Here is a 72,089-nt window from a genome sequence, read left to right as displayed (position 1 = left end):
GCTACGTAATAAATTTAAGTAAGTTACCTCTAATATGAATGTGGCTGGGTAAAAGAAATTGATAGAAAATTGAGCCAGTTTTCATCCCCAGACCAACCACCAGGTTTGAGGCTATTTCCGTCTCCAGAAGGGGCATGATTTCACAAACAGTAGAAGCCTTTTCTCATCCAATTAGCAAAGCACTTCTTCCCTCAAGGTTTTTCACAAGGTGATGATGTGGAGAGAGTGCTGTTGGGAGATCTTGCTGCCGATCACCTCCCTGGACCTCAGTCCCTCTACCAGAAAAATAAGAGCAGGAGATAAGACCTCTAGATATCAGTCCAGCCCTAAAGCTTTCTGGCTTTCCAATCCTAAAAATTCCAAATAAGAAAAAAAAGAAAGTTAAAGACAGAAAGCCACGGGGATTGACATATATACACTACTCACACTATGTATAAAGTAGATAACTAGTGAGAGCCTACTGTACAGCACAGGAAACTACTCAATGCCCTGAGGTGACCTAAAAGGGAAGGAAATCCAAAAAAAGAGGGGAGATACATATACATACAGTGGATTCACTTTGCTAAATGATAGAAACTAATGTAACATTGTAAACAACTATCTTCCAATAAGAATTAATTTTTAAAAAATTAAAAACAAAAAACAAAAAAGCAACTGGGAAAACCAAATTGAATAGCCGGACCAGCCAAAGCGGATAAGTAGCTGTGAAGCACAGTTACCTGGTGGGTACCACCTGTGCGGAGTGCAGTCCTGTCCCAATTATTCGAACCAAGCCCCTGATGCTGGGAAAGATTGAAGGAAAGAGAAGGGGACGACAGAGGATGAGATGGTTGGATGGCATCACCGATTCAATGGACATGAGTCTGAGCAAACTCTGGGAGTTAATGAAGGACAGGGAAGCCTGGTGTGCTGCAGTCAAGGGGGTTGCAAAGAGTCAGACATGACTTGGTGACTGAACAACCACCACCACCCTGGGAGAAGGGTTATACCTCTTGATGCCTCTTGGAGAGAATAGTTCCTGATTCCGCTGACAAAAGTTTGGCCACGTGACTTGTTTTGACCAGTGGATGGTAACAGACTTATGTGTGTGACATTTCAAGAGGAGTTTTAGGAGCCTCTGAGAGCTTGCGAACCCCCTTGCTCTCCTCCCAATGCTGTGAGAACAGAGTCACTGAAGGTTTTAGGGATCTCAAGAAGGGACCACTGTATGGAGCAAAATCACAGCTGTAGCAGAGCTGCAGATGACATGAGAATAAGAGCCATACCTTTGTTCTTGCAAGCCACTGAAGCCTGGGGCTTATTTCATCCCTCAGTCTTACCAAGAGAAAGGTGACTGATTCACCACCCTCCATGGGGCACATACGAGAAATACTCAAAGAAGGACAAAGATGACATGGCTAATGTGTGCTCTTACACTGAACGCTCCTGGCGGCAGCAGCCTCATTCCCATGGATGCCAGAAATGCACAGCTCTCCAAACATGCAGCCCCAGCTGCCGCCCATGGGAATCTGAGACTGGCACACCACCACCATCACGGTGATGCCCTCCATTCGCTGTGTTTCAAACTGGAGTTCAGTGGGGGTAAAGGCAGACCTTGGACTTATCATCAGAGTCCCAAGCCACTCCCTGATCTCTGATTGCCCACAGGTCTGCAGGAAACCTCGAACCTATCCCTGAATTCCTCTCATGTGGCCTTTGAAATCTCACAGTGGATTCTCGGTTCAGAGAGGTCATTCCCCAGGCTGTGTTTCTTTTTTTTTTTTTTTGGTGGTTGTTCATTTGAATGAAAGCACAGTATTTAAAGGTTTCTCATAGAACAAATGGGTTCTCTTGCTCAATATGAGGAACACTGGATTCAACGAACTGCGTCCTTTTGGCTCTGAAACAGATCAGTCTTACAGCATTATCTAATTTGGACATCATTTTCCTCACCATTTGACAGGCAGATATCAACTTTATTAGTGGCACATATCAACTTTATGCAGTTAATTAGGGCAGAAAAACAGATGAATTTTCCGAGTGAAGTGACATCATAATCTAGGTGAGACCAACATGGTTATAAGGCAAACCTGTCTCTGCTTATCAGTCTTTGTTCAGAGAGTATTGTGTATGTTACTTTTAGAGAAAAAAGAGAGCACTAACTAGATTAACAATCTGTGAACAAAGTCAAAACAAAGAATTCAAATATATATATTTTTTCACTCTTCTACAACCTGAGGCAATAGCCAAAAGAAATTACTATAAAGTGTGAGTAATGCAAAATAGATTTTGTGAATTTCTATCTGAATTTGTGTGAATTTAATATACAACTGCAAATTAAGAAATGCTTTTTGATTTATAAAGTAGGCTTGATTCATATGTGGAAAAAACTGTCCCGTAGACAACTCCAAGATGAACCCCAGGCTGCTTGTGGACCTGGAGAAGTGGAGGGGAACTCGTAGACTGAGAAGACACTGACTGCAGAGCCAGACTTTCATCCACATTCATCAAAACCAAAGCACCTGAGGCCACCGCCACCCGTCCTGAGAAGATGGGCAAAGCAGTCTGTCAGCAACTCCACCACCAGCTATCACAATGGACCTCTAAGCTATGTAAAGATGAAAGGAATTGAAGTTCTGCGTTTACTTAGGCCACGTCCACAGACTAATGCCTAGCCTTACCTGGGCTTTCAGCTTAGGAGCCAATGTCCAATCCCAGCTTTGCCATCACCATGTGGTAAATAAGTTTCCTCGTGTCAGTGTTTTTCATGAGGGCTTTTGCTTACAGGGTCACAGTGAAGACAGAGCCTTCTAGTAGGAGTCTCACTGCAGGGGGGACAGCAGTGACCAATGGCCCCTGCCTCCCAGAACTCGCTGCTGTCTACTGTGGAAAAGAACCTGCTCTGAAAGAAGGCAGACTAACACAAGTCAGCAGCTAGTGGGGACCGTCATCTCTCTCGCCACGTGATAAACTCTTTGTGCTTCAGAGCCTGGCTGATATCACCTCTTCTGTGAAACCTTCTCTGCGCTTCTCCTCCTCCCTGCTACTGCTTGGTCATGTGCTCACTGTGGCTGATGGATGGATCTGGCGATGGTTTGTTTCAGGGCTTTCTCTATGGGATGAGTTCTGTAAGGCAGGGGCTGTGCCTCAGATTTGCTGGGCATTCAGTAAGCTAAACTGACTTTATAAAGGTCTACACAATAGACTAAGGATGTAAGTGTTAGTCGTTCAGTTGTGTCTGACTCTTTGTGACCCCATGGACTGTAGCCCACCAGGCTCCTCTGTCCATGGGATTCTCCAGGCAAGAATACTGGAGTGGGCAGCCATTCCCTTCTCCAGGGGATCTTCCCAACCCAGGTCTCCTGCATTGCAGGCAGATTCTTTACCATCTGAGCCAACAGGGAAGCCCCCTAATACACCTAAATAAATCAATAAATATCTGTATGAGATTCAAATGAGAAAGATACAGAAAAATAAATCCAGGTTAGTTCTTTCTAGATGCCCTCCATGCATAATCCCCTGTGGATTACACAGAAGACTTCCTTATACAGAAAACTTTGGGAAACCACCCCCCTCTTTAGGAAACCTGAGACCCTCTGACATGATGTAATGCTTTTTCTTTCTATGAAAAGCAAACCACAGCTCTGGTCTGTGATTCTTATGCGAGAAACACCAATCTCTTCCCTATGTGACCTTCTCCAGGACACACACCTGTATCTGTAGTAAGAAAAGACAGTGAGACAGTGTGTAGTTTGTCAGCTCCCTGTTTAAAGTGCTTCTTTTTGAGGAAATTATGCTTGCTTGTATTGTTCCTATTATAAAGAGGGAGAAATCTGGGTCTTAGTGTGGTAAACAGGGCAAGAGCACAACCACCAACATCCATGCTTTGGTTGACAAAAGGGACTAAGAGAAGTAAGAACAGAAGCCTCTCTCCTCTAGCCTCTACCTTTGCTGGAAAAATAGCCCAAGAGCTCATGAAGCATTTGGCAAAACACTTCAGTGTACACGTGTCTACTGTGGCCACTGGGTAGGCCAATTTGGGGGTCCAGAAGCTTCAGGGTGACTTTAGGATCCCACTTTTGGTAAAAGTAGTGTGGGGACCACCTTGATACAGCTCAGACTGTGTTTGTCAGCAAATGAAAGGGTAGTGGGACACTTTGGGCTATTTCTGGTGTCCTAAGATTTCTGCTCCGTCACAATAGAAGCCTCAGAGCCAAGTCTAGTTCAAAGAAGAGAGTGGTCCCTAACTGCGGCAGATCCTTCCCACCCTTGAGTCAAAGCGGCTCACTGCCAAGCGAACAGACCCCATGCACTCTGAATGCAAGGGTCATTACTCCATCTATTGATCTCAGAGGCACTGACAGAGAGCAAGGATGAGCAACCAAAGCCGCTTTATTTGCAGGAAAAAACCCAAACAAAACCCAAACAAAATAAAGGGAGCTACAGTGATGAGCCCATAACTACCTCTGCAAAGAGGCCTTGTGGAGGAGGAAGCCTCACTTGTGGTGTTTGCTAGTTTCCACAGTGTAAATAATCTCACCATAGCTGATTTCAAGCCATCAGCAGGTTGAAAGACTGGCAATGTTGTTTTTAATAGTCAACAGTTGGCTCCAAAAAGGCCTGTCATGAGCCAACTCTAGCACACTGTGCAACTTACATTTATTGAGGGTTTATGATGGGGCCATGGGCTTCCCTGGTAGCTCAGGTGGTAGAGAATCTGCCTGCAATGCAGGAGATACTGGTTTGATTCCTGGGTCTGGAAGATACCCTGGAGAAGGGAGGGAATGGCTACCCATTCCAGTATTCTGGCCTGGAGAATTCCATAGACAGATGAGCCTGGCAGGCCCCAGTGCACAGGGTTACAAAGAGTTGGACATGACTGAGCGACTTTCACTTTATGGTGGGGCCTGAGACTGATAAGCACTTTATACTTCAAGTATCTCATTTCATCTTCCCAGCAGTCCTATAAGGAAGGTCCAACATCCCCATCCCCATTTGAAGGTAAGAAAACAGGGGCACAGAGAGGATAAGCCACTTGCCCCCCTGGGGATGGGAAGCAGGGGCTGGAATCCCAGTCTGACTCCCCAGCTGAAGTCCTCCCAGCCCCACAATGCTCTTGCAAGACAGGCCCTCATTTCCATAGTAACGGATCTCTAGCCAAAGGGCAGGGCCTTCCAACCAGAGTCCACAGGGCCCCAACAAGGTCAGACATCCCTCACCCAGGCACAGAACACATGAGGGGGACTCCTTGCCTTTGCAAACTCAGCCTCCTCCCATTTTCTTCCCTCCAGTCTAACTCTCACCCCTTCACGCTTCCCTACCAGGAATAGCTGCCTCTGTCCTGCTGTGGGTGCCCCCGCAAGCCCACTCACGTTTAGCTGACCTGCTGTACCCCTGTATCAACAAGGATGGGTTGGCCAGCAGTGTCCTCCCTGGGAGCTTCACACTGGGAGAGCCCCCAGGGCAGGAGCCGGCGAGGGCACAGCCCCAGGACTCCCTGTCCGCAGGAGGTAGAGGGCCTCTGGTAGACAGGGCACAGGGATGGCTGATCAGTGAAAACAAAGAGGTGGACAGGAATATATCCCTATGTCCGAAAGTCAGGAGTTATTCCAAATTTGGGGAGACATGAAAACTCAGGATGGGAATTAAACTTGTCCTAAGTCCTTGAAGCGAGCACCTCTAGGCTGAGCAGAATCAGGAAAACTGTCAGTGGGACTAATAAGAATTTATGGGCATAGGAGGGTCAAGGAGCCAGGTGGAGGCAAGACTCCCAGGCCCTGACCCGAGGATTTGTTTCCACTGTTCTGTGATTTTGTTGCCAAAAACAGTGAGTCTCTTATTAGAAACTCTAATATGTGCAATTTAACTTGAAGTGATTTTCCCTATTTAAAAATCTTCCCAGTGAAGAGCTTCAGTGGGTTTTTAAACTATTCATACAAAATGCAACCTTCCAATTAATTTGCAAGAACTGACTGATACCAGGAAAGATGCAAATTTAACAGCCAAAGTTAAATGAAAACTTCTGCATATTCAATGGCCCATAATTTTAAAATGAAGCTCATGATTTATAACTGCAGCCAATGATTTATTTCTTCCACCTGGATCTACACACTTTTGTGGTGTAACTTTTTCATTACAAAAGTCATTAAAAGTAAGCATGAAAATTAACGGAATCACTGTACCTAGTTAGCCTAGACCAAGGTTTGGTTTTTTTAAATGAAGCATATTTAATCTCATGGTTCTCAATACAAATATTATTCATAATTTTTGGAAGGTATTTTGTGTCAGTAAAATTATTTTCCATGTTTTCATATTTATAGTCCTTAAATTTTTTAATTATGTGCATATTTTTATAAATTAAATACTTAATTACAAATATTCTATAAATTATCATTTAGTAAATATAATACAGTGTAAAACTCACAAGCATCTAACTGGCAGAGAGCCACCATCACAGGAGTTTGTGAGCATGTAGGAGTTTGTGTCCCAGGTCACACAATGTGACCAGCACGATCCTATCCCATCAGTCAAAGGTCATGAGGTCAAGAGCCACGACTAACTTGCATGCCAAGGGCTTTTCAGAGGCAAAAGTGAGGGCAGGGACTGACTGGATTTCTATAAATACTGCTGTTTAAAAACCACTCTAGGGACTTTCCTGGCAGTCCCGTAGTTAAGACTCAGCACTTCCAAAGCAGGAGGCACTGGTTCCATCCCTGGTCAGAGAACTAGGATTCCACATGCCAAATGGTGTGGCCAAAATTTTTTTTAATTTTTTAATTAAAAACAATCTTAATATTATAGGCATAATTCCTTTGAAAAGTAAAATAATTATCATATAAAAGCAAAAGGTAGAAGTCTCCCTTTCAAGAGGTTTTTCATTTTGGTATGAAGAAAGAAAAATTCAGGTATTAAATTTTAAAAGGAACTTATCTGATCATAAAAGACTGTCCTAAAATATTAAAAATTAATTTATAGTACAAACTAACTATGTAAGAAATAGGTATACTTTGAAAAGTACTGAAAAGATGTTCTCATTGTTTAATAATCCCACACTGAAAACTTCAGGGTGAAATGAGGTTTCATTAAGAATAGTAACTAAAGAGGTTGCTTCTTATGATTTGCAAATATGTATTTCATACCTTTCTCTAATGAGAACCTAGGAAAATGGTGCTTTTCTTTTACTGTGAATATTTATGGATGCAGTTTCTAGCTGCCTTGAGCAAACTCCATTCTTAAGTTGCTGTGTCTCTACAAATCTCTTAGAGCCACTGTTCGGGATGACATTCTGTCCAATTAGTTGTCAGCGTACTTCCTTTTACCTTGCTAGCAATAACCTTACTTTTTCTAAGACAATTTCACACAGTCAACCCGTTCAATTAAAACTATACAAAAAGCTGTTCTGAGAGACCCACTGCTAGGCAACAGAAACCTGTTGAACCAAATCTCAGGTGGAAAACATTTCTGAAGACAGATGAGAACAATTACAGTCATCGCACAATAAATTATCAGTTTAACCCAGAACAGAATACTGTTCTGTTAGAATTTAGAGAGGTCAAAACAAAACAACCTATGAGGATGTGAACATTCTTATGAATGTGTACATGTTTATTTGAATATGTACAATTGTGTATACATATTCAGCAGACGTGACAGATCGCCAATCAATGGCTAACTGGGCTTGCTGTGTTTGATCAACCCACACCTGTTCCCTGTGCTGACTCCGGGAGACAGCTCGGAATGTCAGCGCGCTGGGTTTTCAAGAGAGCACTTCGACCACCAGTTCTTCACAGAAACGTGCTTTGAAGAGACACCAACGAAGCGAGTTCTTACAGTAAAGGCAGAACAACTTATTACACAAAATTCACAGTGAACTTAAGATTCTGAAATACAGGCTCTGCATTATAAACCAAACTAAAACACTGTACACACATTTATCTTGGAGAAAAAAGTTTGACTATGGAAAAGGCTTTTAAAGTTTTAAAGGCTCACAGAATTTATGAGAAGGGTTTCCTAAGGACTTGGAAACTAAATTTTTAAAAATTATTTTTGGCTGCATTGGGTCTTAATTGCAGCATGCGGCAATCTTAGTTTCCTGACCAGGGATCGAACTCACGTGCCCTCCATTGGGAGGCAGATTCTTAACCACTGGACCGCTAGGGAAGTCCTCTAAATTATTCTTAAAAAATAACAGTGATGAGTTACGTGCCAATGAATCAGAAATGTGAATTAAATTCCCTTTAAAATAGACAAGGGTTTAAAAATTAGAGGAAATATTCTTGTTGAAGTATGTTTTAGAAATGTTATAAAATGTATTTCAAAATGTTTGAAAAGTAGCTGGAGGTATTTTTATAAATCTCAAATGAAGCCTGACTGATCCATCTTTAATTACAATATTACTAACACTATTGTTTAGGATTTATGTTATAGAATACAGTAGTCAGACCATGATTAGTTATTTGTTGAAAGAAGTTATTTAAGATGTGCTAATTGAAAGCATTTTGAACATTCAGAGCTAAACTTACAAACTTGGTTCTGGAGTAGTTTTTCAAATGTGGACACTGAAGCCAGGGCAAGTCATGGAGAAACTTTCAGAATGATCAATTCATTTCATAAAGCCTGCCCTGCAAGAGAAGTAGATGTACTTTTACCCTCAGATACAGCAAAGGGCAACAATATTCCCAAAGTCATGGCTTTTATTTATTTGGCTAGATGGGATCTTGGCTGAGGCACAGGGACTCTCTGGTTGCGGTGCTGGCTCAGCAGTTTGTGTGCGGGTTTAGTTGATTCTGGGCATGTGGGACCTTTGTGTGGATCACAATAAACTGGAAAATTCTTAAAGAGAGGGGAGTATCGGGCCACCTTACCTGCCTCTGAGAAACTTGTATGCAGATCAAGAAGCAACAGCTAGGAATCGGGCATGGAACAATGAACAGGTTCAAAATTGGGAAGGGAGTAATTCAAGGCTGTATATTGCCACCCTGCTTATTTAACTTCTATGCAGAGTACATCATGCGAAATGCTGGGCTGGATGAAGCACAAGCTGGAATCAAGATTGCTGGGAGAAACAGCAACAACCTCAGATATGCAGATGACACCACGCTTCTGGCAGAAAGTGAAGAGGAACTAAAGAGCCTCTCGCTGAAAGTGAAAGAGGAGAGTGAAAAAATTGGCTTGAAACTCACCATTAAAAGCCTAAGATCATGGCATCCAGTCCCATTACTTCATGACAAACAGAAAGGGGAAAAAGTGGAAGCAGTAACAGATTTTATTTTCCTGGGCTCCAAAGTTCACTGCAGATGATGACTGCAGCCATGAAATTAAAAGATGCTTGCTCCTTGGAAGAAAAGCTATCACAAACCTAGACAGCATATTAAAAAGCAGAGCCATTACTTTGCTGACAAAGGTCTGTATAGTCAAAGCTATAGTTTTTCCAGTAGTCACGTAAAGATGTGAGAGTTGAACCATAAGGAAGGCTGAACGCTGAAGAGTTGATGCTTTCAAATTGTGGTGCTGGAGAAGACTCAAGTCCCTTAGACCACAAGAAGACCAAACCAGTCAATCCTAAAGGATATCAACCCTGAATATTCATTGGAAGGACTGATACAGAAGCTGAAGCTCCAATACTTTGACCACCTGATGTGAAGAGCTGACTCACTGGAAAAGACCCTGATGCTGGGAAAGATTAAGGGCAAGAGAAGGGGACAACAGAGGATGAGATGGTTCGTTGGCATCACTGACTCAATGGATCCTGAGAGAGAGTAGAGGACAGAGAAGCCTGGCATGCTGTGGTCCATGTGGTCACAGAGAGTCAGGCAAGACTCAGCAACTGAACAACAAAATGTGGATCTTAGTTCCATGACCAGATATCAAACCTGAGTCTCTTGCATTACAAAGCAGATTCTTAACCACTGGATCACCAGGGAAGTCCCCCAAATTCATGCTAATCCCACAACACAAGCCACTATTTTTTCCTATCATTAGAAACATAAATACTGTAAAAGAATATACCACTGTAGTCTGCCCAAAAGTCTTTTGGTTAAAAAAAAAAAAAAAAGGCACTACAGGAAAGGGACGGTAAAACAGTGATCAATAACCTCAGAAAAATGGTTGAATGTTAACATTTATTTCAAGAACTTAGAACTTCTGCATTTAACACTGTTTGGAATATGGCAAAGGCCTAGGCTTTGGAAGTAAACTAACTTAGGTTCTATTCCTTCTTCTGCTTCTTAGGAGACAAATGACTAGAGCAAGTCACCCTATAAGCCTCAGCTGCTGCTTCTGCAAAAAAACGTGAACATGAAAGTCACTCAGTTGTATCCGACTCTCTGCGACCCTGTGGACTATACAGTGGGATTCTCCAGGCCAAAATACTGGAGTGGGAAGCCTTTCCCTTCTCCAAGGGATCTTCCTAACTCAGGGATTGAACCCAGGTCTCCCACATTGCAGGTGGATTCTTTACCAGCTGAGCCACAAGGGAAGCCCAAGAGTACTGGAGTGGGTAGCCTATCCCTTCTCCAGCGGATCTTTCCAACCCAGGAATCGAACCGGGGACTCCTGCATTGAAGATGGATTCTTTACCAACTGAGCTATCAGGGAAGCCCTCTGCAAAAAAAAAGGATAATAGTAAATACATCTTAAAACTAATGTATGGACTTAATAAAGCAATAAAGGTAAAGTTCTAGCATGCAGCAAACATTACAAATGTCAGCACCAGTGCTGTCTGATGTCAATTCATCTGGTATTTCTTATTCTTAACTACCATCTACTTGGATGAACCATCTCTATCTGCACCACACTGCAGAGGTTTGAAGCCCCTTCATAAACATGCTTGCTGTCTGGCATGCTTTCTTTATACCTTACCTGCAGCATTTACCAAGATGAGAAATAGACAGCTGTCCTGTTTCCCAACTCAGAATGTGATCCTGAACACACATCTTAAACTCTCCGTGGGCTCCGTTCCTTCACCTATAACACGAAGGGCCTGGACCAGATCATTTGCTCCCCATTTCAGGTCTCAATGCCTGAGGCTATTGCTGAGCCTCTCAACAACTCACAAGAAAGGAGCTAAGAAGATCTTAGAAAATCAGAAATCGGAGAAGAGCTGGCCATGACTTTTTGGATCACAAAGAGGATGAGACGTGGGCACCAAATACACGTGTTCTCAACTCCCTCTCTCACCTGGCTGGAGGAGCAAGACTGGCTGGGAATCGGAGGTGGAGGAGTCGCTGGTGAATCCCGGCCTCTGCTGGGCAGGGAGCAGCTGACCATGGTGACACCCAGGCAGGCAGGGAGGAGAGATCGGGGTGCCAGTCTCCCAAGTCTGAACCTGGGTGGATGGGATCCGCCAGAGGAGACTCGAGCCCACCCTGCCTCTCTCCCCATCTGTTTGCAAGCAGCAGCTGCCCCTGGCCAGGCAAGTCTCCCCTCACTGTTTGCAACTTAAGTCCCGGCCCAGGCAAACCCCCAGCACGCGTGTCCTCTGCTGTGTAGCAGTCAGCACAGCACTGGATGGTGGGAGGCAGCACTGGCCACGGGCGGTGGAGAATGTAGAAGGGACTAAAGGGAAGAAGGCCAAATGTGTGTCCTCTTTTTGTCCTTAATTAATTTTGTACCTCATTCTTTTCCTTTATACCCTCTAAGAGATCAAATCCACAACAGTCACAGCAAGGAAGAAAGGGGAGCTGTGGAACTAAGTTGTTGCTAGGTGCCTTCCAGCTATAAATATCATACAACATGACAAAATAATGATGCATAAATAACTGCTTCACACTTGGGTCTTACCTGGAACACTCTGGGAACCAAAGATAAAGCCAAAAGGCCACAGATAGCCTAGAGAAACGACAAAAACACTGAACATTCAAGCAACACACCTCTCCATCACTCTTCACCCCCAAATGGCTGTACTCCTAATTTACCCATAATTCTAACACGTCTAAAAACGTATTTCTTTCCATTAGGTTCATTGAAAGACTGCAGGTCGGAAACTGGAAGAGAAATAAAGGTTGACAGTCTGATAACAAGAGAGTAAAAATGCTATGAAAGCAAATGCCACAACTCAAAGACCACGGAGTGACAGGCAGAAAAGCTTGCTCGCCTCTCCACTGGCTGCTGAGGGGGGCGCATCACAAGGAAAACTCTGAATCACAAAGAGAAGGTGATGTTCAAATTCTCTGTTTTACAAAGTCAGAGAACAAGTGTGACATCTTTTAGAAAGCTTTTAATAAAAGCCAATTAAAAATAGATAAGCATATGAAAAGATATTTGACCTGATGTCACTAGAGAATTCAAAATTGAAACAGCACTGAGAACCCAGGAGACCCCTGTTAGCATGGCACAACGAGAACCCCGACAACACCAAATGCCCGTGAGGATGCCAAGCCACAGGGACCCTCACTCACGGCTGCTGGGGATGCAAATGGTGCAGTCACCTGGAAAGGCAGCCTGGCGGTTTCTGACAAAACTGAACATAACTCTTAACCACACACTCCAGCAACTGTCCTCTCAAGTATGTACTCAAATGAGTCGAAAACTTACGTCCACACAAAATGCTGAGCAGGAATGTTGACAGCAGTTTTGTTCATGAATGTTGAAGCCTGGGAGCAACCAAGATGTCCTTTCAGTGGGTGATGGATGACCAGACTGGCACATCCATGTAATGGAATATTATTCCCTGATGAAGAGAAATGAACCATCAGCCACAAAAAGACAAGGAGGAATCTTAAATGCATACGGCTAAGTGAAAGAAGCCTGTCTAAAACAGGCACGTGCTGTGCGACTGCAGCTATATGGCCTCCTGGAAAAAGGCAAGCTGTGGACACAGCAGAAAGATCACTGGGTGCAGGGGTGAAGAGAAGGGGCAAAGGTGAGGATTTTGGGTCAGTGACACTATCCGTGTGACACTGTAATGGTGGGTTTACGACATGATGCTTTTGTCAAACCTGGTGAAGTGAAATGTAAACTGTGAACTTTAGTAATAATCAATATTGATCCAACTAAAACAAGTCAATCACACTGAAGTGAAGATACTGATAAAAGGGAAAATGGCGGGGTGAGGTGAGGATGGAAGAACTATATGAGAACTCTACTGACACACAAGCTTAATTTTTCTGTAAACATAAAACTGCTCAAAAAATAAAGCCTGTGAATTTTAAAAAGAAATAGTTTTTGAGGATTCATAAAATAAGACATAGACACCCAAAAAATTCACCTTATGGAACACCCACTTTGCAAAATGGTCCTACACAAGGAAGACAAATGTATTTGTTAAAACAGAATTAACTGAAAAGCCATTCTTATCTTACCTGTATCAAGCCTGAAATTATTAGCATAATGCATGGCAAACACAAAATAACGGGTTTACAATGTGTGATTTTATAAGAACTGAAACTCTGGAAAAAAGTCATCCCTTGTTGCGAGGGATTTGTTATTCCCACTGGTGCCAAAAAGTGGACTAGAGACTGTAGATCAAACATGAACCACAAAGAAAACACCAACAAGCCACACTCTAGAAATTTATTACCAAATTACACTCTATGCACAGACACAGCTCAGCTAGTGAAACTAGCGACGTGGCCACACAAAATGTAAGGAAAAGCACATCTAATAAATACAATTTGGAAACATCTTTTTAAGTTAGGTTCAAAACACTGGGACACAGACACTGAAATGAAAATCTTAACAGAACACCAACGGTCACAGCACAGAGTGACCTTACTGGACACTGTGTCCGCACAGCGTTAACCGAGGGCATCAGTTGCTGCCGTGTGAATGGACGTGTCGCGTGCCCACCTGTGTGTGTCATCACGAAGCACTCAGGTCCTTGTACAGGAAGGGTTAGGTCCTTGCCACAAGAGTGTGTATTTATGAAGCTATTGAGAACGTGCACTGTGTCTGAAACTTCTCCTTGAACGGAAGCACAGGTGGTGAAGCCGCCGTGACAGAGGTGGGAAGACTAATGTAGACGTTCGCAGAGGCTTCACCTGGAGGGTGTGGCTTTGCCAGAGGAAGAACCACTAGCATTTTCAATTAAACTTTCAGTGTTAAAAAAAAAAAAAAGTGAGTGAGAGAGGAGAGAGAAGGAAGCAATTCAAGAAACAAATCTGCCTACATGATGAACTGAATTTCAACATGGTTCAGTTCATTCCCACGTGAAACTAAGCTTGCTGAACTGAGGTAGACTCCGGTAATGACGTGCAAAGACTCAGGTTTTCCAAAGGGCAATATTTAGTCATTTTAGAGCTTGCATAACAAAAGTGTGTTTTATAATTTTGAACATAAAATCAGAGTCCTTTCATAGGAGGAAAACCTCCATATTAATTCCCTATTTGTTGTGCCAAATTTCCATAAATGTACAGAAACGTACACACTGCTGGTGATAAAGCAGAATCTAGGTTATTTTTATATATATAAAATAAAATCAATCAAGAAATGAGAAAGGTAAAATAAAAAAACTAAATCTGATGACATTACCTTCATATTTTTCCTGTTTTTATTAACAAGTCAACTGGAAATTTAGAAATATCCCTAAAGTTAAAGAGTTGTTCAAAGCCAAAAAAAAAAAAACTAATAAAAATGCAAAGAATTATTGTCAATTTGTGAATGTTTAACAACATAAGTGTTACTTAGGGGCTTTATTTTTTAAATATTCATATCGCTTCCACAAGAGAAAACAACATTAAAAGCAAATGTCCTAAAAAATTAAATAAATAAGTATAAAAAGCCTAATTTAAAAGTATAAATAAGTAAACACAGTAATTATAATGTGGTTTTAGCTTTTTCTGAAAAAAAAAAAAAAAGTTAGCAGCAATGAGACTAAAACATTTGGGGTTTAAATATCTGAATTCCTCCAATATGCCTTCCAACTGTAATTCCTACCCTTTTCGATTGTGACAGATTTTTAAATTCACATAAATATTATGTACATCACAAAGTAAGTAGTATATATAGTATATAAACAAATCTATACAATCAAAACAGTTATGGAACAGAAGATACAAAACGAATGTTAAAGAATGATTACCATTGCTTCCTTATGTGGTTTAAGTGGCCCTTTCTTGGAAAAGGCCAGCAATTACCCTTAGTATTCTATGCCTATCACACAGGAAATACTCTAAGGTGACTTATCATTTGCAAGAGAAACGGAAGTGTGGGAATCTATTATGCCAAGACTCAATGATCAAAACAACCTGAAGGAGCCAAATCCCACAGGACAAGCAACGCCTGCCTCGTCCTTCAATGGACCTCAAAGTCCTTGGGGGTCAGGAGAGTAAAAACAGAACAGTGTCAGCTGATCTATGATCCTCATCATGGATTCAGCAGCGTATACAGAAACCTCCCAGAAAAGAATTCAAACAAACTCAGGCTGTTCAAAACCTACAGCATCAATAATGTCATGTTTCAAAGAGTCAGCCTACACGTAGCAAAGTGGAAAAGTGACAATTATATTGAAAATCTGGGCGGTGTATTTTTCCTGGTGTAGCAGCTATATGTTTGTTTACAGTAGATTCACCAGACACTTGCTCATTTTTTTGAATAATTAGTGATTTCAGCCTACTTTTTGACAGTCAAATATCACATCATAAAAAGTGCAATCTCCAGAGCCCAAACAAAGCCCCCACAGGCAGCTAGAACATAGCATGCTACTTCTTCCAAGCTGTCCTGGCATTTTTGGAGGCAGAGGTCCAAGCCCAACATGTATCTGGTCATTCGGGAATGCTCACGATGCTGCTGACTAGAAGACAAAATCTGGGACGCCAATGTCTACTTTCCACTTGGATTTATAGAAGGTTTCAGCCATTTGTCTGGCACATTTCATGAATATTAATTTCCTTTTAAAAACAAAGGAATTATGCAAGCAAAATGTTTGCAGTAAACATGTAACAGGTTTACAGGTTCTCCATAATTACATGTGTACATGTTCACAATAAACATGTAGCTTGGGAAATGGCAAAAATGGTTCTTGTAAACAGCCAGGTCTATAATAGTTGTATTGTTCAAGCAAATGGATTCCAGTTCTAATTTTAAAGCAAATTTGAAGAGAGAAAAACTTTTATATATTATCTTTCCAAAGCACACACAGGTTACGGTGCCTTTCATTTTCATTAGCTAGAACCAGGATCCTTTAAGGGGTTAAGACATACAAAGCATTCACCATCCTCTGACAGAGAAACCAGGGAAGTAAAAAAGCACACACGATTGACAGAACACAGTGAAGACAAGCTCCCAGGAACTAATCAACTGACAGTTTTTTAAAAAACCACAATTACCATGTTATTATGCATGAAGAAGTCAGGAAACATTGAAACAGAAGCCAAGACAAATAACATAAAATCTAGAAATATGGTCTAACTAATCAACTAACATATACAAAACTTTTGGCAATCAAAACACTAAGGTTTTAATGATGACCCCTAGGACTTCATGAAAAAAATAAGCTACTGGCTGGCAATAGTCTGCAAGATTATGTCAGTGGGATTATTTCTTCATTTTAAAAGTTCATGAATAAAAGGAATTAAGATGAACTAATTCAATTAAAATAAAATCATGATATCTCATGATTTTAACTCTTCTAATCTATGCCTCAGAGGAAAGGGGGAGGGCAATTTAAAGCATCAGATGAATATTGCAGGTCAGAGTCAGACTTATCTAAAAATTACATAGCTCTTAGTAGGGGAAAAGCTCCTAAGTTGTTAAAAGTTATCTTCAACTGTCAAAAAAGCTATATTATTTTTAGTTAAACTATTAGCTACTGTCTAAAATTGAAAATTCAGGATACCATCCAATACAAATTTTTTTAAAGCTTGACTATCAAAGCATAGGTTGCCCAGTCAAAATAACGCAATTTTTTAAAGCTAACATTTGGCTACTCAAAACTAGATACACAGCCTCTCTTTTTCTGGCCTCCTTCTTCTCTAATTCCTGCTGAAGTGAATGAGCAAGGCTGATTTCTAACCTAACCTTAGTGTGCGTACAAGCACTCAACCTAGACAAAGAATGGTTTCTAAATATTCAACCGAACATCATTCATTACGCATGATGCTATTTTGTTAATAAACAAGCTGTCCAGAAAACCATAAAGAGTTTGCTTTGTTTTGCATTAGCCACAAGAGAGTGGACTTGTTTAGAATACCAAAGCATTTATTTAGAATACGAAAGGCAAATTCAGCAAAAAACAATGTTAGAGCAAGGGTTATCTGTTGAACTTATTGAAAGAAGAGTGAAAACAAACTCAGAAGTCTAGAACGAAGAGGAAGGTCTTATGCAAACATGATACTTTTCCCGCCCTTTCAATATGAAGTACTGCCAGCAAAAATACTCCAGACCAGAGGAGCCACCTGGCAAGATGATTCAAAAACCACAAAGCATGAAGCTATACACCCCCACAAAGCTCAATAAGTGATTAAATAGCTAGTAGAGGAAATGGTGAGGGAAGGGAAGGTAAACATTCAAACGGTGTAACAGCCTCTAACAGTAGTGGCTGAATGCTGAAGGTTTAACTAGCAGATGCATTATTTATTCCAAAACTATCACTCTTCACAACAAGGAACAGATCTGACACAAACCCAGTTTTGATGCTAAAAGTCAACAGAAACAGGTCCTTCATGTTCAGAGCAAAGAAGAGGAAAAAAAGCTGCAAAGTCAGAAACAGAGTTCCTTCCAGATGTTCTGTAAACAATTTCTACAACAGCACATGGGTCACTTTCTTCAGCCCTCCACACTCTGGTGCGGGTTTGCAATCGGGACGCACGGATATGTGAATGTCAGGCTCTCTATGCAGGCTTTTCCTATTTCTCAACTACATGTGTACTCTTCGTGATTTTAAATTGTTTTCCTTTCAGAGAAAAATCTCTCCAATGAAAAGTTCCAAACCTGTTTAAAAAAAAAAATTTGCTGGAATTTCTTCACATTTTATAGACAAAAACACCAGAAATGAAAGAGCTGACAGAAATTCAAGCAGATCCAAATTCTGCCATCCACTTTTCATATTTCTCTAAGTCTGCTGCAGAGACAGACTTTGCGATTTTCCTAAGAGCCAGCTCAAAGTCTCCTCTGGTCACGGGCATTTGAAGCTCCTCTTTAGAGAGGGCACGGATCTCTTCTGGGCTGAGACCATTGATTCGCCGTCTCATGGCCATTAAGGATGCATCCCTAGAAACAGACCAGGATCATGAGAATTTACTGCTGTGAATGTTTCAGACACATCAATTATGATAGAGTTAAGGGAACACATTCAAAAGATCATTTTTAAATGTTTTTACAATGCCGCTCAGAATTTTCTACTTCAGAGACATTCTGAGGGTTCAGGAAAGGTGAAGACAGGATGCTAAGGACTTAACCATAAAAGGGACTGTTAGTGAATCCTAAAAGTTTAGGGTGGGCTCAGATGGTGCTGAATTTTCTTTTCCCTCACTTGCTCCTCACAGACAGCCTAGAAGTCTAGGAAACCGAAGGGGAATTATGAAATACTGAATTGTGGACTTGGAAATAAATATAAGGCTAATGTTAGGATAACTTAAATCTTATGCCAGTTTGTCTACAATCTAAGCAGAGGAAGAAAAGTCAAGAACCTTTCTCCCTGGAGCATGAATATACGTACATACAGTAGATATGGAGTTCCCCACAGGGAGTATTTGTGGGCAAGTGAAGAAGTAAAATCTGGCTTCTCCAGATCCTATTTTCAACTCTATTTGATCACTTGTAAATAATTATGCAGGTTAAGTAGACAATGACTGCTCACAAGATAGCTAACAGGCAGCCAAGCCAATCAAAAGTTCACATTTTTATACATTTTACTATAGTAATAGTAGAAGCTATTATGAGCTTACTGAGTGCCACTAAACTTAGATGCACACAGAAAAGTAACAGTAGAAAAAATGAATAACATAGATATCACAGTTTTTACTGATGTCAATTTAAGTGTTGTCAGGAAAGTACTAAAAAAAAATCCTCTTGAGTGATGTGAACTGTCTAAAAGTTATGTTACTAAACTGAAAGGGATATTTACATATATATATATATATATATATATATATATTAAATTGATCACTTTTCTTCATCTGTGTGTAGTAAAATAATGCCAACCCAAACTAAATGATATTATTTTATGTTGATGTAGCGAGGCTCCAATTTAGGGCTAAATAATCTCAGGTTGTCGAAGTTATTATTACCAAGTTAGGCAAAACAATTTCTTAAAAATCAAAGGCTATACAAGGTGAACATATTGTTATATAACTATTCATCTAACAATGACCAATGAAGTTTCACAGAAAACAACAAATACAAAAAGGTCACAGATCATTAAAGAAAAAAAATACCTGCAAACATTAGTTATATCAGCACCAGAGTACCCCTCAATCTTCTCTGCTATATCTTCCAGTTGAATATCTGGATCCAGCTCAACTTCACGAAGATTGATTTTCAGAAGCTCAGTTCTTCCTTTTGCTGTTAAAAGATTTTTTTGCTATTGTTAGATATTTTACTTTACAAATCATTTTGTTAAGAAATCATCTATTAACATTCAGGAAAAGAAGCAGAGTCTAATGCAAAGAAGAGTAAATAACTCTGAGTCCACAGATAATTACTGATTTACCCCATGACTTGTGGAATCATGTAACTTCCTGTGGGCCTTAGCTGCAATGACTCATAACTGAAACAAACCTTGGAGTTTTCCTAAAAGATTGTGAAGACACTTGCCATGAGAACAAAAGGTCTGAGATCCTTAAAACATTAGTATTCTAGCACCAGAAATGCTTTTGTAAAAACAAAAATGTATTTAGCCTAGTTTTATGAAATTAGAGTGCACGGAGTATAATTCCTGAGTTACTCTGCTCATCTTCTAGTACGACACAGGAAAAGCTTTCTAGAACTCTAATCGGTATTTTTTTTTAAACTTAGTTTTCTTTTCCTAGAAATCAGCAATTGGCACAAAACACTTATCAATATATATATATTTTTTAATGGAGAGCCAGCTCACAGACATTCGTTGTTCCAATGTGACTGAAAATGTGTATGAAGTAAGCCGAAACAAACTACAGACTTTTTAATATAACCAATCTTGCTGTTTTACCACCAGTTTTTGTGGCAAATCTGCTTAATACAGTATACTAAAATGATGCAAAATTAGTTCAGATGTGGCTCTCTATTATTTTCTAATAGGCAAAATGAAATTTAGTTCTCTCAATTTTTATTTTGAAAATTTTAAATTTTCAAGTAAAAACAGAATCAGTGAACGCCATCTACCTTTCTTTAGATCTCCCAGTCGTCACCCAGTTATCACCCCCTTGCCTTCTCCTCGAATCCCCTACCTTATCAGCTGTTAGGAGCTAGAGGCATCACAACACTGTGCCTTAAATTACCCAGCAGTGTCTCCTAGGAACAAAGGTATCCATACAATCATCTCACTAAGCAGGAAATTTAACACTGGTACATGAGGATTATCTAATACACAATCCAGACTGAAATGTCCACATTTGTCCCAGGCTTTCATTCCTTTCTTAAAGACCTAAATTACAGATGGCATTAAGTTATTGTCTCTTTAGTTTTCTTCAGTCTAAAACAGTTCCCCAGTGTTGCTCTGTTTGTGCTGTCTTTCACAACACTGACAATTCTCTCGCAGATGATCTTACAGAGTTACGGCATTCCAATAAAACACTCCATCAGGTACATTTGAACCTGACAGGCAGATAGATATGAAAATGTTAATGGAAAGAACCAAGAATAACCAAAATACTCTGGAAGAAAAAACGCAAGGTGGGAGGAACTGCTCTACTACAGAGCAATAAGATTCAAATCTCTGTAACACTCTTGCAGAGGCAGATGAACAGATCCAGGAGAGAGAACAGGAAGCCCAGAAGCAGAGCAGGGCATACAGTGTGGACACCTGATTCAGGCAGTGGGAGAAAAAGGCGTCTTCTCAATAAATGACACCAGAAGTGACTATTCACAGAAGGTAAAAAATGAAATTGGGTCATACCTCACCATACATAAAAATCAGTGCCAGATGTATTACTGATCTAAATATAAGATGCAAATTCATAAGCATTTCAGAAGCTAAAGCAGGAATCTATCCTAATGACCTCAGAGTAAGTATTCATAAGACATAAAAGAAATCGATTACAAACAAAAAGACTAATAAACTGACCATATTAAAATCAGGAACTCCTGTTCATCAAAAGACATGGCTTATAAACTCAGTGAAAACACACAATCTACAGAGTTTGAGAAATACTTACAACAGACTAAACAAAAAACTTTTATCTAAAATAGTTAAAGAATTCCTACAAATCAGTAAGAAAAAGTCCGACCACCTAATAGAAAAATGGGCAAAAAACTTGAACACATATATCACAAAATCCAAATGGCCAATCAATAAAGGAAAAGATGTTCAAATTCCTTAATAGTAAAAGAAAGACAAAGTAAACCACAATAAGCACTGGTACACATTTAGAAGTCTGACAAGACTGGGCAATGGAGAAATGTACACTATGGGAGCTCTCATATGCTGCTGGGAGGAATGTACATAGAGCAACCACTTTGGAAGACAGACTGGAATTATCTGCTGATGTTTCAGCTATGTTACACGACCCAGCAATTCGCTCCTAGGACAGAATGCTCCATCATGGCCTAAGGAAACTTAGGCACTGGCACCACTACAGCCTAAAGAAGAACGTTCAGAGCAGCACAGCAGCCTAAACCTGGAAATAAGCACTAACATCCATCAAATAACATGATGGGTAATTGTGGTATGACCGCATAACGGATATTATGGGCTGAACTGTGTCCCCGCTAAATCCTTAAGTTGAAACTCTCGGCTCCAATGCAGTTGGTAGCACTCCACACACAGCAGGTGGATGTTAGAGAATGAACATCACTTTGCTCTCTTAGTCCCGATGCTAGAACATAGCTGTGTTTGTAAACCAGAATGTTTTACTGTGGCCTGAGCTAAGAACTTAAAACACTGAGTTTAACCTAACGTGTTCTTCCACAGAAATAAAACTCCCAACAGCCAACTTCAAGGAACTCTGGGGCCTAAGCCTGCTCCTACGTGAGGGCCTGAAGCTCGCAGCATGCTCCTCTCCCCCAGTGACCGTGACGTGGGGAAAGTAACTTCTGACACTGGTTCTATCCATGATTTCTTAGAAGAGTCTAAGTAGGATTTATCATCTCTATAAAACCGAATTAATGATACTTAATAACCTTGTGAAAGGATTTAATGAGGGGTTAATGTGGTAACAACAGTATAAAGAACTGTCAACGCTACATGACCAAGTTAGTACACATTTGAAATTTAAATAAACACTCTCAGATGGATCACACACTTGTAGTAACAATTCTTCTCGAGTACCGGAGGCTGTCCAGCAGGGCGGGTAACCAGCATGTGCTCCACGGCCGGGCACACATCCAGCTCTGCTGCCCTGGGAGGACACCTAACCCTCAGGGCTTCAGGCTCTAACGAGGAAAGGTGAGAAGTGACCTCACAAGCCTCGCGCCATGAGCTAATACCTGAAAGGCACAGCCCACGGGCGGCATGCAGTAAGTGGTCACTGTCCCACCACCCCCAGTCAATCAACAAACAGGACTAGAGGGAGACAGAGAAAGCCAGAGCCCGTCTATAAAGGACCAACTGGGAGACGGACAACACAGAGGAAATGGCCAAGGGAGTGGAGCCCACACAGGGAGAGGGGCCAGGGCAAAGAAGACCTCAAAGAACCAGTGTGTTTCCACTGACTCAGAAAAACCAATAAAGTTTAAATAGAAAGGAAGAGAGAAAACACCCTGGGAAATGACAGCACTGTAAACCATGACATGAAGGTAGGAAGAAGCACGCGTGGAAAAAAATCTAAGTAGAAAAGTGCAACAGAATACTAAGAAACACAAACAGACACAAAAAAGAAAGATAGGTATTGAAAAGAGAGCTTAAAAGAAGTGCTCTAACTCTGATGTAATAGGAAATAAGAATCATTTGGAGTCTAAGAGACTCTGTGATGCCCTGGTGGTTTAGGGAGGTGAGTCTAAAAGCAAAGCATAACTAAATGAAGGTGCTGGAGAAAGGCGGTTGTCAGGCCGACAGGAATTGCTGCCGTCATTCAAACGCATCAAGTATTCAGTGAGTGGCCAAGCTCCACCCGAGCCTGTGACCTGACTTCCTCCTTCTGTTGGCCACGCCAGACGGTAGTCACCAAGACGGTGTGACAGCCTCTCACCCACATGCACTTCTACAACGTGGTGTCCACCCCCACCCACTGGTGGTCTCATTCCCCTCCACTTGAAAATGGGTGGGCTTGTAAATGCTTCTACCCAGGGTACCAAGAGGTGACACTACCTGACCTCCACGGCCAGCTCAAAAAAAAACTGCACTGTCTACCTTTTCCAGTGGAACAATCACACCTGGGGCCCTGAGCTACCATGTATGAAATGTGATCAGCTGAGGCCGCCATGCCTGAACAAGCCCGGGCCACGTGGAATAATCCCAAATAACACACAGAGGTGCTCCACCTGAGGCCCCAGGCCTCCGCCCCAGGTAGAGACACTCCAGATAAGTCAGGCTCCAGCATGGAATCACCTCCTCTGCTGACCTTCCAGCTGTGACCCCAGATATGAGGGGACACACACACAGCATCCCTGCGTGCCCTATCCAAATTCCTGATCCACAGACTGTGAGCAAAACAAGACTGTTTGCAATGGCAAGAGTAACCCATCCACTGCCTTTCCTTGCCATCAAGTTCTAATTGCCTCTCAATCTTAAAGAAATCTGCATATTTCTTTATGTAAATTACATAACTTACAATATGCCTTTTTGGGTGGCTTTTCTTGTTTTATCTATTTTCATTCCTGTTCTTCTTGCCTTTTCCAACTAAAAACGTCTTTTCATGTCATAGATTTTGTTCATAAAATGTCCTTCAATTTTTTTAACTTTCTAAATCTACTTTTCTTTCCATTCTTTTTACTCTAGATTTCTAAACCGTTCTTTCAGGCCTGTTGTCTTCCCACATTTCTTTATGGTTCTGTCTCTTCCACACCCTTTACCCATCAGATTCCACACCCTTCTATCCCACCAGATTATCCCACAAATAGCTATCTACTCATTTTCAAGCAGTCATGCCTCTGTTTCCATCCTTCTCTATGGAAATTTAGTGAAAAATGCAACCTCCTCTCCCCTCAGCATCTCAGTCAGAATTTACTATTCTTCATTTCTGCCCCAAAAGAGTGCGCAACCCCAGTATCACGTGCTCCCTGGTTTCACTGCAGTTAAACTGGGTAGGTGTATGGCTCCCTTCCAACCATACAGGAACACTCTGAGGACAAGGGTCACACATCTTTATACTGACATGATACCTAGTAATACCTAATAATAAATGTCCTTCAAATAGCAAAGAGCTAAATAAACACCTGTGAAATTAATTAACACAGATGGAAGAAGTTAGAAATAGTGGAGTTCTGATTATGATTATTCGTTTGGGAGCCCTTGAGGAGAAAGCAATTTCTCCAGTCCTATGGTCACGAGGTACACATGTTCAGACTAGTAGTGAGCAAAGAGAAGCACCTACAAGCCACTACCCATGATGGACATAACCTTTTCATACAGGAAAATAAGTTTAGGAAAAAAATCTCAATAGTCAACCAGCTCTCTGTTCTCCAATATTTCAAAGAAAGCTGAATCTATGCCTTTGTACCATCAGCTCGTATCTTTCCCCCCCAAGCTAGGCTTTCCCCAGCAGTTTATAAAATTCTGTTATCAATTATCTTTCTAATTATATATTTTCTCTCACACAGGAGTACTGGGTAAGTACGTCGAGGATCTAAGACAGCAGAGAGCACCGTATAAGCACACAAATATCAGCTATTACACCTGGGTCTGGGACCTCGGGAACACTGGTCAGCTGTGAAGTGGGATCAACACTCCCTACCTAACAGGGTTGTATTAGTGTTAAATAAAATAAAGCATGTTCCATGGGGGGAAAAAACACCACCACCCTGAATGTAAGAAACTTCACTGTAGCTTCTGTCTCCAAAATAGCAAATTGGTTATTTATAAACTTCTATAAGCAGAATGTCAAAAGAACGAGGACTTAGAGAAACAGAGAAAGGTAACACGGAGTAAAAGAAAGATCAAAATAGAATAAAAGGAAGGCATCATACCTGTTGGCAGAGGTATATATATCCTTTTTTCTAATCTCCTCCGCAATGCTTCGTCAATGTCCCATGGGAAATTAGTGGCAGCCAATACCATGACCATTTTGGAAGGATCATCATTCTCCAAAGCTCCTCCGACTCCTATGGACAAGGGTAAAGAAGAGCATTTTTCTTACAGTCCCTTATTCTTCCATTCAACCAGTACTTCTAAGCATCAGCTATAGGCTTGGTGGGAGGCTCAGTGACAAACATGATGTGGTCCTTCTCACCTGTGTGGTGTCAGAGACCAGACAGATCCACAGAGAAGACAAAGAGGTACAAGAATTCCCATAGTCTATTGCAGAAGTCTAATCTGATAAGAAAACCTAATTTTTTTCTGTAATCTTTTTTGTGTGTTTTTCCTCTGCAAAGAGGAGGCAAGGGAGATTATGCTGTTTTACCACTTTATTTATTTTTTTTAATCAAGAATTTTTAGTTATTACTCTGTTTTTCTCGAAAAAGGAGAACAGAATAGGGTTCACATTTATCTAATACTAGCATGCAATCATAATTTTAAGAGACATTATACTGCAATAATTTTGTCCTTCTAATATATAAGTGACTGAGAAAAAATAAGAAATTTAAGAATGAATGTAATAATCAATTGTTACTGAAAATAACCATTTCTTTTTACATAAAACCAAATATATGTACACAGGGTCTATCTTCTCAGAATTAAAATTTTAGAACAAAAAACCAGGTTTACAGAATGGAAACTCTGGCAAATAAACAATAAACAAAAAAAATTATCAAAAACTCACAAACTTTATTGATATGAATTTTGAGTCTGATATAACAAAGTAGTAGATTTAAAACAACTTAATTCAATGGTATTTTCTTAATAAATTACTAAACTCTTATTTCAATCATTATCATAAAGAGTTAAGCTGTCCAACTAATGGTCACAAATACCCAGCAATAAAATTCAGCTACTAAACTTGTATTTGGTGAGGTTTTTAAATGTTCTGTGTGTTTTGCTCCTCCTCCCTCCTTGCAAAAAAATACAATACAGACTTTCCTTTCTTTTATACTTCAACAGACACAAAAATGGTGAACTCACTGAGGGAAGGGCCTCCTAGTACTGAATTATTTTATACCTCTTACAGTGCCTGGCAATCAGAGTCACATATCTCTAAAGAGTAGCTCTGGGCCCATTACTCTCTTCCTCCAATTGCTCCCCAAAGCCTTTCCTTCTTAATCTGAATAACTTCTGCCAATACTTCAAAGCCCCTTGGCTATTCCCTTCTGTGACTCCCTTCGTCGGGGTGGTACCCCTCCTACTGTGTTTTCACTACACTCAGAGTTTAGTTCTACTACAGAACTAGCGATATATTGTAATTGTCTATGAAGTGCCTGCTTCTCAGCTATAACAGTGGTTCTCAAACTTTTTGGTCCCAGAATCCTTTTTACACCTTTGAAGATTACTGAGCTTCAAAGAGTTTTTGTGTGTGTGGAGTATATCAATATTCAACACTTATTATTAAAAACTAATACTGAGACTTAAAAAATATTAATTCATTTTAACAATAAAAATACATTATTAACATAATTAACATATTTTATGAAAAATAACTTTTTTAAAACCAAAAATAATTAGTAAGAAGGCTGGCATTTTTTTTTTTTTTGCATTTCTGCAAATCTCTAATGTTTGACTCAACAGAGAAGAGGTGGATTCTCATATCTGCTTCAGCCTTTCACCTACTGTGATATTCTACATGTCTTATACCCTCTGAAAGTCTCCACTGCTTTGCTTACAAAAGAATGAGAGTGAAAAAAGTAAGTAACATCTTGATATTATTATGAAAATAGTTCAGCATTTGCACACCTTTTAGGAGTTTTAAAGACCTCTGGGACCCTGGACCACATCTCTGAACAGTAAGCCCCTTGAAGGCCATGACATTCCTTTTCTTTGTAACCTCAGAACCTGAAACAGTACAAGTATGCAGCAGATGCCTTCTGAGTGCATGAAGAAATGAACAAGTGGGTGGATGAACAAATAAACTCCAGCGGTCTTCTGGTCCATTCACTGAGAATTTCCAGAAAATCAATCTACACAAAATTCAAAAAGGAACTAGAATAGTTTTGAGGCATTAATTAAGTATTAATTACCATCCATCTGAATGAGCAGCTCAGACTTGACTCTGCGACTTGCCTCATGTTCATCAGAGGTTCCTCTTCGACTGCAGATAGAATCTATCTCATCGATGAAGATCGTGGTCGGGGCATAAAACCTAGCCTTTGTGAAAATATTTGAAAGATCATTTAATGATCTCATAAAATAAACTGAATTTCTAAAATGCCATTTTCCTCCATCTAAAACAACAGTAAAAAAGAGCAGAAATTTCTCATTGCTTTAATGCCACTCTTTGGTTACTGATATGTTAATCATATCAAAAAAAGGAAAATCCTAAAAATAAAAGATAAGTTGTACAGTTGGTGAAGTCAGGTGACAGATACACGAGGATTCATGGTCCTATCTTTCTACTTCTGTGTTTGAAAATTTCCATAATACAAAACGCTCCTAAAGATAAATCATCAATGTATCCTCAAATATATATTTCTAAGTAACTATTGCAAATGTTTATGAAAAAGGAACAAACTTTAATGACAGATCAATTCCTAATTGGTTTTCAAAATATATTTTAAAATATACTTCTGCTTAATCAGCTCATTAGAGAGCCAGAAATATCCTGCAAACTACATACATTTCCCAAGTCTCTTCTAGCCCGCCTGGATGGGGTGCCACAGAGCTCCAACCACAGGGAGGAATGCAAGCTGAAGACACCTGAGCCACTCCACAAAACTCACCACCCCCTGTCCTACCAGTGTCAAGAACTCTGAAACAAGGACACTTGACCTTTTTTAAAAAGATACCTAGGTGAATGGATCTAGGTAACAGGGATACCATGTGCCTATACAAACGGGACCCTGAAATCCAAACACATCATCACTCACCATTTCAAACAACAGACGAACCAGCTTCTCAGACTCGCCTCTGTATTTCGACGTCAGTGTGGAGGAGGAGACGTTGAAGAAGGTCGTGCCGCACTCAGTGGCCACGGCTTTGGCCAGCATGGTCTTACCAGTGCCCGGGGGCCCAACCATCAGCACTCCCTGGAATTCCAGAGGATGTACTGAGTTATCAGATTGAAATAATGTACATGGAACTCTTCCCATCAAAAGAGAAGTTCAACTGTCACTGTAAAATCTTGGTGCATTTGACATGTTTCATTTTATAGACAGAGAAAACTGAAATGATGAATCGCTTCACAGAATGTCTCAAAGGTATTAGAGGTACTCAGAGCTGGGCTAACAATGGGCTCAGACAACAAGGAATTGCCTGGGTCATCTGGAGAGGCCCTGGCAGAAGACAAACATGGATGTTCTTGGGCACAGCTTAGGACTGACTGCTCTGTTTAAGCAATGAAAACAGATGACATTTTCTACCACATGGAGCAGAATTATATATCCTCTGCCCTCCTTAGGCACAAAACCTATCTTCCACAACACACAATATATACTTTCAGTCAGAAATAAAGATCCATTTATCAGCTTATAAGGTAGCTAAAATCTAGTGGTGATTCAAACAATCAAATTAGCTAGCATTTTAACTGTGCTGGACAGTTAATAGTTTACATAAAACACTGTTAGTAATGAAAAAAACAAATATAACATAGACTAAAATCTAAATTTTAGTTATTTCTCACCTTTCAGGGCAATTAAACAGAAATATTCTATAAAAATAAATCAAGGAGTACAAATTATCCAAGAACACTAATCTTCTAGTCTTCAGGACTGGAAGATTTTTAAATACTTACCATTTTCTTCTAACACTTTCAATGAGAGTTCAGATATATACTTAACACTACATTTTTTTGGCGTAATAGTTGGTGATCTTAAGATGAATTCTGAGCCATTCATCAATAAGCTTTGGAGGAGTTAAACTTTGAAAACTATGTGCATAGCAAAGTTTCATAAACTAAATTCAGACACTGTCCAAACCTGCTTCTAGCTATGGAATTTTGATACCCAGGACAACGAGGGATCAGCAGGATTGAAAACACTAGTTTTATAAAATTTTTTTTTGCTTTGCAAGAAACCTTTAACTATATGTGAGACTAATATTTCAAAAACTGTAAAGACAACTAATGGTACAGGCACAGCTACAAAAAAGGCCCCGTTTCTCTTTCCACTGTCCTCTTAATGTCCTCTCAGTTCTTATAATGTCACTAACATGGCCACAACCAGATGATCTCCAGTGGCAGCATCTGTGCACAAACACAGCTCACAGATACAGGACAGCATTCAAACACGTCACCTCCTCATGACGCTACTCCGTCAACTGCCTCCTCTCTCTCCTCTCCTGTTTATTTGAAAAAGGAAAGCCTTCACTTGACCCTACAAATCCGCTAATGACTATCTACGTTTCCCTCTCCCTTCCTGGCCAAGCTTCTTAAAGAAATGTTTTACGCTTACTGTTTCTTCACGAGCTACAATCTGACTTCTGCCTCCACTGCTTCACTAAAAATACCTCTCTGACTAACCCAATGGCCACTTTTTAACTCACAGCTTCTCTTCTCCCTCTGACCTTTGATACCAATACCCGTTCACTCCCTTCTCCCTGAAACTATTCCTCCCCAGGCTGGTTCTAGGACACAGGACTTGTCATGCTAGGGAGGATACACCTACCATTCCAGGTGTTTTAAAACCCCTTTAAATACCTATTTTATGAAGGCCTTATTATTTCTTTTAAACATTATTTTTAAAGTTATTATAAAGGGGGAAATTTATGGTACTATGTTCCCTAAATTAGTAATATCTGTAACAAATAGATATCTATATCTAAAACAAATAGATAGATATCTGTAACAAATAGACATTACAAGCACAAGCTGGAATCAAGATTGCCAGGAGAAATATCAATAATCTTGGATATGTAGATGACACCACCCTGTGGCAGAAAGTGAAAAAGAACTAAACAGCCTCTTGATGGAAGTGAAAGAGGAGAGTGAAAAAGTTGGCTTACAGCTCAACATTCAGAAAACTAAGATCATGGCATCCGGTTCCATCACTTCATGGCAAATAGATGGGGAAACAGTGGCTGACTTTATTTTTTTGAGCTCCAAAATCACTGCAGATGGTGATTGCAGCCATGAAATTAAAAGATGCTTTACTCCTTAGAAGGAAAGTTATGACCAAACTAGACAACATATTAAAAACAGAGACATTACTTTGCCAACATAGGTCCGTCTAGTCAAAGCTCTGGGATTTCCAGTAGTATGGATGTGAGAGTTGAACTATAAAGAAAGCTGAGCACTGAAGAATTGATGCTTTTGAACTGTGGTGTTGGAGAAGACTCTTGAAAGTCTCTTGGACTGCAAGGAGATCCAACCAGTCCATCCTAATGGAGATCAGTCCTGAATATTCATTGGAAGGACTGATGTTGAAGCTGAAACTCCAATACTTTGGCCACCTGATGTGAAAAGCTGACTCACTGGAAAAGACCCTGATTCTGGGAAAGACTGAAGGCAGGAGGAGAAGGGGATGAAATGGTTGGATGGCATCACCGACTCAATGGACACGAGTTTGAATAAACTCCGGGAGCTGGCGATGGAGAGGGAGGCCTGGTGTGCTGCAATCCACGGGGTTGCAAAGAGTTGGACACGACTGAGCAACTGAACTGAACTGAAAACAGTCTACAGAAGCTTTTAAGTTGTGAGAGGCAATCAAAATACCATGATATAAACACACAATTTCTCCTCCTTTCTCCTTTTGGGCACAAACAAGGAGGAGATATTGAGAACATAAAAGACCTTCCAGCTAATCTAGAAGGGGCAAAGTAAGATCATGCTTTTATTTCATTCTGCCAGTCAGAGCAAAGCAAGACTCTGCCTATGGCTAAGACCAAAAACAGTTCCGGCAGCAGCTGTTGGAAGGGCTTTTTTAAAACACTGGAGTGAAAGCACTGAACTTAGGAGGTACGAGTCCTGGGCAGGCTTTAGACTATAAAGCACAGGGCAAGCTAGAAAGATCTAAACATCCTCATTACCTCTCAGAATTTATACCTGGCCTAGATGAAGTGATCAAAATATTAATTACTGAGAAACAGGTCAGCTTTTAAAAAGATTTATTTGATGAAACACTTATTCTATGACTATGTACTATTACTATTTAATTTGCTTGCTAACTTTCCATTACAGAAACAGACACCTGGAAAATTCTCAAAACTCGTCTCCAGCTCAGCGCCCCTGAGGAAAGTGACTTTAAATGACAGCATCAACACTCCCAACCCCTCTTCTGCCAGGCAGAGGCAGCATCTTAACCACAAATCCTTATCCAGGCATCTGAGGTACATACCAGCCTCCCTCAACCTTTACAGACCATGTTAATAAATGCATAAGGAAACTACAACGCTGGCTTTCTTTATCATGCAAGCTGCAGTTTTATGCCTGCAGTTTTATTTTAATAAATTCTCACCTTCCACGGCCTTCTAATCCCTTTGAAAAAGTCAGGCATCCACATGGGAAGGACAACAGCTTCCCTCAGCAACTTCTTAGCTTCTTCCAGATCTGCTATGTCATCCCTTTGGAAGAACAGCCACGTTTAATGCTTATTCGGGGTCACCTTTGATTTATGGTCAATAGCAGCTCTTTGAATTGTTTTTCACTTGGGAAATTATATAGGAAGAACAGTATTCTAATTTTTACTGTATAAAATCATCAGTGAAAACATACTACAGTTATAAATCAGGACATTATTCAATTAACAACCTTTGTTGGTTACGTCAACATCGAATTAACATGAAAATGTCTTGGCTGTATTCTGAAAGAACAATTGTTCTGCCAAGTCTGCACACTCATATTATGGGTGAAGTCATAATCAGGAGGTGAATGGATAGCAAGACAAGACACACCAAGCCAACCTACAGCTTTCTCCGCAGCTGTGATTCAAGAACGTAACAGACTCACCAGTGAACACTTGGGTTCCTGGAGACGATGTCTCTCTCAAGGGCTTCCACCAGGTCCTTATCATATGCGGCACCATCAAATTTTGGAATTTCACCATCACTTGTACCATCTTGCATATTTTTTCTTCCCTGGGGACAGGTGTAAAAAAAAATCAATAACAAGATAGTTTTAATTAACATCATTAAGCTTTCAAAATACTGCAGTGGAACTATTTTAAATGGCTTATTTTTTTTAATAGTGTTTTCTAATTACCCCCAAGGCCATCCTCCCCTTTTTAATTCATCAGCAATAGATGAACTGGCCAACCTTAGGAGATACTTCAAATTTACATTCTTGAGGGGACAGGTGCACATTAAGACTAAACAAGCTTGATATCTCTAAACTTGGGGTTGCTAGGGATTTCTGCCACTACTAGAAAATATTTCAAGCATTAATACAGAGGAAGAAAAAACCAACTTACTGAAAACCTACAGCACAGCAAGAAATCTCAAATACATTATCTCGTTTAATACAACAACCCTAAAGGTAAGGTTGTATTATTACCCTGTTTTTACAGATAAGGAACTGGGGCTCAGAAAGTTAATTAAGTTCACAATTACTAAATGTCTGAGTATAGATTTCAACTCAGATTTTCCTGACTCCCCAAACTCATGCTTTTTCACAACATCAGACCACCTCATGCCTGCCTGGGTCATTTTAAAGCTTAAAAGCAGGTTAAAGGGGCAGGAAGGGATAAATTAGGAAGATGTGGTTAACATATAGACACTACTATATATAAAATAGGTAACCAACAAGGACCTACTAGCACAGAGAACAATACTCAGTATTTTATAGTAACCTATAAGGAAAAAGAATCTGAAAAATATATATATCTATAAATAAATATCTATACCTGAATCACTGCTCCATACACCTGAAACACAACATTATATATCAAATATATGTCATTTAAAAAAAAAGAGAGTAGGTTACATATGGTAGAACTATTACATTCTCCTAAGCATCTAAGAGGCTGCAGATGAGGAAAGACGGGACGCTGAACTACAGCTTACAAAGCTTTTTCCCACTCAGTGTAAGTACCCACTCAGGGTTCAGGGTTTCTTCCTAGTAAGGTCCTTGGACCACATCATAAAGTCACTATAATGACAAAGATAAAAGGACCTTTTAAAATAGTATCAGTAGGGTCATTAAAGCAATATACTTTACCCCAAATTCTTTATTTAATAACACACTAGCTTGAAAAAAAAAAAAAAGAATTACATGCTATGGTTTCTATGGGGTTCTGCCAACATTTACTCAGCTCTGATGAGCTTTAAATGAGATGTGCTCAGCTGCCAGAGACAGTTCAACCACTAGAACGACTTTAGTAGACAGAGCCAAGCACCTCCCTGGAGCTTCAGCCCCACAGTTAGTGTCAAGGCAAAAATGAAGGAAAAATGGTCCAAACACTAATCAATTTCCTGAGCTTCAATCTGAAGAGAGAGAACAGGATGAACCTCGCCTACCACACTCCATCTGAGATAAACCATAAACTAGATCCTAAGTGCAGAGAGAACTAAATGGCTCCCTGTGGGCAGACGCTCCAGTTCTTTAAGTCACTGGGTAAATGACCAAACAGTACTCTGGTAACTTGACTCCAAAATGAATAATTTACTGTCTCTGGTTAGCATGATATGAAACTGAATTTTTAGGAAGATTCTTATACTTCAGATGACAGATCCCAATATTGACACTTAAAAGGAGTAAATTTCTGGCATGCTTACACAACAAAGATAACGTCAACAAATTTAAAATTAGCTCAGCCTAGAATCATATTTTATAATAAAGATGGGCCAAGGCTAGTCACACTCAAACATATCACTGCGAACACTCTGTAATCGTTTTTAAAACTCTTCTAAAAATAAATCAACCAGAGAATGAAACAGAAACGGATATATCTGGGATTTAACAAGCTTTGATATGATATTGTAATTTGAGACTTACCAAAACAAATATTAAAAAATATAGGCAGAGAGTCATTTTAATATGAATATCCAAGTGGTGGGGAGGATTTAAACACTATCAAGGGAAAGTAAAAGGTGTACACTTGTCTGGAAGCAACAGGAAGCATAGGATTTTAAGAAAAATAAATATATGACTATCTATGTCCAAGACATTCTATTGTGCCTTCAGTGTAAGATCAGTGCATGAAAATAAGATTATCTGATAGATTACTGGCAGAAAGTTAACAAGTAAATGCCAAATACACATAAACTATGAAGTGTTATGAAAAAAAATGAGTGGTCAGTATAGTTAAAAGGTACTGAGCAAAAAGAATAGTCTGGAGGGGGACTCCCCTGGCAGTCCACTAGTTAAGACTCCTAGATTCCACTGAACAGGGCACAGGTTTGATCCCTGGTTGGGGAACTAAGATCCTGAATGCTGTGTGGTGTCACCAAAAAAATAAAAATAAAGTATTTAAAAAAATAAGAATAGGTTGGAAAGATGGTCAGAAGTCAGCACACTGGGCCCTCTAGGCCATGGGGAGGTGTTTAGGTTTTATTATTCTAAGTAAATGGGGAAATTTTTGAAACTTGCTAAGAAGGGCTGGGAGGGATTGGGGGCAGGAGGAGAAGGGGACGACAGAGGATGAGATGGCTGGATGGCATCACTGACTCAATGGACGTGAGTCTGAGTGAACTCTGGGAGTTGGTGATGGACAGGGAGGCCTGGCGTGCTGCGATTCATGGGGTCACAAAGAGTCGGACACGACTGAGCGACTGAACTGACTGACTGACTGAAGAAGGGCAATGACAGAATCTGATTTCATGTTAAAATGACCCTTGTTGTTGCTATATGGGAAAAATGGTGGGCTGGAGAAAGAAGGAGAAGCAGGGAAATAAAAGCCTGTAGCAGCAAAGTCAAGGCTCTCAATTCACAGAAGAAGATATGTGGGTAGAAAGTCAGTCAAACCACTTGCCCTCCCACCCAAAGTTTCTCAATAGTACACATGAGACCTGAATACAAAGTAAGTACTCCAAAGAAGATTCTAGATCTTTTTCAACTCAAAATGGTGAGGTGACTAAAAAGCAAAACTAGGAAACTAAAACTAATAATTTATTTGGTGATACTGGGAGACCAACAAAATGAGTGACAACTATCCTTCTTAACAAACAGATCAATTAAAATAGGAAATATAAAATATGAGTAAATAGCTGTGGTTTCGGTTAATCTGCTAGATTAACTGCAACCAGAAGAGTGGTTCTCTTTGGGAAAGCAGTAAGTGGCAAAGATCAGAAGGGATCATGAGTATGGCTTCTGAGGAGCTGAATGCTCTATTTTTGACCCCTGAGCAATAGTTAAACGGATTACACCGTAGTTACAGAGGTTGCATGCAATCAGTCTAAGCTGACTCTTACTGGTTTGTAAGAGCCAGTTATTAAATTTTCTGGAATTTTTCAACCAACTGTGAAAAACAGCCATTGGTAAAAATCATACAAACTTAGAATAAATTATATTAAAAACAGAAGAAGTAATTACTCCAAACTCCTCACTGCCAACTATTGAACTATCACCTACGTACTGTACTGCGTCTACACTGCAGAATGGTAGGCTGCTACTCATGTCAACTCTGAGTTCAGTGATCTCGTGTTGGCAGCCTGGATCCAGTCACAGTGGAAGTGTTTATACCAGAGAAACCAGCAATTATTACAAAATGGGGACCTGATTTCTTGTTCTGTTAACTGTCTAGTCTTAAACTAATGGGGGAAATATTAAACTAAAGCGTGTGTCATTTCTATAGTTCTTACAATGTAAATAGCACAAAAAATTAAGGAAATAAGTTTTCAGTATTTGAAAACCAGGATATGATTCATCAAAGTTGTTCACGTGATTGATGGAGGAGAGAAGTTCTGACATATGTTTCTGTTGTTTCATTTTCAACTGACTCACTAATAAAAACAAAGTATCAACCAAATCCTGTCAGAACTACATTGCTAATCATCTGTCAACTGCAACCATAGGTACCTACAGGTGCAAGAGTTAAGCAAAAAGCAGCAAAGGCATTTCATGGGGGTCCATGGGCCCTATAAAAGTTTACAATAAAGTCTTACATATTTTATTATTTGTAAATTATATGTTGTACATCCTTTATTATGAGATTTATAATAAATCTGTGTGAATATGTATGAATACTTGTATACATACAACTTTTTCAAAAGAATTAGTTATTAGACATTTACCAGTACATTACTAGTTAGATGATGATCATTCATCAAATATTACCCTTATAATCTATATACTTTTCTTCAATACTTTTATCTATATACTTTTTAGGTCATTGTTCATTTGTATAACTACCAATCCACATTTCTCAAAAGAATACTTCAATCCAGTTTATATCTCTCCATATCAGACATTCCTAGACTTAAGCATGAGAATGAAAATATTCAAAAAATGGCCATTTGCTACTAAGTAATTCAATCAATCACTTAAACCAATTACCATATAACCACGATGGTGTGGTCACTCACCTAGAGTCAGACATCCTGGAGTGTCAAGTCAAGGGGGCCTTAGGAAGCATCACTACGAACAAAGCTAGTGGAGGTGATGGAATTCCAGTGGAGCCATTTCAAATCCTAAAAGACGACGCTGTGAAAGTGCTGCACTCAACATGCCAGCAAATTTGGAAAACTCAGAAGTGGCCACAGGACTGGAAAAGGTCAGTTTTCATTCCAATCCCAAAGAAAGGCAATGCTAAAGAATGTTCAAACTACCACACAATTGTACTCATCACACGCTACCAAAGTAATGAAAATTCTCCAAGCTAGGCTTCAACAGTACATGAACTGAGAACTTCCAGATGTTCAAGCTGGATTTAGAAAAGGCAGAGGAACCAGAGATCAAATTGCCAACATCCACTGGATCACAGAAAAAGCAAAAGAGTTCCAGAAAAACATCTACTTCTGCTTTATTGACTATGGTAAAACCTTTGTCTGTGTGGACCATGACAAATTGTGGAAAATTCTTAAACAGACAGGAATATCAGATCACATCATCTGCCTCATGAGAAATCTGTATGCAGGTCAAGAAGCAACCATTAGAACCAGACATGGAACAACGGACTGGTTCCAAATTGGGAAAGGAATATGTCAAGGCTATACACTGTCATCCTGCTTATTTAACTTATATGCAGAGTACATCATGCAAAATGCCAGGCTGGATGAAGCACAAGCTGGAATCAAGATTGCCAGCAGAAATATCAATAACCTCAGCTACGCAGTTGACATCACCCTTATAGCAGAAACCAAAGAGCAATTAAAGAGCCTCTTGATGAAAGTGAAAGAGGGGAGTGCAAAGCTGGCTTAAAACTCAACATTCAAAAAACTAAGATCATGGTATTCAGTCCCATCTCTTCATCACAAATAGATGGGGAAACAATGGAAACAGTGACGGACTTTATTTTCTTGGGCTCCAAAATCACTGCAGATGGTGACTGCAGCCATGAAATTAAAAGACGTTTGCTCCTTGGAAGAAAAGCTATGACAAACCTAGGCAGCATATTAAAAATCAAAGACATTACTTTACCAACAAAGATCGGTCTAGTCAAAGCTATGGTTTTTCGAACAGTCATGTATGGATGTGATAGTTGGATCATAAAGAAAGCTGAGCACCAAAGAATTGATGTTTTTGAACTGTGGTGTTGGAGAAGACTCTTGAAAGTCCCTTAGACTGCAAGGATATCAAACCAGTCAATCCTAAAGGAAATCAGTCCTGAATATTCATTGGAAGGACTGATGCTGAAACTGAAACTCCAATACTTTGGCTACCTGATGTGAAGAACTGACTCACTGGAAAAGACCCTGATGCTGAGAAAGATTGAAAGCAGGAGGTGAACGGGATACAGAGAATGAGACGGTTGGATGGCATCACCAACTTCATGGGCATGAGTTTGAACAAGCTCCCGGAGTTGGTGATGGACAGGGAAGCCTGGTGTGCTGCAGTCCATGAGGTCACAGAGTTGGACACGACTGAGCGATTGAACTGAAGCACAGCACAGAATCTCTACCCAGTATTATGTTTATTCACCAATCAATTTCCCAGATAAATGTATACACTGAAGGAAATTTTCTCATGAAAGAAAAAAAGCTACTCAAAAATTTACAGATAAATCTAAGTTTTAAAAATCTGTATCAGTAATAAACTGTATCCACTGTCTTATTCTGTGAAGACTATATATACATCTATTTCCTTATAAATCTTTCCCCTACAGTTATGTTTCATTTATTGTTCATTTTACTTCAGAATACTAGCTAAAATATTTTTTTAAGTTTTAAAACTTTATTTTGGATATTTCTACAAAAGCTCCATTTTACTTAAGATTTGTACAGATAAATTTGTGTGTGTATTTATTTAATACATCTCTGAATTTACTGGCATTGCAGAATGGCCTTCAAAATGCAAAGACTGCATAAGTTTTTGATTCAGAATTCTTTTTTATATCTCTTCCATGTTAAAACCAAGCCTACAAAAATTACAATATGCACCAAAGGTCATGGGCTTAAAGTGAATGAGTCAGGAAGAGGGAGGCTTGCCTTGTCATCTCTCCCTCTGGCTCTGCAGTCCTTGTCCCTGCTGGTGGAGGGCTTTTCGCTCTTAGATATGGGATGTGCTCGGCCTACGGGTCCCCGGGCGCCGCCTCCTGGCATCTCTTTCCTCAGAGGTCTTACTTCTCGATTGGGACGCCTTATCTGAGGTGGAGCTCTAACCAGAAAAAAAAGGCAAAAGTACTTCAATACTACCTCAGTTAATAAAACTATTAAATCAATTAGCCCACAAAGTCAGTTTTTCCCCTTTTGCCAATTCATGGTCACAACTATTAGGTCAGTTTTTGAAAGTACTTTTCTGTAAAAAATCCTGGTTGATACAAATATCAAATAAATATAAATGATACATATAACAGCAATTACTTTGTCAGAGTAACAATTAATCACCAATAGAGGGCAATACAGACTACTCCCATCTTATAATCTTAATAGTGTAATAGAGTATCAGTTCCTTATTCATTACTGTCCTAAACCAAACAAGTAACTTTTAAAAAAAGTATTAAGAGATGAAAAGACAAGAATTGAAAATATGTCTATCTGCATAGCTTACCAGTTTATCCTTTACAACCAAAATTATTTTCTCTGCTTCTGTATTGGAAAAACCAGCATTTTATTCATCAAATTACAAATAGCAAGGCTTAATGAAATCTTAATTTAGGTGTATCTAAAATTCATGCTTTGAAGGTGTCAAAAATCAAGAATCATTCAAATTATACAGGCCCCCAAACATGACTCAAGAATTCTGATAACTACATGCAGCAAAAGATGTTAATTCTATTTATAGTGGTGACCATTTCACAATACACACAGATATTGAATCATGACGCTGTACACTTGAAACTAACGTAGTATGTCAGTTACATGGCAATTTTAAAAAAGAATTTTTATAAACATATAACTATGCTGACAAAGTAGCACATTTTGTCTTATGTCATGTGAAACGTGTCTTCATCAAATAGTAAAGTCGGAGGGCTCCTCAGCACAGTACCTACTTGCCCCTCTTTGGGTGCTGGCCCAGATGCCGTCACTTTGTGTCTAATTTCCTGAGCTGTCTCTGCCTCTGTTTTCTACCTTTACTCTCTCTACAGTTCCACCTGTATTTGTAGCCCTTCACATCCCGTATGTATATCCCTTTTTCCACCTACATGCCAAATCTATCATTATCTCTTTTCCAGCTTCTTGCTTTTAATTCATCTAACTCATCATGGAAGTTTCTCTCTCTGATATCAGGGAAGGCTCACATGTGTACAACTCAATAAACCCAGGAAAATGAATGACAAGCCAGGAAGGCTGCAAACTCAAGGTGAAAAATGGGTAACATACTATAGCATCTTCAGACCACTGGAATCAGACCACCACATGAAAACTGTTACAGACGAGAGAGCCTGGTGGAAAATGTGTGTCTACCTACTGGGTTACCACACACTGACATTGGAGTCCTTGGAATTCAATCCAATTAAACAATTAGGTACTGAACACCCAGACACCCGTTAGGAGGCAGATAGCCTCTACTGTGCTAGGCCCTCAGAGGAGACAAAGATGAAAGGGCAATCTTGTGGGGAAAAAAAATCCACAGGAAAGGAACTCAAAAACATGTATAGTGAAATGGTTATACGACATTTTCAAATTTAAAGGCATTATAATGTTTTTGGTTCTAGCGTATTATTAGTCTTTTAAGTATTCTGACTGCCAGTAAGATAAAAAAAAATGTGATGAGACTGGCAAAGAATAAAAAAAAGAAAAATGTTACACTGCTCTGTTCCTAGTATTTCATTGCAACCACTGTTTTTTGACTGAACTTCCTTTTTGTTGAAGAGGTATCAAGTAGGTGAGCAGAACATTATTATTCTACATATATATAAAAAACAATAAATATATATATAATGGTAAATACATATATACGTAACAGTAAATGCATATCTGCATGTATATAAATGTCTCTCCTGAATCAGATTCGTGGCCAAAGACAATCAAATGCAACCAACAACCTCCTTATGCAGAACACACTGGACGTGTGTTTGCCTTCTGTCAGCAGCTGCTCCTGCTATTTAAGTAGTCTGTCATTGTTTGTGGTCCTGCTCTTCCGAGGCACAGCCGGCCTGAGGCTTTCGCTGGCAAACAGCAAGCCCGTCCTTTACAGCTGCGCAACGGGCTGCTGCGCGGCTGCTGCGCGGCTGCTGGGCTGGCCCTGCTAGGCCTCCGTGAGGAGGGGAGAACTGCAGTGAATCCTCAAACAGCTCTTCTGCCTCCTCAGCTTGTGCCTTCCCACCTCGGCCGGCTATTTAGCAGTCTTGGAGGAGTCCTGCTGTAGTCCATTTTGCACACACACATCCAGGTCAGTAAAGCTGTGCTGCGAGAGGAATTATTTCAAAGCTCATACACAGGCGGCACTCCAAGAGTGCTACTGCCGACATTGTCCTGCCGCTCAGTACTCTGACGAGCTCATCCCCGGCCTGCATGAAACTGCTCAGAGGCCAGACATGCCACTGGTGGCCAGTCCAGAGTGGCACAGAAAGCCTGCCTGTGCTCTGCAGGTCTTCAGTTCCGTCTCACTGCAGTTTGATATTACATCTGAAACAGACTCTGTCAGCTTCCCAAAGGACATCCTTGATTCTGTCTGTACTTATTCCTCCAATAGTGCATCACTGCACAATGTCATGCTTCAATTTAAGGACTCAGTGACAGCTTCCAGGCTTAAACAGTAAGTCTCAGGGCTGGTTTTACCGGTCTCTCTTTTAAAAAAGACTTTATTCCCAGTAGGGCTGCACTGCATCATCAGAGCTTCCCTGGTGGCTCAGTGGTAATGAACTCACTTGCCAATGCAGGAGACGCGGGTTTGATCCCTGGTTGGGAAGATCCCCTGGAGAAGGAAATGGCAACCCATTCCAGTATTCTTGCCTGGAGAATCCAAAGGACAGAGGAGCCTGGTGGGCTACAGTCTGTGAGGTCACAGTCAGACAGATACGACTGAGCGACTCAACCCCCACCTGCCACAGCGTCATCAACCTCTGCCCCAACAGTCAAACCTAGGCTGACACCCTCCTAGCTTACAGCATTTCAAATCAGAGAAGCACTGGCAATCTGCAGAGAAACAAGCAGCTTGTCTACGCGGAGTTCAGCTCTCCCGTGGGAGGATATCTCCTTGTAGGAATGGGAAGAAGGGTGCCTTATTCTATCATGTGCAAACAACCCTGATTTCCTTCAAAAGTCAATTCTTCCTTTCTAAGCAAAATTAATCATCAATGTGGTATGTAAATGTGCCTGTCTGGGAGTGGTGGCACTGCTGATTGGTAAACACCATGAAATAACCCAAAGGTCCAGAATCAGAACGGATGCATGAACCATTATACACATAATGGGATACTATATACACGTGAACACAAGTCACAGCCATGTGCAGTAACAAGAGATCAATCTCAGGACCACAATGCTGGGTGAAAAAGTAAGCTACAAGAACACAGGCAGTAGGATTCCAAGAAAAGCCAGATACTGTTTGGAGATAAAAACAAATACCTGAACTTTTGATGAATGTAAGACACTACACTACCTAATATAAAAGGCTTTTGTATATTGGGTTAAGTTTTCCTCATTATCTAATGAGCAAATCAACCCCATTCAGAACTCAAGGAGAACTGCCAGCCATGCTAATATGAGTAGTTCTGTGTCCTCAAGGAGGAAAATCTCTTCAGAGGTCTACTTTGATTTTTTTTAATATTCACCTTATTAAAGTTAAAAATATAAAAAATTCAGTTAGTCCTTAAAGTTTGTGGATTTGTTTATAAATTTTTTTCTATGCATAAAAGCAGCAGATTTTAGAAGTCACTTTTAAGAGGCTTCTGAATAATGCTTGATGCCATTTAAAACCTAGCTAATTAAATGCCACTAAATATTTTAACCTACGATTATAAATATATTTCACAATCTTCTTAGTTCTTCAATTATGTGTCTCAACAAAGCGTAGGTTATATATACATAGTTTCATAAACTTAGTAACTTAAACTTACAAATGAAATGAGGTAAGCCTCAAATTCTCCTAAACATTCCCCCAAAGTACTTAACACAAAGTTTTATGTAAAAATCACAGATCTAAATTATTCCATAATACACCTGACTGGAATTGCATGCTTATCACTCTCAATAGCCATATTTTCTTATATTACAAGTACATAAAAATAATAAATATGTATATATCTCTTAACCAAAAAAATACTACTATTACAACTTTGATTCTCTTAAGACATTTTTGTTCTTCATTCTAATGGCACTGGAATTGAAAGATGCTTACCCGCCACAGAAGATAATTATCATCCGAGTTAACCCAGATGACATTTAGCCAGAAACTTAAAATGTATGCGATTTGGGGCTGCAGACACATTTCTCACACCAAATATTATACAATCCCATTTAACTATCATACGGGCTGCCCTCTTAGCATTTTGATGTCACCCACAACTAGGAATTTCAGCAAGGACAGTGACTAAATTCTTGTCAGAGACTCCGATGGGACGCACTAAGCCTCATTCAAAAAGTTGCTAAGCCAGTCATTCTATCACTTCTAAGATAGCGTGGGAAAGGGGATGATAACATCACTGATTATTCAGTCTAATGGTAGGATGCCACCACTCCCAGGCAGGGTGATAATTTATTAATTTTACTTTGCTTTTCTTTGGGTCTAAAGATTGGCCCTTGCCTTTTCTATTTAACTTTAAAGAACTTTGAACTTAAAATACTTAAAATACCTTTCTTCTGCCTAACTCTAAAGACCTTAAAACTAGATGACAACAGCACTGTTTCAGAATATAAAAGCAGTGTATAGAAACGGACCACAGGAATCTACACAACTTTTACAGATTATATTAAAATATTATCAGTTGAATTTTAAATGTCTCACAGTTCTTTGTCTATCTTATAGTCAAGTTCTAAAATTATTCTACTGATTTGCAAAATATGGGAATACAAAAAAATATGAATAATCACTGCACTCAAGAAGCTTATAGTTTAGCTAAAAATATATACATATTTTATGTATTGTATTGGACATCCCTTTTCTAGCCACATATAAATCCTACAACTAAAGCCTTGCTGAAGAAGAGTTCCCAACTAAACTATAAATAAGAGTCCTCAAAAACAATAAACTGGAGGGTAAGGCCCTCAAGAACTTAAGATAAGTATATAGATATAGTTTATTTCTAATGACTTGAATTTTCTTTTAGTTGTTTTTCCTGTAACATTAAAAAAAAAAGATAGCAATTCTGAATAAAAAGTAACAAATATCCTCTTTATACACAGGTGATCTTACCAGAAGATAAAGAGAAACAGAAAACACCCAAAAGATAAATAAAATATAGCTAATGGCATTGTGGTTCTTAAAGGTCCCAGGTCTCTGCCACCTCAGGGCTTGAGGCTTTAACAAGCACATAGTGAGGCCACACTGTCGAAGATGACCAGAGACCAGCGCGTGAAGCCAGGACTCTCACAGGGCACAGTTAGACACGCACGTGGAAGAAAGAAGTACGTCTGTCCATCCCAGCTTATGCTCTCTATATGCGGAGTAAGCGCAAGTCTCCCCTAGAAATAGTGACCAGGGGTCTGCACACATGTGATTTGTGATTTAGCTTCACACTCACTTAAGCCAAGAAATTTACCTGAAAGTGGTCCAGGCAGGTGACATCCCCAAGGCAGCTGGCTGGGGCCAATACAGACCCTCCAAGAAACGACATTCCTCTAAATAAGCCACTCCTCAGGAGGGCTCAGATTTCGAAGGGACACTCTCAACTTCACCACAAACAAGAGCCATCAGAAATAACAAAAAAGATAAGGCGCCAAATAACTTCTAACAACAGAACTATTAGTTATGAACTACAAAATGGCTAAAAGCATAAAAAAGAATTTGAAACAAAAGAAGCGTTTTAAGTCTTAAGTAGCGTTAAATAGAAATAAATCCACACTTAGATAATCTGTAGTGAGACTACTTAACACCAAGCAAAAAATAAAATCATAAAAACAATGAGAGAGAAAATAGAACGTATCTTTATCAGTACAAACAACAGTTAGACTGCCCATGCAAGCCAGCAGACAAAAATCCCGCCATCACTAACATCTCATCTGCAAAGCAGGGTGAGAACAGCCTGGAGCTGAAGTGAACACAGGAAGAGCACAGGACAGCAGCAGGGAACAAGAGCAGGAAAGAGCAGGACATAAGAGGAGAAAAGGCCACAGTCCCGGGGGCGGGGGAGAGGGGGACAAGAAGGGAAAGGGAAGAGAGCAGTGTCAGAGAAGCCCAGAGCAGAGGAGCACTCCAGAGAAGAGAGCTGGTGAACACAATCGCCTGTTAACAGCAGGTAAACACCGCAACTCTTGAGAACTCGACATTCCATTTTAAATTTGGAAGCTGTCTTTTAAGAATTCAGTTCCAATCCTGCAATGAATAGAGATCCAGGATCCCTACTTCGTAAGAACAAGAAGCAGTGAAAGGCAATAGAGGCAGTGTATGCATCACAGCAGTTGCCAAAGGAACCAAGAGGGAAGAAGACAGGTAATTAGAGTGCAGCAGGGCGAAGACTTCTTTCAAGAAAGAAGAAACAAAATGAACACGTTATGATTTCAGTCCGACTCACCACTATCTTGTTCCCACTCCTTAGAATATCGCTAATGAATTAAAATTTCTATCTTTCAGTTGTCTTTTCTGTAACATAAAAAAAAGATAGAAATGCCATGTTTTTAGGCACTAATTATAATAAACACCTTGAATACCAAAATAAAAATTTCAAATGAGTGACCACTGAGTCCTACAAAATAAGACAAATGCTCCCTAGAAAGCTCACATAAAAGAAATCGAGTAGCCAACTGGAATGGAAGTCCCGCTCTTGGGACCCTTCAGCTGAGAATTTAGACCCTGGAAAACACCTGCACCCCTGCACTCACTCTCGGATGATCTTGCTGCTCCTCTTCACAACTGGCTGTCCTCCCTGCAGCTACTCTGGTCAGCTGACCCCACACAGGACCCCGCCTCCTCTGGCCTGCGTGGGGGCACTGCCCCAGCACGGTGCCCTTTCTCCCCCGCACCATCACTCTGCCCTTTCCTGCTGCGGCACCTGCATCAGCACACAAACATCTCTAAGCAATAAACTCTGATTCCACGTGTTCCCCTACTACTACTCAATTTCTGTGCTCAACAACACTCATTGAAAGAACTGCAAGTACTCACTGATTCCAATTCCTCTCTTCCCATTCTCTGAACCCACCCGCCATTCCACCAAAATCACTCATGAGAGTCACCAATGAGCTCCACGCTGCTAAATCCAATCCAATCCTCAATCCTTATCTTACTTAACCTACATGCAGCATTTGATAAAAGTTGCTTAGAATCTTCAAACTTCAATTTATTCTTAAAAAAAAGGGATGATATTAATAGTACCTATTTTAGAGGGTGGCTGTTGAAGATTAAGAAATACACCATGTAGAGAGTTTATCAGCACAGTATCTGGTTCACAGTTAAAAACTCAATAAATGTCAGTTATCATAGTTAATCAGCACTGCTAGCTACATTCTACCACAGTCTGTATAATCCATACTCCAGAAACAGAATTCTGGAAGAGACTAAGACTCCGGAATGTTTAGAAGTGAGTATAATCTCAACCTGCCCATCATATTAGGCAATAACCTATTCCACCATATGAAGAATGACCTTAAAATTTCTTTCTTAAAATGCCTTACTTGCTGATGATTCCCAAGTAACTAACTACTAATCCCAATCACTCTTAAACTCTGGCTCTCACTTTCAATTCCTATTCAACAGCTTTGTCTAGATGTTTAATTATCTAATTTTTCTCTCATTCTCTAAAGCTCATTAATCACCATATCCAGCCAATCCTAGCTCACTAACGGCTTTCACGCCACTTTACAAGACTGCAAGCTCAGGAAGGCTGCACCCCGCCACACCCCTACAGAAGGACTGACACCCAGCAGAGCACCTGGCATACAACAGGGGCCAGCACCCTAGGCGAGGCTTTCACAGCGTCTGGATTATTTCTCATACCAGCTCCACTTCAGGGATCTGGACCTGGCCTACACTGCAGGCAGATTCTTTGCCACCTGAGCCGCTAGGGAAGCCCCTAACATAGATGTTGGATACATCAATAGTAGTGTTTGTTTCTTCCTAAGACTTCAAAGCAATTTTACAGAACAATCTCATCATGATATACATTTTTAAAGAGGTGAAAACTGAGGCCAGTAGAAGTGAAATTAACTTGGAGGACCACGCCATTAGTGGTGGCACTGCTACAGAAACTTGCTCTCCCACCTCCCAACCCCGGGAAAGTTTCCCAGAGCCTTGGTGAGACACCATAAGGATGAGAAGGCAGGGTACTCTGTATCAGTACCTGACCTTGGCCGTGACTGAGCTTTTTCCAGTGCAAACTGGGATTTTAGTATGGGAGCAGTTACTTCAACTATTAGGGTATCCACAGAAACATAAAGCAACAATTTTAATACCGAGTCAACAAGAATTTCCTCTTGGCTGAAATTCTACAGAAGAGCACAAAGTTGACAAAAATCAGTCTTCCCACCTATCTGTATGCAGAAACACATTATGCCATTTCCCTTGGTTCCAGGTGAAACAGCATTAGAGGGCCCGTTAGAGTTATCTTTTTAAACCTGAATGGAAGAACCCAGATGATGCTTTTCAGGCTGGGGTATCCTATTGCTACCGCCATCTCTCCCAAAAGATGTCACTTTAAAAGACCTAACAAAAAAAAAAAAAAAAGACCTAACACAGTTATTTTTGAAGTTGAATAAAAAAATACTTCGTTGAATATAATCTATGTCACATACTGCTCCTATACAGAAAAATCTTAATTTCATGGCCTTAGGTCTCACTGGGAAAGATCATTTCTAAATGGCCTCATTAAAGAAACTATGCTTGATAAACTTACATGGCAAATATTATAAAATAATGTAATTAACACAAGATATCTTTTAACTTGGGACACTAAGAATAATCTGGAAGCTCCATCTCTTTGGAGTTTAATTCTAATATTGCCAGTACTTCCCACTATAATTCTACTTTTGTAGCTCAGTTTCCCCTATATTCAAAGGCAATAAATCTAATTCATTTTAAAAGGCTGCTCTGATTTATCCAAGCAGCTGCTAGTGATCTAAAATAGGATCATGATTAAACTCAGAGGACACACAACATATAAGGTATAACCTGGAACGACACGGCAAACTACCACCAGAGACCACCAGTGGTAGAAGCAGCTCTGTGTGAAAAAGACAGACCCATAAGCAGGGCTTCCAAATTAGTGGCTAACGGCAAACATCAGATGCATCCTGGAAACACTTTGTACAGAACAAGGTAAATTATATTTTCCAACTGGCCCACACTGCAATTTCAGTGTGGTATTACCAGAGAGAAATTTTTTTAATTACATTATTTATTTCACCAAGCATTTTCAGTTTCTTTAAGCATCTTTAAGTACTTCATTAAGTATTCTTCATTTTCTTTTTCTCCTACCCCCCCTAGTAAGAATTCAATCAAGTGCTTAACAGAATCATATATTAGGTATTAGGATATATAGACACTTGTCAAAATATACCCACAAATATCACCAAGTATGTGTAGGAAAGTCACATGGCAGAGTGGATATAAACAAGACTTCTAAAGTTGAAGAGATCTGGGTTCAAATCCTGGCTCTGCCACTTTCTTGTTCAGATGACTTTGGGAAAATAAACTCTATAAGCTTCAATTTACTTAGCTCTAGATGGAGTTCATAACAATAAATGAGCGACAGTAATATGGGTACACAATACAAGTAGCTATTTCATAGGATCACTGGAGGTTTAAATAAGAGAATGCCTGCAAAGCACAAAGAGACCGATAACTAGTTATCTCATCCTTTTCCTGAAGATGGTCACCCACTTCATGAGGTTTGGACATCTAAAAAAAACCACATCCTCTCTGCCAGAGTTATTCAAAATGTTTCAGAAAACTAAGGATTTATGTAGAATGTACTAGAAGGAAATAAAATTCCTTGAGGGATTTTATGAATGAGGCAGTATCATTTTTAAAATTCTGTTAGCGCTTACTATTTACATGAAAGAACACTGTAGCACTTTATTTCAGAGTTGATGATTCATTTTAATTATTACATGCCAGTTACTGTCTTAAACATTAGAATTTCTTAATTAATTTCATGAGGTAAACACCCCATTTTACAGAGAGTGAAGCTAAATGTTTACAGGTTAAATAACTTGTACAAGGTCACAAATCAAGGAGGTGTCAGAAGCAGAATTTAAACTCAGATCTCATGGACTCAAGTGTCTTCCCACCACACCAAGAATATCTAAGGGCTATATTCACTTTCACTAGCTCTAGGTGGTATTTTACTACATTTGTTTTATATGATCTGTAGAAGAAATGAAATTGTAAAAGGAAAAAAATTATACAAATTCAATCTCCCATAACTTTTAACCCTAATTCTATCAGCACATGCACACATTCTGTGCTACAATGAAGTTTACTTCATTCTGCCTTACTTAGATATCACTATGCTGATAATTACTTGGTAAAGGATCTGTGGAATTGCTGATATAAAGATTTTAAAGTTTAAAACTCCTAATTCTATGATATTACTCATGGGTATTAAATAGCATTCCTTCACTGATAGAAACTTGCTGTGTTGTTGGGTGATTTTCCATCACTGTTGATGAGATATATGGAAATGGAAATTTTTTTTTGCCAGGCAATATACAGTCTTAGATTTGCTTTTATTAAGGATTTCTGATCCACAGAGAAAATATGTATATACACAATGGCTACACACAAGGGAAACGTTTTTAAATTTAGTATGGAGGAAGGAGGTTTGGAGAAACATATTCTGGTCCATTCACTTTCATTAAGAATAAGGCTTAAAACATAAGTATAAAAATAAATCAGATCTGTGCTACAAGGCAGTTAAGGGAGGTCAAAGAAAAGAAATAACTGGGTTGGTGTTTCTCTAATGAGAAGTTTTTAGAAAAGTGTTCATCAATGGGAAAATGCCAGCCACACTTTTTATTCAGTTTGAGCCGCAGATATTAGAGTTGTTATCTGTGGCCACTGCTTTCTGCAGTATATCATGGTGCTCTAGCAATTAAGAACAGGTACTTCCTACACTGAAAGTTACTCCTAGAACAAGATGACTTCACTGGAAAATTCTACCAAACATTTAAATTTAATTAATGCCAATCCATCTAAAACTTCCAGAAAACTGAAGAAGGGGGAACACTTCAAACTCATTTTATGAAGCCAGCATTACCCTGAAACCAAAGCTAGATTAGGACATGACAAGAAAAGAAAACTATAAATCAATATCCTCAATGAATACAGAGGCAAAATTTCTCAACAGAATATTAGCAAAGCAAATTCAACAACACATTAAAACGATTATAGACCATGACCAAGTAGGATTTATCCTTGGGATGCCAGGTTCAACACATACAAATCAGTAAGCATGATCTCTCACATCAACAGAATAAAATATAAAAACCATATGATCATCTCAATAGATGAAGAAAGGCACTTGACAAAATACAACATCCTTTCATGAGAAAAACCCTCAACAAACTGAAGGAACATACCTCAACATGATAAAGGCCATGTACGACAACAGCTAAATTATACTCAACAGTGAAAAACTGCAAGTTTCTCCTCTTAGATCAGGAACAAGACAAGGATGCCCTCACTCTCATCACTATTATTCAACATAATACTGAAAGTTGTAGCTAGAGTAATTAGGCAAGACAAAGAAATAACAGGCATCCAAACTGGAACAGAATAAGCAAAAATCGTCATTATTTGCAACTGGTAAGATCTTAAATACAGGAAACCTTAAAGGCTCACCAGAAAACTATTGAAAACTAATCAATGAATTCAGTAGGATATATGATCAACATAAAAAAATCAGTTGTGCCTCAATATATTAACAACAAAACATCTGAAAAAGAAAGAAAATTATCCCATTCACACTGGCATCAAAAACAATAAAATACTTAGAAAAGAATCACCTTGTGTTTTTATAATGGGAATCATAAAATTATCTCTAACTCAGTGGAAAAAATCCTGAAGAAATGAATTAACTACTTTTCACAGTTCTTTAAATGCTTTTCGAAAATTTTAAGAGATCAACAAGCTAAACACATGATCACAGCTACTATCAAAAGGAAATTTTATTTTCTGTGATGCAACACTTGGACCACAATATGACTTCACAAAAAAAGGGACTGAAAGCCAGAAAGAACTAAATTCAGCTCCTGGTCTAGCCTAACTTACAGGTCAAGGTCTCCCAGGCCTCAGTGTCCTTACTTGTAGAATTAATTAAGTTACTCAGTGTTGGCAGAATGCCTAATATGTGCCAAATGCTGCGTGAGCAGCGGAGTTTGCTATTTGTTATTTGTGTTGACTAAATAAAGCCATGGTCCTTGCCCTTGCAAAACTCCTACCCTTGTGAAGAGACAAAGAAATACAACATAACTGGGATGAACACATTGTCATGCCTGGGCAAACCAGAAAAGGCTGCAAAGAGGAAAAACAGTTTAACTGAGACTTGAAGAACGAATATGAATTGCTTAGATGGAGATTATGGCTGTTCCTTGAGGAAGAACAGACAGCAAAGACAGGAAAGGAGCAAAGAACAAGAAGAGAGAGGTTTAATATAAATGGTGCACAGGCTGAGCATCAAGGAGATAAACTTCAAGCCTTACTGCCACACTACTGATTCACCCTTCCACCTTAAAGGAAAGGGAAGGTTCCTTCTACACTAAGATTCTGGAAACCGGCTGTAGGCCCAACCAGATGGATCTAATTTGTCCACCATTTCATCTGAAGTTGTTATTGTTAGTCTTTTAAAGCAAAAAAGCTTTGATGTTGACATTATGAAATCTAAAAAGAACTTGCTTAATTGATAAATTTATCAGTTAAACTAAACTTTAGGACCAGCAGTGGATTTCTACTGTTATGATTACAGTAGTAAAATATTTCAAAAGCAAGATACATGACAAATGACATAGTTATGTTCTTTATCAACTACAAACCCTGTAGACACACATGTGTGAAAATTATATAGCTGTTTAGCTACTAAATTTACATGCCGCCCCAAAGAGTTTTTCATACTTGGTTCAAATAAAGCTTTACTCTCTTCACTCTGAACATCAAGTAACTCAAGAAGTACCTAAAGAGAACAAACATGAAGTTTCACTTACCTGTGTTCCGCAGGTACGGGGGGCGGCCACACGGCAGGATCTCTAAACGGTTCATCTTGACAGGACACAGGGAAATCTGGGGGCCTGTCGATTTTAAAACTTTCCAAAGTACTGACAATACTTTTAACTTGTTCGTATTCTTCCAATAATTCCTGCCGAACCTTAAAAAAAAAAAATACCCTTTATGCTACAAACTTTTTATGTAAACTGCAAACAACAAACTGCTATAGAATGTTAGTTTTCTTAATGCCGTTCAAAGTAGGCAAAATGAGTCATTAAAACACAGTCAAAAAACCAAAGAACTATTTAAAGTAATATAGATAGGAGGGCAGGAATTGGTTTGGAAAAAGACACATACCTTTTCTTAAGGCAAGTAGTTATATATCTTTCATAAAGAAATTCTTTCTACCAAAGAATGTGATGACTATTAAGACAATTTAAACAAGCAACTAAGTTATTAACCAGTAACCATTCCCAGAAATCTATAATGTTATGCTAAATTCTTTTAATATATTTGTAAATAACACCCTCAAAACTTGTCAGCCAAAATTTTCATCAGCATTTCCTATCCCCATTATCACAAGATATGAAATGTCTCTCACGGGCATCTAAAAGCTCTGAGTGACATAATACTAAGAATTACCCATTTCCAGTTTAAATTCTGCTTCATCAAAGTCTGAATTCTTTTGGCCTTGTTTAAAATCTTTCAAGTTCTGGCTAAAGTTTATTTTAAGCTCAAAGGCAAGATTTTTCCCATATTTAAAAAATTTTATTGAGCACTCTGTGGAAATTCTTATGTTTTCAAATTTTGAGCCCAAACTAATTTTCAAAGGCAAACAGATAACAGATTGAAAATTACATTTATAAGCTAATTTCAATAATTCTAATTTTTTAACCAGAAAGCACAGTTTAAAGCAGAGCATAAGAAGCTTTCCTTTATCTCAAGTAACACATAAAAACATATAAACAAGTCACAGATCTAAAGAAAAATTTAAATTCACCTAATATATGCAATTATATGCTATACTGAGAGAAATGGAATTTCAGAACCTAATGGAAGTAAACATAATAAAAGTACTAGAATAGAAACGGTCACTATTTTAACACAATTAAGAACATGTCAAAAATATTTCCATGCTGGATTAGTAAACAACTCTTGTCTGTGGCTAGGACACCAGAGAGAAGAACTAAAAAATTTCAATTTGAGTTAAAACCAATATATTGTTCTCACTCAACATAATTTGGTAACACTTAAGTTGGAAAATAAGCCAAATTCACCCTGAAAACTTAGTAAAACAACAATTTCTGACCAATGGAAAATTTAAAAGAAACACTTGAAAGGCATTAGCACATAAATGAAACTTCAAAGAAATGCTTGACTTTGTACTTTTAATTTTAAAAGGATTTTAAGTTTTAAGACTAAATGGGGAAATTGTAATTCAAGTTTTTATTAACTAATATTATAAAATCAAATTGTATAGTCAAGACACAGTAAATATGTTAGTGTTTTTTATTAGATTACTGACTCCTTTGTATTTGTAAAGAGTCTTTCAAAAGAAGAGGAAACTTTCTTAAAGGAAAAGTTTGGTGAAATGGGTCAAAATTACATGTAAAAAATGAAAGGGGAAAGGGCAAGTAGAAATACCTCATTTCTACAACTTGTAATCATACACAATTAGTCAACTGAAGAGGAAAAAACAATTAGAATCAATTTGAATTAAATGGCTTTGAAATATGTCTCAAAAATATTGAGTAGACCAAAAAGTTTCTTCTGTTTTAAGTAAACCTAAAAGACATATTTTTCATTTTCACCAAGGCTTTTATTGAACAATGTGTTCACTAACTGAACAAACTTTTTGGCCAAATCAATATACTATGAAAAACATATACATGTTAACTAGGAAAGACAGAAAAACTATCCAGAGTACATTTTAAATATATTTCAGCAGTCAGACAAAAGAGAACTATTTGCAAAATCTCAAACTGATTTTCCAGCTCACCTCTCTCCAGTGCAGCAGACCACTGTCCCCACCCCCTGAACACTTCCATGGGCTCTTACCTGCTGCCATCTGCCTTTGACGGCTGGGTCTCTGACTGACTGGCAATGTCTCTGAATCTGCTGTATCACCCCCTGGTAATATACCATGGATGAGTCATAATTTCCAAGTAGTGCATATTCTCTTCCTTTCTTTGCATTGTCACAAATCTCAGCCAAATTCATCCTTCAGAGATCTAAACATAAAATACAATGGCTTTTTATTAAGTTTTCAGTACTGACCTTAAAGCATTTCTTATTACACTTTAAAAGATCTGCTTACTACTACTTTGAAAGTCAAAATGTTTCTCTCATTCTTTGAGGTTATCTGAATGCATCTTATGATGATACTCAACAAAGTTCCCAATTTTGGAAATGCACAGATTACAAAAGAACACCCAAGAAGATAACTAGAGAAATGACACAGCTCTGCACTATCAATTTATGTTACAGCTACATAAATTGGATACCAGTTCTCCTTGCTCATTTATAATCACCACAAGCTGCAATAACAGTAAAGATCAACTTGCCTCATTTTAGTCAGTTTATTCTTGACAATGTAAAGCAAAACATATAAATAGCTCACATTTTCCACTGACATCCACTAAAACTGCAAAAATTATTTTTCACTAAACTATCTGGCCCCAAGAACAAAAAGGGAAGGAACTTTTTGACTTAAGGAACACATTTTAAAACTACAGCCTATAGTTGTCCACGCATCATTTACATACGTTTAAGTGCTTCATACAACTTAAATCTAAGCAAAAACCTGTGAATTTAACTGTCTGATGCTCCCCATCTGGTAATCTTCTATGATCCTGCCATTCTCTAGAGCTTTTTGCCTGTGCAAACCACTATCATTAATCTTCCCCTTCTACAAGAAACTAGGAAAAATACCATCTGAACCTCTGATTTCTATCAAAGCCCTCCAGCTCAGTAATTCTGGCTTTTTTTCCAGGCTTCTCAACAGTCTCCCAAGATCATCCAAGGCTTCTAAGCAAAGATACTTTCCACTGAAAACTGTCCAGAGATCCAGGAGAATGACATCTTGGGAAGGAGTCCAAAGTGACCTACTCTTACTTCCTGGAACAGTAAACCAAGAAATACACTTAGCAGAGAGAAATCATTTTGTCCCATGCTTTCCTGAGGGGATTAAATTTTGATGGGAGTAGCCTGGTTCTTCCTCTCTACCTCTTATCTGTTCTTAAGGGGTTCAGAACCTCTTCCTCAAAACTAACTACAACTACTTCTAGTCATTTTAGCTGACTCCAGTACATTCTTGAAAAGATTAAAGTCATTTCTTTTTATGTGTTCTCCCATTTTAGTTGCCCCTTCTCCCAGCATAGGTTCCCTGAAGGCAGCATTTATGTTACTTGAGAATCACACTGCAGCAAATAGTATACTACTCTCACACAGTAAGAAATTTCATCATTCAGTACATCTACCCACAGAATGTAGGCAACCAAGGAAAGCCTCTTCTTCAAATTACAACTCTTCAAATGAGTCCTTAGACAAAAGCACTAATTCTGCTACTGGATGTAGGCACGCAAAGATGCACAATGGAAATATTTCCATGTAAAGCAGGGTCAGCAAACTTTTCCTGTGAAGGGCTAGAGTAAATATGTTTAGCTTTGAGGGGCAACAGGAAAAATTGAGGGTATTATGTAAGTAGTTATGTGAGAGACAAAAAATGTTCACAATTTTTATCAACAAAATTCAAACTATTACAGTAGTAATCATTGAGTACAACTTTTTGCAGAACAGAGGATATGATTTCATGTAGTTTGGATTCAGAGTCAGTGTTTCTATCAAGATCAACTGCGAATGTTCATGTGTCAGCACTGCTTTTTAATAAGATTTACGCATTTCATGTTTAAAAGTGTCTGTTTACTGAGAGGTATTGTCACATGCTGATATCAAATCACAAGCATATAATTTCCATCCAGCATATTCGCTGTCTGAAAAGTATTTGAAGGTTTTATTCTTCTCTTGGTAAGTCATTACACTGCATATTAATCAATTCCAAATGAAGGTTAAGTGGAAGTATCTCCATTACACAGTTAAATGGATTTTGTAATATGGAAATTTCCTTTGCACTTGCATCAAAGTAGTTTGAGCTCAAATACACTGAAAATCTGGGTGGGAACAGAGATCTCACCTCTTTGCTTTAACTTTTGACAGTGTAGATAGCTATATATTGTAAAATAGCTCAGTACCACTTGTGATTAAAACATTAGCTGGCATCAGCATAACTTTAGTTTTGCATGTAAGCAGTCTGATCCTGAAATTTTCCATTGAATTTATTAAGAAACATTATCAAAAAAAAAAATCAAGTCTGCAGCAAAACTGCTTTCCAAAGCTATTCAGTGTTCAATAACAGTGGATGAAAACAGTTCCTCTCATTCAGAAAAATTTCAAATTAGCCCGTAACCCAAGACTGCAATAGAACTTCGCCACTACAAGCCACGGAACTGCTGTGCGGTAGGGAAATGTCAGGATATACCGCTTCTGACAAAAATTCAAGGAACTGACAATGGTTAAGTCCTCAAGAGCAACACTCCTGCGTCTTAAGACACTAACGGTTTCTTAGCACATGATAGATTCAAATATTCTCTGTAAAATACCTGCTGATTATAAAAAAGTAAAGAACCATCAACTTTAACCACCCTATGTTTTCCCAGCTTTGTAAATTTGTTCACGTAAGCCTTTTTCTCTTCTACACATTTTTTTTTTTTTTACCACCACTAGCTCCAACACATCAGATTGCACTTCAGGTTGTACAGAAGTGTATTCTCAACTTTTTAATAAATATTCCTGTCTGTAGCTATTCCATGAACACTATTCATTAAATGTATTTCTTCAGTAACTTCAAAGTCCCCACTGACTTTGCAAATAAACACTTGAGCTGTTTTGGTAACATCTGTCAATTCATCAAGAACCAAGGAAAACCACTCAAAACCATTTGCCTTGTTTTTTTAATTGACTGATGTCCTCAACTATTCTAGCAATTGTTCTCACCAAAAGGCTAAGTCTTAAACAAGTTTATTTTCTCCAGACACATTTTTTTGGTTGCTACAGTCAAATAAGATTTACTTAAGTCACCATCGGCAAATGACTTTCTTGTTTGGCCAACTAATGAGACACCCAAGAAACTTACTCCGGGTGCAGCCTGATTTTTGTTTTTTAATTTTGTGAAGAAATTCTGCTTGAAAAGATACTCCTTCTTAAGTTTTCTAGCCACTGCTTTCCTACGAATTGGGAATACCACGATGAGTGATTCGTCTGGTAATATCAGTGTAAACTGTATTTCTTCAGCACAGCTGTAGAGTCATTGCACAATAATCACAATGCTTTGTCATCCTGTTCAGTATTCCTCACTTCACTGTGCTTTAAAAGTATAAATACATCAAGTCCATTTTTCTCATCTTTTCTGTTTTTAACGTGACAGGAATCCTCCGATACCAAAGTAAAACGTCAGAGTACAGGGACATGGAGGGCACCTCACACACTGTGACGGCAGTGCACAGCAAGCGGCAGGTGAAAGCGCTGAGACACCATCAAGTCGCTACTGGCACTACTCAACTTTGTACAAAAGCATCCACAGACAATATGAAAACAAATGAGTGTGGTTGTGTCCCAATAAAACTTTATTTACAGACATTGATAACTGAATTCCATTTATTTTCACATGTCACGAAACATTATTCCTCTTTTGACTTCTTTAACTGTTTTAAAAAAAAAAAGATGAAAAAACATTCTTAGTTCGTGTGTGTGTGTGTGTGTGTGTGTGTGTGTGTGTGTTAGTCTCTCAGTATGGTCCGACTCTTTGGGACCCCATGGACCATAGCCCACCAGGCTCCTCTGTCCATGGAATTCTCCAGGCAAGAATACTGAAGTGGGTAGCCATTCCCTTCTCCAGTGGATCTTCCTGACCCAGGGATCAAACCCACATCTCCTGATTGCAGGCAGATTCTTTACCATCTGAGCCATCAGCTGTTCAAAAACATGTTGCAGACTAGATTTGGTCCCCAGACTGTAGTTTGCAAACTCCTGCTTTCAGCTTCTGTCTTAAGAATCTAGGAAAATAAAGGCACATTAAATCCAAAAGAGGTAGAAGGAAGAACATAACACAGCTGAAAGCAAAAATCAATAAAATAGAAACAAGAAAAAAATTTTCTATGTAGTAAAAAGCTGGTTCTTTGAAGAGATCACTAAAAATGATTAAACCTCTAGTTATACTAATCAAGAAAGGGAGAAAGAAAACACAAATTACCAAAATCAGGAATGAAGGAGAGGCCATCACTACAAACTGTAGGGATAAAGTCACAACATACCAAAGCTATTTCTGAAGAAGAAATAATTAATGTGAATAGTCCTGTGTCAATCAATGAAATTCAATTTGTAGTTTAAAATCTTTCCACCAAAGAAAAACAACAACAACAAAAAAAAAAAACCAACACTCCAAATCCAAAAGACTTCATGAATGAACTCTTCCAAGTATTTAAGGGAAAAAAATAAAATAATTTCCAAACAAACTCTCAGAAAAAGAAACGGGTGGAAAAACTTCCAACTCATATTTTAAGACCAGTGTTAGCCTGATACCAAAACCAGACATTATAAGAAAAGAAACTTACCTACCAGTATCCCTCAGGAACATAGATACAAAAATATTTAAATTTTAGATAATCAAGTCAAGTATATAAAGAGGATAATGCATTATGACCAAGTGGAGTTTATATAAAAAATTCAAGGTGGTATCTATTTAAAAAACCAATCAATTTTAAGAGACTAGAAATAAAACATGATTATCTGAACAGATGCAGAAAAAGTAGTGGACAAAACTCAATACCATTCATGATAAGAACTCTTAGCAAACTGAGAATAGAAATTCCTCAATCTAGTAAAGAGCAGCTATCATCAGATTAACTGTGAAAAAACTGAATGCTGCTGCTGCTAAGTTGCCTTGGCCATGTCGGACTCTGTGCGACCCCATAGACAGCAGCCTACCAAGCTCCCCTGTCTCTGGGATTCTCCAGGCAAGAACACTGGAGTGGGTTGCCATTTCCTTCTCTAATGCGTGAAAGTGAAGTCACTCAGTCGTGTCCGACTCTTAGCAACCCCATGGACTGCAGCCTACCAGACTCCTCCATCCATGGGATTTTCCCAGCAAGAATACTGGAGTGGGTTGCCATTGCCTTCTCCAGAAAAAACTGAATACTCTCTCCAAAAATCAAGAAAGAACAAGCAAGGCCAGTGAATCTCCTCTCAACGGTTCTATTCAACATGAGAACTATGGGTTCTAACCAGTGCAAGTAGCCAAGAAAAAAATAAAAGGGATACATATTAGAAAAGTGGAAGGAAAATTGCTCTTATTCACATACAATGTTAACTGTTAATGGAGAAAATCCTAAGGAATCTATAATAATTTCTAGAACTAATAAGTGAGTTTTGTAAAGTTGCAGGATACAAGATTAATATTAAAAAATCAATCGTATTTCTACATATTAACAATAAAAAATTGAAAACTAAAGTCAAAACAGTAAAATAATTCAAAAATACTAAATACTCCAGGGATAAACAGAACAAAATATATGTAAGATCTGGGCACTGAGAAACTAAGGATGACCTAAGTTAACAGATATACATACATGTGTGTATGTGCACATCCATTTATGAACTGAAACCCTCAATGTCAATTCTCTTGAAAGTGATCCACAGACTCAATGAAATCCCAATCAAGATCCCAGCAGCCTTTCTTATAAAAACTGACAAGCTGATTCAACATGGAAATTCAAAGGACACAGAACGGCCAAAACAGTTTCATAAATTATAGTAAACTAGGACAACTTGTACTGATTCCAAGATTTATTATAAAATTAATAGGAATCAAGACGGCATGGGATTGGCATAAAGATAGACACAGACCAATGGAACAAATCAGAGTCCAGAAAGATCGATACATATATGGCCAATTAATTTTTGACAAAGTTGTCAAGGCAAATCAACGAAAAAATATATTTTTTCTCCAAAAAAGGTGTTGAAACAGCTAGATATCCATATTAGGAAGAATAAAAATTCTGAATCTCAAGTCTTACCTCACAACATATACAAAATTTAACTCAAAATGAATGATTCAAGTATAAGAGTTAAAACTACAAAACTTGCAACCTAAGATTGTGGGGGTGTTTTGTACTGGTCCCCCAAACCCCAGTTTCTACAAAGCAATGTGTAATGGGCCACTCGGTAAAAGCATATGCAGCAGACTGCATTACTGAAGAATCCTAAATTTAGGGAACCCAAATCTATCATACTGAACACCATGCATGCCTACCCTTTGTTCCAGATGAAGATATTATCTTTCTTTCAAGGCTGTAAGCAAGCCTAACCTTTCCTCTGGACACTGTATCTACCTACTAAGGCTGTTCAATTAGGTATTTCAATTATCCAGGGTAGTCTTTGTCTTTTCTATATTGAATCTTTTTTTTTTTTTTTTTGGTCTATCACACGTCTTTCTTCCTTTCTTGGTTTATTCTCTTGTTCAGTTGTTGTGTCTGACTTTTTGCCACCCCCATAGACTGCAGCACACCAGCCTCCCTTGTCCTTCACCATGTCACGGAGTTTGCTCAAACTCATGTCCATTGAGTCAGTGATGCTACCTAACCAACTCATCCTCTGCTCCCTCCTTCTTTTTTTGCCTTCAATATTCCTCAGCATCACAGTCTTTTCCAATGTGAGTCGGCTCTTTGCATCAGGTAGCCAAAGTATTGGACCTTTAGCATTAGTTCTTCCAATGAATAATCACGGTCAGTTTCCTTGAGGATTGACTGGTTTGATCTCACTGTCCAAGGTACTCTCAAGAGTCTTCTCCAGCAACACAATTCAAAAGCATCAATTTTTCAGCACTCGGGCTTCTTTATGGTCCAACTCTCACATCTGTACATGACCAGTGGAAAAATCGTAGCTTTGACTATATGAACCTTTGTCAACAAAGTGATGTCTCTACTTTTTCATAGGCTGTCTAGGTTTATCATAGCTTTCCTTCCAAAGAGCAAGTGTCTCCTTTATAGAATACATTTTCTGTACATGGGGAGTAAAATAAAATTTTGAGACTATGCATGTCTTAAAACACCTTTATTAAACTATCTTCATACTTCAGTGATAGTTGGGCTGATTACTGAATTTTCATTTGCAAATAATTTCTTTTAAAAATGTAAAAGCATTGCTCTATTACCTTCTAAGTTTCAAGATTAAGTTGAGGCAACTAAAGTCATTCAAATTCCTAATTGCTTATATATCATGTCTTTTTCCCTTTTTGCAAACTTATAGGATCTTCTCTTTGACACAAGTTTCCTAAAACTGTTGTTGATATGCTTTGACATGGGTCTATATGGGATTCCTTCAAACTAGAAACTAGTGTCTTTCAATTTTAGGAAAACTTCTGAATTAGTTCGTTGATGATTTCTTTCCATTTTTCTCTCTTCTGAACACCTTTTATTTAGCTATTGGACTTTCTAGGTTAGCCCTCTAATTTTCTTATTTTCTCTCTCTGCTGTTTTGCTCAACTTTCTTCTAGATTTTCTCAACTTTGTATTCTAGCTCCTCTCTATAAAGTATGTTTCTCCTTTTGCTCTTTATTATTAAAGTATATAACACAGAGTAAACACATCTTCAGTGAATTTTAAAACAGATTACACCCAGGTAACACCCACATCAAGATATGGAACATTTTCACACCCCACTGAAGCCATGTCTCCTCACAATTAGTACTTGCCTTCCAGGGCAACTACTATTCTCACTTCCATTGCCAATGAATGTTGTGTGCTTTTTTAAAATCAGCTTTATTGAAGTATAATTTTTATACCATGAAATTCACTCATTTTAAGAGTAAAATTTTATTTCTTTTGAAAAATGTGTACAACTGCATGCATTCTTCCATTCCTTAATCACCACAGATTTGTCTTTTCTGGAATGTGACATAAATACAATCTTATTGCATATATTCTGCTGTTTGACTTCTTTCATTTAGAATAACACTTTTGAGATTCAACCATATTGTTGTATACATCGGTAATTTGATGCTTTTATTGCCGAGTAGCACCTCATTATATGAATATACTAAAATGCATTTATTCATTCACCAGTTCTCCATAATGCACTTCACAGAAACAACGAAAAGTACAGGATACATCCTTGACCAAGACTTCACAGGATTGGCACTGAGGTTATATCTAAAATTTCAAAGTACAAAAAATACAATCCATTATAAGAGTGAGACAAATGCTACAACATATAGCAGAATTATTGCTATTATCAAAAGCATTTGATTATCTAACAGTAACTACTAAGTAAGTATACCTAAAAACACAGGAGCAAGCCATTTAAAAATGAATAGATAGGTTTGAAAAAGAATCAAGAACAACTTCTAGCATTAAAGTGAAATGTTCACTGAAATGAAAAACTCACTGCATTGAGGAAACAGCAGATCAGGCACAGATGAAAAGAGGATCAAGCAACCAGAATACAGGGCTACCGAACTTGTCCAGAATGCAGCACATAAACACAGAATAAGTAAGCAAAGATAAGAAACGCAGAGAGTACAAAGACATGGCCCAATATATGTCTACTACAAATTCTAGGAGAAAAAAAGGGGAGAGCAATATTCAATACATAATGGCTAAAACTTTTTCAAAATCTATACAAGACAGTAACTCTGTTTCAAAATAAATAAAAACAAGTCCACATCTAGGACAACTTAGTAAAACTGCAAAACCTATAAGCAATAGAGAGAAATGATATACTGTCAACAAAGGAAAAATAATATATTGACAGCTAACTTTTCAAAAGGAATATTGGAAGCCTGGAGGAAGCAGAATAATATCTCTCATGCGCTACTAGTTGGAGGCTGCCAATCTAGACTGGTATACCAAGCTAAACTATTCAAGTGTGAAGGCAATATTAAAATTTCAGGCAGAAAAACCTGGGTATGAATCCAGGCACCACAAACTTTTAGTTGTGATCTCAAGCAAATCATGTAACTTCTCTCAGCCTCAGTTCTACATCTATAAAATATGGAAAATAATATTTATCATCACAAGGTTATTGCAAAAATGAAATGTGAAATACATTAACATATTCCAAGCACATAACATTGAATCAATGTAAGCTATTATTTTCACTCCACACTCAACACTAATGCATAAGTTTGAAGCAGCTACTTTCAACTAACCCAGTTTTCATTATAATTTCTAGAAGCTGTACCACAATTTTAATTACTGCTATGGTTTTTCCTGTGGTCATGTATAGATGTGAGAGTTGGACTGTGAAGACAGCTGAGCACCGAAGAATTGATGCTTTTGAACTGTGGTGTTGGAGAAGACTCTTGAGAGTCCCTTGGACTGAAAGGAGATCCAAGCATTCCATTCTGAAGGAGATCAACCCTGGGATTTATTTGGAAGGAATGATGCTAAAGCTGAAACTCCAGTACTTTGGCCACCTCATGCAAAGAGTTGACTCACTGGAAAAGACTCTGATGCTGGGAGGGATTGGGGGCAGGAGGAGAAGGGGACGACAGAGGATGAGATGGATGGATGGCATCACCAACTCGATGGACATGAGTTTGAGTGAACTCCGGGAGTTGGTGATGGACAGGGAGGCCTGGTGTGCTGCGATTCATGGGGTCGCAAAGAGTCGGACACAACTGAGCGACTGAACTGAACTCAACTGAACCATAACCTCTTTGAATAGAGGTTTTAAAAGGTTTAACCATTTAAACTTTTTGAAATATAAAAGGATTTTAAAAAATAATCTCCTTGAATTTAAATTAGAGGAGTTTCTAGGACTTTTAAATGGTCAGGTTACATCTGAAGGAGGCATAGATATTTTAACAATGCCACATACTTGACAATACTGCTCTTATTTTGAGCATTATCATGTATTCAAAAATGAATCAGCATCTTCTTACAATATTTACAATTGAACTGACCCAGTAGAGTTGCCCTATACACAACAGTCCAAGTAATGTCTTCAAGGAGAGTTCTAGTCTTAGGACAAAAAGAAGAGCTCAGTTCAAGTTCATGCTCAGACCAAGAAGAAAAAATACTGCCTCATTTGGTTCTACATAATTATGACTTGTCTCCTTCATGACCCAGATCTAAACGTAACAAATTCCTGGTTCCAACTTACCTCTCCAACAGGATCTCCAACCATACCCTTCTCTTCTTTAAATCTACCATCAACCTACAATACAAATGCACACACACACAGCTTTCTTCCCAGCATAACTGGATTTCTCTCTTACACCAAGACTAAGATACACATTTGGGAAAACTAACATGTGAAGTCATGTGGGCCTTAGGAAGCATCACTACAAACAAAGCTAGTGGAGGTGATGGAATTCCAGTTGAGCTATTTCAAATCCTAAAAGATGATGCTATGAGAGTGCTGCACTCAATATGCCAACAAATTTGGAAAACTCAGCAGTGGCCATGGGACTAGAAAAGGTCAGTTTTCATTCCAATCCCAAAGAAAGGCAATGCCAAAGAATGCTCACACAATTGCACTCGTCTCACATGCTAGTAAAGTAATGCTCAAAATTCTCCAAGCCAGGCTTCAGCAATACGTGAACCATGAACTTCCAGATGTTCAAGCTGGATTTAGAAAAGGCAGAGGAACCAGAGATCAAATTGCCAACATCCGCTGGATCATCAAAAAGGCAAGAGAGTTCCACAAAAACATCTATTTCTGCTTTATTGACTATGCCAAAGCCTTTGACTGTGTGGATCACAATAAACTGTGGAAAATTCTGAAAGAGATGGGAATACCAGACCATCTGACCTGCCTCTTGAGAAATCTGTATGCAGGTCAGGAAGCAACGGTTAGAACTGGACATGGAACAACAGACTGGTTCCAAATAGGAAAAGGAATACATCAGGCTGTATATTGTCACCCTGCTTATTTAACACCAGATGCAGAGTACATCATGAGAAATGCTGGGCTGGATGAAGCACAAGCTGGAATCAGGATTGCTGGGAGAAAATTCATAACCTCAGATATGCAGATGACACCACCCTTATGGCAGAAAGTGAAGAAGAACTAAAGAGTCTCTTGATGAAAGTGAAAGAGGAGAGTGAAAAAGTTGGCTTAAAGCTCAATATTCAGAAAACTAAGATCATGGCATCTGGTCCCATCACTTCATGGCAAACAGATGGGGAAACAATGGCTGATTTTATTTTTTCAGGCTCCAAAATCACTGCAGATGGTGACTGCAGCCATGAAATTAAAAGACGCTTATTCCTTGGAAGGAAAGTTATGACCAACCTAGACAGCATATTAAAAAGCAGAGACACTACTTTGCCAATAAAGGTCCGTCTAGTCAAGGCTATGGTTCTTCCAGTAGTATGGATGTGAGAGTTGGACTGTGAAGAAAGCTGAGCATGGAAGAATTGATGCTTTTGAACTGTGGTGTTGGAGAAGACTCTTGAGAGTCCCTTGGATTGCAAGGAGATCCAACCAGTCCATCCTAAAGGAGATCAGTCCTGGGTGTTCACTGGAAGGACTGATGTTGAAGCTGAAACTCCAATACTTTGGACACCTTTTGAGAACAGCTGACTCATTTGAAAAGATCCTAATGCTGGGAAAGATTGAAGGCAGGAGGAGAAAGGGACAACAGAGGATGAGATGGTTGCATGGCATCACCAACTCAATGGACATGAGTCTGAGTGAACCCCGGGAGTTGGTGATGGACAGGGAGGCCTGGTGTGCTGCAGTCCATGGAGTCACAAAGAGTCGGACAAGACTGAGCGACTAAACTGAACTGAATAACCAGCTTATTCTCAGAACCCAAAATTGCTTTGGATGTCACTATAATTTTTACATTAATTTTTAAGTTAATTCTTTTGTCTCCACAGTAATAGTTTTTAAGTAGGAAAGCAAATATTTTCAAACTAATTTTTAATGTGAGTGAAAGCTGTTTAGTCATGTCCAACTCTTTGCAACCCCATGGGCTATACAGTCCACAGAATTCCCAAGGCCAGAATACTGGACTGGGTAGCCATTCCCTTCTCCAGAGGATCTTCCAAATCCACGTCTCCTGCACTGTAGGCGGATTCTTTACCAGCTGAGACACCGGGGAAGCCCAAGAATACTGGAGTGGGTAGCCTATCCCTTTTCCAGTGGATCTTCCCCACCTAGGAGTCAAACCAGGGTCTCCTGCATTGTGGGCTGATTCTTTACCATCTGAGCTACTAGGGACTCTTATCTAATTCAGTTATAATATTTACATGTGAAGTTTAAGAAAAAAGTTCTGCTTTAAACTATTTTTATCTTTCTAAAATACAAACCTGTTAAGGCCACTACATGTGTGCTCAGTAGCTAAGTCATGTTAGACTCTTTTGCAACCCCATGGACTATAGCCTGCCAGGCTCCTCTGTCCATGGGATTTCCCAGGCCAGAATGTAAGAGTGGGTTGCCATTTTCCTCCTCCAGGGGATCTTCCTGACCCAGGGATTTAACTTGAGTCTCCTGCATTGCAGGCGGGTTCTTAACCACTGAGCCACCTGGGAAGCCCAATAAGGCCACTACTCCACTGGAAATTCTTCAATATTGACCCCATGTTGAAGAAAAATTCTAGATTCTTTATCATGGTACCAAGTACTTTTGAGATCTGGTCTCTCCACTAAACTGCAAGTATTCTGGGTTTCAGTCATCACAACAGTCAAGGATTCCCCAAACACAAAACACTCAAATCTCTCCTTTGCTTTTGCTACGCCATTTGCCTAGAACGGCCTTCCTCAGCCTCACTCCAATAAAAGCTTAATAAACTTTCCTAGCACAAGTCCAATGTCACATCATTCTGGAGATTTCTCTTAATCTCCTTAGACAGAGTCACAATCCTCCCCAAGGGTACAAAGGATGCCATCAGTGGTTGAGATCACCATTTAGATGAGTTAGACCCACTTGGGTTGAAATTCCAGGTTCACATCTTACTCAGCTATGACCTTATTCAGCTATGGGCAAGGTCTCTGAGGCTGTTTCCTCATCTCTAAATAACAGGAGCTACTTCATAGGATTGTTGTGAGGATAAAATAAGAGGCTGCATGCAAAATATGCCTCCCGTAGAGTAAGTATTCAATACATGTTATTGTGAAATTGTGATATAATATCACTATAACGTATTCCCATTCTGGGCTCACAGCAACTTGCACTTGTCTCTCCACACTATTGTGATGACATGACTGTGTGCCCATGCAGGATACAGATTTTCTTCTATCAGCTCTTAATTCCCACTACCTGGCATATTGCCTTGTGCATAATAGATCCTTAACAAATCCTGAATGAATGAATGAGTAAATCCTAAATGAATAAATATTTCAAATTCCTTATGTATAACATAAGGCCTTGATTTTTTTCCCCCAGTGGCCTTATTAAACTTATTTATCTCCTCCTACAAAACTGCTTCTTTAAATAAAGTTTACAGTGACCAAAGAGAAAATGAATCTTATAGTGAGAGAAAATTAATTTTACAGTGACCTTAAGTTGTCTTCTTGTTTAGAAACATACACACACAAAATAAGCCCATACTGCACCAATAATTTTCCAACACATCATTGTAAAATACCAGATTTCTAGGATGGTTATCTATCTACTGAAAAATTTTCAAAGGGTGGACTAGGCAGGTTTTCTAAATCTGTATCAGCTTCCTTACCTCCAGGGCCTGGGCAAACTTGCATTTAAAAAAAGAAAGAACAGGGCGCTTTTCATTCTGAAAAATGGTCCTAAGAAATTTTGAAAAAAACTGTAATAATAGAAGAAAATAATTACTACCACTGCTCAAAATTTTGTTTAAAAAGACAATCCTATAATTTAAAAAAAATAGTAATTTAAAGTAGAATTAATCTTTAAAATGGCATCAAAATATGTGTAGGCAGTGTTCAGGCTAGTAGGCTGAGGTGAAGGAGCGCTCACTTTGTAATCTTGACCCTCAATAAATAAAATGCAAAACGAAAAAAATATCAGATACTACAATACAACAGCATGGTACCTTTTATCTACTTCCACACTTAACCTTTAAACATTAATGCCCTTTGAGGAATTATTAACCAATGGGTTTAATTAATGTAAACACCTCTGAACTACTTCAGAATAAATCTGATCAAGTACCTAGCAATAAAGGAGCGAATCAGGGAAAGGAGAAAAATCGGTTAAAATATAGTTTTTCGGGTCGCCCATCAAAAGTGTGCCATACATACGGTTCTGCACCAAGAGGCAGCAACTAGGGAGGGAGAGAGGCGCCGAAGGCCCGAGGCCCCGCAGCCCCGGAGGCGACTCCTCCCCGACTCTACGCGGGGCGGTGGCCGGGCCGGGGTGGACACAGCGCTGCAGCCGGGGCGGGACAAATGACAGGACGGAACGCCCGAGTCTCACCTCCACTTCCCCTTTAGTTCTCAGAACCCCATTCAGCGACCACCCCAGAACCCCCTCACCACAGACAGACTCTCCCTGTCTCCCCCGGCCGGCTCAAAGTTTATCGGTCTTTCCCAGCTGTCGGGGCCGCCGGGCTTTGTAGTTCGCCCGTCCGGGCCGAGCCACCAAGGCCGCAGGCCCGAGGAGCCGCTGAACTACAATCCCCATAATGCCCCGCGCGCCCACCGCTCGCGCTCTCTCTCACCCTTTCTCGCGCAGCACTCAGTGTCCCCCGCCGCGCCTGGCCTCAGCGTCTCGGGCAGCGGGAGCTGGGGTGTGGCTGTCCACCCAAGCACCCCACCACCGGCTCTCTCGCGGGCCCCCGTCCCTCTCGGACTCATTACCTTGGTGCCGCAGGTCGGCCGACCGTTTTTGCCGCGGTCCAGGTGGGGTGGGGGTGGGGCACAAGCCGCCGCCGCCGCCGCCGCCGCGGAGTCCGTTAGTTCGCGACGAGCGTGAAGAGGCGGCGGCGGTGGCGGCCGGTTGCCATGACAGCCGTGGGCCGCGCGGTGGGGCTGACGGAGAGCGCGAGGGTTCGGAGTCGGCTCGGGGAGGAGCCTGGGCAGCGGCAGGGGCTGCGGGGACAGGGAGGCGCGAGGGTGCGCGGTAGAGCGGAGGGAGACGGTGACACTGAGAAGGACGGCTGATGAGCTGAGCTCCGGGGCCGCCAAAGAGTCCTGCACTGCAGCATCCAACCCCCGTGCCAGGACGCGAGTCCGCTCTCTCTTGAGAGAGATGCGGGTGGCGTCAGAGGAAGGAGCGGCGCCGGCTCTGGAAAGGGCGCCGGTCCAGCCCCTCCCCCGCCGCCCATCCAGGCAGCCTCCTCTGGCCCGGCCGTCTGGCGTGTTTGAAACCTAAAAGCCACCTCTTTGGGGCTTCTTTACAAGTAAAAACCAAATCTGCACCCTTTCACACCTCCTTTCTGCCATTTTCTGAGTGGAATAAAACGAATCATTTAGTAAAATATATGCACACGGCCTTTGAAATTATTCAGAAGGCTTGAGAATTTTGTTAAGTGGCGTTGATTTCAATTGACAGCTGGTCTCTAATAACCCTTGACTAATCGGTGTGGGGGAGGAGGAAATGGCAACCCACTCCAGTATTCTTGCCTGGGGAGTCCCGTGGACAGGGGAGCCTGGTGGGCTGCTGTCCACGGGGTCCCACAGAGTTTGACACGACTGAAGCGACTTAGCATGCATGCATGCTTTGGAGAAGGAAATGGCAACCCACTCCAGTATTCTTGACTGGAGAATTCCAGGGACAGAGGAGCCTGGTGGGCTGCTATATATGGGGTCGCACAGAGTCGGACACAGCTGAGCGACTTAGCAGCAGCAGCAGCAATCGGTGTGGACTGGTCGTGACCCGCCTCAGATGCAGTGAAGTTAAGAGCAACAACTTCTAAAACCCAATTCACTGATAACCAGGGGCAGGTGAATCGCCTTGATGCTCAACGTTTTCGTCGGCAAAATGGAGGTAACAGCTGCTTCACAGGACTTGTGAGAAATAAAAACTTTGATACTAATGAAGCATCCTAAAATGCTGGGATTTAAACATAATTTTTAAGTATTAGCTTTTTGATGATCAGAGCCAGAAGAGTGGGAGCCTGGAGGAGAGGGTGTAGTCTGCTTGAAGAGAGAATTTTTCTGTGATGGAAAAGTTCTGTATCTTACTTAGGATTTGGGTTAGGAGGCTTCTCTGGTAGCTCAGCTGGTAAAGAATCCAACTGCAATGCAGGCGACCCTGGTTAGATTCCTGGGTCGGGAAGATACCCTGGAGAAAAGAAGGGCCACCTACTCCAGTATTCTGGCCTGGAGAATCCCCATGGACAGAGAAGCCTGGTGGGCTACAGTCCGTGGGGTCACTAAGAATCCGACATGACTGAGCAACTTTCACTTTAGGAGGGTGTATGCATTTGTCAAAACCCATGAAATGCTACTTTTATATCTGTACGTTTCACTGTAAGTAAATTTACCTCAAAAAGGAACGTTGAAAATATTACCTATTGTTATTAGAGCTGTTGTTAAGTCTTTTTAAGCCGTGTCTGACTCGTTATGACCCCATGGACTACAGCACCCCAGCCTCCTCTGTCCTCCACCATCTCCCAGAGTTTCCTCAAATTTATGTCCTCCGAGTCGGTGATGCCATCCAACCATCTCATCCTCTGTCGCCCCCTTCTCCTCTTGCCCTCAATCCCAGCATCAGGGTCTTTTCCAATGAGTCAGCCCTTCAGATCAGGTGGCCGAAGTATTGGAGCTTCCGCATCAGTCCTTCCAGTGAGCTGTAGACATTAATAGAGACCATATACATATTCTAGATCCAGTTGCCAGAAATGTAGATGAGGAAAATGAGGCCTACAGATTGAAGTAAATGGAGGAGGAAGTAGGGATTACTGGCCCTGTTGTTTTCTAGTAATAAATGTCTCTCCAGAAATCATGATTGAAAATAGCAAGCTGCCATGTATGTCATCCAGTTTTCAGTTGGGGTCACCTTGTCCACAGAGGTTTTGTGGAAATTGACTCAAGTCCGTTTTCCAACTCCTGCGGGAGGCCAGGGTTCTCTCCAAGGTCGCATGTTCCCTGGGGGCTTACAGTTTCAGGGTCAGTTCTGGCTCTGAGCTCTAGTTTTCTCTGAACAGTTAGACTCCCTCACATCCCACCTCCTGCAATGCCTTTCTCTCCTGCTGCCACATGATGTGGAAAGCAGACTCTTTGCTTTGGTTGTTTGTATAGCAGAGTCTTCTGAAGGTTTGGAGCAACTGAAGTGTTTTAAGTGAAGGATACACTCTCCTTACTTAGTACTCTTTCTTATCTCTGTCTCCGAGTCTATACTTAGGGCCACCTTCCATTCCTAAACTGTTTATCAAAGTATGTTCCTATACCAAGAAAGTACATTGCCAAGAGAAACTGTAGTGCCAGCTATTAAAATAATAGTCTTCACCCCAGAATATATCTGCATATTCTATTTGATTCAGCCCACAGTATAGTTACTCAGTAAGTATTAAGCAGCTTATGCGCATGATGTGTTCAGGCCACCTACAGAGTGGGTTCAGTTATGAAAACTATTTAGTATAAGTGAGAAAGGGGTTGCCAGTAGCTGAATCTGATGTCTGGAGGGAAAAAAGAAACCAAAGTCTACAAGATCACAGCTTCTATTGTACAGAAGAAATGACAGCATTCAAACGAGAAAATCCAGAACAAAACCTGATTGTGTAACGAGCACAGAAGCAACACCCAGACCTATCACCTCTAGCAATTTGGTCACAACTGTGCATATACAATAAGGCTATAAATAGACTCTCCTTTTCTCCTGGGGAAGCTGATACTGCTCGGCTCCCAGCTGAACACATGTTCAGTTGCGGTGACAGGTTCACCTAATCCATCTATCGCTCATCTGGTTTCCCTCGTTCGCAGTTACTCGCAGTTGCAAGGCAGCTGGCTGGGGTCTCAGTGCAGCCCACAGCCATGAACAGGTCTCCAAACACGAGGGTCCCATGCGTGACCCGTCCTTGCTTTCTTGAGTCAGGATCCCAGAGCCTCTGCTCAGGACGACAGGCCCCTTGAGGAGCATGGATGACAGCAGCAGAAGGGAACAGCTGCTTTGCAGGGAGCTGAAGGAGGGCAGTTACGCTCAGGAAGATCACGAGCCACTGAAGCA

General features: G+C 39.7%; 1 protein-coding gene across 5 annotated transcripts; it reads right to left on the bottom strand.

Moving 5' to 3' along the window:
• Positions 1 to 13,477: 13,477 nt before the first annotated feature.
• KATNAL1 (katanin catalytic subunit A1 like 1) lies at positions 13,478 to 69,136 on the bottom strand. 5 transcript variants are annotated; one of them, XM_040267508.1, is made up of 12 exons: positions 68,397 to 68,545; positions 57,954 to 58,051; positions 54,000 to 54,172; positions 51,941 to 52,101; positions 38,690 to 38,858; positions 32,118 to 32,245; positions 31,627 to 31,732; positions 28,105 to 28,263; positions 27,259 to 27,385; positions 25,117 to 25,251; positions 19,293 to 19,419; positions 17,464 to 18,126 (listed from the first exon to the last, which is right to left on the bottom strand). In XM_040267508.1, the coding sequence occupies exons 3-12, from the start codon at positions 54,159 to 54,161 to the stop codon at positions 17,928 to 17,930; spliced, it is 1,473 nt and encodes a 490-aa protein (XP_040123442.1). In that variant the 5' UTR covers positions 54,162 to 54,172; positions 57,954 to 58,051; positions 68,397 to 68,545; the 3' UTR covers positions 17,464 to 17,927. The 5 variants fall into 5 exon arrangements, with proteins under 5 accessions (XP_040123441.1, XP_040123442.1, XP_040123443.1 ...); XM_040267507.1 differs by lacking the exon at positions 57,954 to 58,051 and having other exon boundaries at positions 13,478 to 18,126; positions 68,397 to 68,544; XM_040267509.1 differs by lacking the exons at positions 57,954 to 58,051; positions 68,397 to 68,545 and adding an exon at positions 68,780 to 69,136.
• Positions 69,137 to 72,089: the final 2,953 nt, after the last annotated feature.

This window comes from Oryx dammah, unplaced genomic scaffold (assembly GCF_014754425.2).
Source record: "Oryx dammah isolate SB20612 unplaced genomic scaffold, SCBI_Odam_1.1 HiC_scaffold_24, whole genome shotgun sequence".
Classification (NCBI taxonomy): Eukaryota; Metazoa; Chordata; class Mammalia; order Artiodactyla; family Bovidae; genus Oryx; species Oryx dammah.
Note: the sequence above shows the minus strand (reverse complement) of the source record. Positions and strands in the feature narration are given on the sequence as shown.

What these genes read in the sequence shown, in the direction of transcription:
- KATNAL1 (XM_040267509.1), bottom strand. Translation starts at nt 54,161, where the DNA reads ATGAATTTGGCTGAGATTTGTGACAATGCAAAGAAAGGAAGAGAATAT. An exon ending in CCCGTACCTGCGGAACACAG is followed by an intron (nt 38,859 to 51,940) that starts GTAAGTGAAACT and finishes TTTTCTGGTTAG; the next exon opens with AGCTCCACCTCAGATAAGGC. An exon ending in GATATAACTAATGTTTGCAG is followed by an intron (nt 18,127 to 19,292) that starts GTATTTTTTTTC and finishes GTCTGTTTCTAG; the next exon opens with GGATGCATCCTTAATGGCCA.